We start from the raw sequence: 71,407 nt of genomic DNA on the forward strand, positions 1-71,407 counted from the left end.
AAGGACTTCCAACAGGAGGCGGGCGCATGCAAATTAGTTTTACAACAGTGATGTTTATGTATTAGCTAAGCAGTACGTTGTAATGAATATGTATGCTCATGATGGAATAAATACCCTGTTGTAGTTTCATGACACACATTCGATCAGAGGATATATCCTCCCAAGGTGTCCAGCGCTGTAATAAAGAATGCCTACTTTCTAATACTTTTAATTATGTTGTTTTCCGGCCGATTTCGGAATCACCTCAGGCTCGTCGCGGATCACCGAGACCAGTGTTCGGCGACTCCGGCTCCAGTGGAGCTCGGCTCGGCTCGGCCTGGCCCGGCCTGGCCCGGCCTGTCCCCGGGCCGCACTGCCACTGAGCAGCTGCACCTATCCCAGGCCGGGTTCCGGGCCGCCCAGTACGGGCAGGCCCCACCTTTCCCCGCCCGCGCCGCCACAGCGGCGGCTCCGTCCCGCCTCTCGCGTCAGGTGAAACAAGCGGCCCTATCCCGCGCCTGCGCCAGGACCGCAGCAGTTCCCTTACCAGAAGTGCCCGCACCCAAAAGAAGATAAAATAATAGTACTGGTAGAAGGACGTGCAGAGGTGGTGCCTTTCAGAGGGCTAAGTCGCTGTTTACCGGTTGCTTTCAACGCTCAGTTTCTACAGAGAGCACTTTTTGCTCTCTTTTTTGTTGTTACTAGTCAGGCAGCGGTGGTCATCATTCCTGAGGAGGCAAAGGCGAGCTGGGTCCTTGTTAAGGCGGTGGCGCGGTATGTGACGCATTGGAGCGGCGCACACGCACCGCTCTCGGGGCCGGACGGAGGCGTGGGCACGATGATGCCCGGGGAGACGCCGCCGCTCGCGGCCGGGACTGCGGCCGCCGGCGGGGCCTGCGCCAACTGCGGTGTTCTCCAGCAGGTAGGCACGGACCACTGTCCCTATGTCTCTGGAGTGGTGTTTTTGCTCGCGGAGGAGGTAGTGGCTCAGCGTCGGGCCGCTGGCGGCTAGGAAGTGTCGGGTACCACAGTCACCACTCCCGGCGCGTCGAGAACGCGGACAGCGTGCGTGGCAAACGGGCTCTGTAAAAGTAGCAGCAGTGTCGAGCATTAACCAGGCTAAGTGTGAAAAAATAGTTCGTGTCTTTGCGACGTGCCTAGTGGGATCTGTCAGGGAATTTCTTGTCCTATCCTTTCGGCTTGGCTTCAGTACAGTGTAAGGACTTACGATTTACTTCCTTGAGGGCTCTTAAGCGAGCGTGTATTTTTATACTATTACGCTTTGGGTAATACTTGTTTTTCCTTTAAATGAAGAGAAGGTCCTGTTGAGAGTTCACGGGGCACACTTAGAATGAGTATGGATAAGAAACTGGAAAATCTGTAGATTGAAGTGAGCTAATGTTTATTGCTGATATTCTGCTAAAGGTTAGTTGGATTTTGAGGGGAAAAGTTACAGGGATTTAGTATGGAATCTACTGCAAAGGCAAAGTGTGAAGGGCTTTTGTGGTAAGGCTACATTTAAATATGCATACTTTCTTGTGGAGCCTGCATTCTCCATGTGTATTTAAATGAATGTACTTTTGGTGATTTAGTAACTTGTTCACCAAGAGAACTGTAGAAAAGAAGACAGATTATTGTATTTTCTGTAACATTAGCAGTCAGATTAGGTGTTATTTACAGTACTGGTTTTTGGGGTGTAAATTCTTAACTGACTTGAGACTCTTCCTTACAGAATATAAATGAATATGTAGCTGCATTAATTGCACTGAAGCAAAAAATTATTGACGGAGAGTAAGTACAATTGCACATGTTTTTGTTTGTTTGGGTTTTATTGTTCTTAAGTACTTACAACAGTGTGGTAAATACGACTTGTGGAATGTGGATATTTGTTCATGCACTACACTAAATGCTGCTCAAAATGAAAGTAAGTTCTTCACAAACAGATCCTAAATCTAGACTGTAAAACTTCTTTAATTTTTTCTGTAAAACATCTGTTTATAATGGCAGTAAACAGGGCTATTTTGTGTACCTATAATATTATAAGAAGTACACGCAGAAACAGTTCTTTGAAGAGATTAATTAAATTTATTTGTTTAAGGCAGTAGGTCTTTGATGATATTTATTTAGTAATTTATTTATATTTATTTCATTTATTTAATTGTGCTTGCTTATTTCATTTTTCTGTAGTGAGGAATATGAGAACTAAAAGTTGAGTACAGATGCATATGAACTTTTTCAGCAGAATTCAATCTGGTCATTAAGTTCTGATATTCTGTTGGGATTAAATATCAGAATATGGAAAGTGAAGCTGAAAGTTGTTCAGAACAGTGTGATTATAAAATCCTTCTTACTGTTTGCTTTCTCTTCTGTGCTTGCTTCCAATTGTTCTCAAAACCCATCGACATATGATTGTATGGAATAATATATCAAGGTATGCTATGTATACCTTCGTACTATGGCCTAATATCCATGCTATGTCTCCTAATTGTAGTGCTTTGTTTCTTATGTACCCTTTCCTTGATATATGTCAATCTGGCTTTAATGAATCTAAATGTCAGTCCTGCATTCTATTTCCAGAGAGTATTTAAGGTAGCGCACACTGGGTCTCTTAACTAGGACCCTTTTTTTCAAAGCTCCTTTACTCTGTTGTGATTTCTTTTCTGACCTTTAAACTTTGTGTCCCTCTTCTTTCTGCCAGTGCATATATTATGGAAATTGCCTCTTCTTTAACTACTTGCAGTTTAGCCTTTTCTTGCCTTACTGGATTATTCTCAACTATTGCAATAGAAAGTAATGCAGCCCTCTCTGTATTGGGGTAACTCCCATCATGTTACTCTTTCTTGTTCCTTCTTCTCTCTGTTCTTAAAAAACATAACAGCACCAAGGAAAGCTACTATTTTCTTTCCTTCATTTGAGGAAAGAAAATAGTATCTTTCCTTGGTGGTGTCCAATGGCCCTCTTGCATCAGGGTGTCACCCTTTCTGGCTGCTAGGAGACCAACATAGGGCCTTTTGAACTATTTCTCTGACATGTGTGTTCTTTTTTAGGAAAACATCCCTTCAAGTTTGGAAACATGTTTTTTATGTATCTATATATGTGTGTGTGTATATTCTAATATATATGTATTTTATGTCCTTTATCTAAGCAATATATTTTTTAAAGCTGCAATTATTTAATGGCTACAAATTCTTGTAATTGTTGGGGTTTTTTTCTATTTAAAGCAGTTTGATTTGAGGTGTGAATGGCTTAATGAAATAAAAATTGTATTGACTGCTATCAGAAAATGCAAACCAATCTTACACTTTCTCTATTTATCTGTAAAGCAAAAGGAAAGATACCCTCACACATGATTGTCAAAATCAGGTGAGAAAATGAGTAATGTCTGGGTTTTTTCTTTTCCTACAGTCGTTTGCTGGCAGAGTATCAACAGAAATGCACTGATATCCTTTAGTTTTCTATTTGTGTTCTTACAGGATTAGTATACCTATAACAATTCTTATAAAAGGGCTTAAGGCTTTCTATTTAAGTTATGAGATGATGTCTCTAATAAAGAACAAACTGGGTAGGTTTTGTAAAGAAAATAGGCCTTTGGAATTAAAACTATCCACTTAAGATCTGCCTGTTTCTGGTATATGGTTTAAAGTGGTCTATTTGAAATCTGTGTTGCTGAGAACTACTCAATCTTTGTCATGCAACAGAAGAAGCTCTGCTTATTCACTTCAAATGTATTGAAATGCACGTATTAAACACTTCGTTCTGCAAGTTTTGGGGAGGGTTTTTTGTGTTAGGAAGTCTTTACTGGATGTTTCTTTGCAAGTTGCAGTTGGATTGAAATATACTTAAGAACATTTGATAAACTTTTTAATTTCTACCTTAACAATAGCTTACAGCTTCAATTTGCTGAACGGTAAGTTTGATTTCTGTTGTTTACTAGAGATGTATTACTATGTTCTCTGTGTTGTGGTTAGTTTTAGAAGTCTGATGGAGTAATAGCAACAGCCATGGGTCTAAGCTTTTAGTGTGGTATTTTTACCATGCTTCCTAGGTCATAGTTAGCAAACGTATGATGAGAAGAGCAATCTGTCCTTCTTCTACCATACCTGTGTGGGATTCTTTCCTTGCCCTGTGCTAGTAATAGTCTTAAGTGACCAAGTGGAGGTGTGAAGCTCATGTTTTGGTGGTGGTTAAGTGTAAACCTATTTGGGGCATCCATATTTGTGTAAGCATTTTGACTTAAGAGTTGTTGCTGTGTGCCCTTGCTTATTCTGTGATTATAGAGGAAGAGGCAGCGTATAATTTTTATGGACTCCAGCTTGCCTGCTGAAAAACACTGCACTTGGACTCTGCTCTTATTTTACAGCGCTGTGTATGTATGCAGAGACACTTATTACCGGCACTTTGGTGTGGGCAGCAAATCTCTTTGGCACATGCCATCTGCTTGCGTCTAGCTTTAGGTTCAGTGTAGTGTTTTAAAATCAGATCTTGAATTTTCTTTAAATAGGTAGAAAAATGAGAATGCTGAAACTCTTAAAGCTTTTGGGTGTCTCTCTCAGCATTTTTTCCATAGGATAAAAGCGTAATACTCAGACGCTTGATTGAAGAATCAGAACGCTGAATTTAAAAGCATCTGTGTTTTTGGCAACTTCTTTTTTAATTGCACATCTCATTTCAGAGAGATCTCTGCTCTTCGTTGCCAAGTGGAGAAGATGTTACAGAAAATTCTGCCTCTGGAAAAGTGCCAGGAGGAGTTGAGTTCCTTGAAGGCAGAGTTGGAGGAAAAAAAGGTGTGCTTGTAAGGTTTAAATAACTTGCACTTTTTCTGTTGAAGGAAATGTATCTATTTAATGCTCATCTTAATGAAGCTGACTTTAATGAGCTCCGTTGTTATTTCCAGCTCATTGGGACAGGTAGCTCTGGGTTTAGGTGAAATTAATTAAATGACTTCAGGATTCAGAGAGGCAAAAAGTTTAGGATGTTGTAGTTCTTACGATTTTTGATCAGATTATTTAGTTTTTATTTCCTCACTAAGGAAGGAAAGAAGGAGAAACATTCAGACTCCTTTGATTTTTCTGCTCTGATCTTGTCAGATTATTGAATATAACTTGTACTACTGAGAAGGTACCAAGAAAGAGGGTCTGTGCAGAATAGGGTTGTGCTTCTGTTATCTTTTTGAACATATGTTTTTACATTTTTAGCTTCTTGAGTTTATTCCTAATTTCTGTCCCATCGCTTAGCTGAGATTTAGTCTGTGGGAAAGAAGGTTTAGATTGTTCAAATTACCCAAATGTATGTATTTTCTAGACATTATTATTATTTCTGAAGAAAATACCCCACCTTCTTTCTTGTAGTTTTTTCATGATGGTATATTACAGCTGGTGAGGGGGTCAGTGGCTCTGACCCAGGAAGAGGTGACCGGCCCGGGGGGATGGTCCCGAAAGGAATCGCCTTCCTGAGGCCCGGTGTCTTCCCTCAGCTGCTGGCAGGAGGGCCCTTGCAGAAGCTGTCAGCTCTTTAGTGATTATCAGCTCGTGATTCCAGCTCAGCTCTGCAGGGCAGCCTCCAGGCCAAGCCAGACCAGAGAGAGAGACGAGAAGGCTCGTGTGGCTGGTTCCGCACGGAAGGTAGCTTTATTGTGGGTCCCCTCCAGCGAAGGGGAGAGCCAGGGACGAGAACCCTCTCTCCCACAGGGGCCCATAGGGCTTGCTTTTATAGGGATACAGGGGATCAGTAAAGGGCCAATGGATTACAGAGGATCTGGGATGGTCACAGGCCAATGGGTTACGAAAAAATCTGTATAGTGTCTCCCAAAGGATTGTAGGTCTGTCTTTCCTCGCTGTGACAAGTGGTTGCCTTTCCAGGGAGTCCTGCTGGGCGATTGCGAAATCTCTTATCTCAGCAGAGATCCCTCCAGGGCAGGGGCTGGGCATACCCCACAACGGTATGAGACAGGATACTAACATTTGTCTTGTTGCTGTTCTGTGTTAGAATGGTTTTATAATTCCTCTTCCCTCAGCAAGCATTAGTAGCTGATGTCCTGATGGCACTTTTTCAGAAAAAATAGGACTATATATATGGTGTAAAATAGTAAAGCTCTTGACTTCAGCTTCAAGTACCTATCCAGCTAGGTGTTGAAGGCATGTACTCAAAAGATAGACATATAGAGATTTATGTGTTTGTTTGTTATAACTTTTGCCTTTAAAGAAGGAGGATAACCTGACTTTCCAACTTGCTTTTCTTATTTAATATATTGTTTTGGCCTGGCACTGTTTTCATTAGAATAGGTAAGGTATCTGCCATCTATTTTTTTTTTTGCCCTCAGTATGGACATATTTTAACTGTGCTTTCCTTCTTCAGAGTTCTCTGAAGATTTATCGGGAGAGTCAGCTGGAGTATGTTAAAATTAAAGAAGAAATACTAAACAGTGATGCTGTGTGAGTGATGCTTCTTTTTTTCACAACCTTTCTTTGCCTCTCTTACCTCTTCCAAATTTGGTAGTGTACCTTACCTAGTTATGCTTTCCATTTCACTAAAATTTTTTTAGTTACGCCTTTGTAGAACAAGGAGTTGATGGAAGAATGATCTTGAGTTTTGTAGCAAACACTCTTGAGTGCAATGTTAGTTTTATTTATTGTCTTGTCTTGAAGTAGCTTTACATGGTTGTTTAATGAAAGTTTTTAAGAACAGGATGAAATTGAGAAAAAGCTGTAATTTCTCCAGTTTTAAGTGGTTCTTAGTCTCGGCTTTTTGTTATTGCTATCCATTTCAGTTTTGCTGTTAAGTCTCTGAGGCCAGTAGAGGAATGATACTGCCAAAGTGGCCTGTACTAAAATCAGTCCTTAAAATAATTGTTTTTAATGTAACAGCTCAGCAGTTCATAGTGAACTGTCTGCCATGTTTGGAAATGAGCAGGAGGGATTTGGCACCAAAAATGCAGAAACCCTTTTTGCTGCCATAATACAGAATATTCTGAAGCTGTGCCTTGATAATTCCCAAAGTTTGTTTTTCCAGTAAGCAGTCACTCAAGAAGCTTCCTTGCCTGGACTGTATGTGTGTGTTAACTCTGAGAGCCTTTAATGGATACTCTAATGAACTTGTCTAATTGGTCTTTAATCCTCTAATACTTTTAACCTTTAAATCACATATATCAGGGAACTGTGACTTCTCAATATTGTGTGGAAAGGTACTCATGCTCACAAAAGAGAACCAGCTAATATATAGCCAAGTGTTGGTAGTTGTGGTTATTTTTCTTCACATGCATCATTTTACATTTATGAAAACCAATAATTGCTCTCTAGTGACTTCGAATTCTAAGACCCTTCTGCTTTTGTAGTCAGCTTTTATTTTTGATGTGTTCTAGCACACATCCCAATGGGACTCCTGCTGGTGACTCCTTGCTTCCATGTAAGGTGGTTATCATTTTTAACTTTGGTGTTTCTAAGCTATTTTGGTGCTACCAGCAGGTTAAGGGAAGTGATTGGTTCCCTCTGCTCAGTACTAGTGAGGCCATGCCTTGATGTACTGTGCCCATTTCTGGGCTTCTCTGTACAGGAGATAAGGGTGTATTGGAGAGAGTCTAATGAAGGTCCGTGGAGATGATCAAGTGACTGAAGCACTTCTCAAGAGAGATACTCTGGTATCTTTACATAACTTGTGAAACATACAATATTCACAAGCACAGCATCAGGCCATTATTAAGAGGTTTAAAAGGCCATTATTAAGAGGCCAAAAGACTGTATGAGGAGACTAGCTTTGTTGTCATTTCTTCAGCCAGACTGCACTTATTTCACATATAGGTGTACTCAATGTACTGTGAGCTTAATGGAATATTTAGCACATTGTCCTATCCAAGAGCAGCAGAGAGCAGCTACCCCATTGCTAGCTGCATCTTAAGAGGGAACTGACCACTGTGATGTGCTGGCAGTTTATTGTGTCAGCATTGATAAAATGTTTGTCCCTATCTGTCAGTCATATCCTCAAGAAGAAGGAGCCAGGGAACTGCAGGCCAGTCAGCCTCACCTTGATCCTTGGAAAGGAGATGGAGCTGGTCATGCTTGAACTCATTTTCAGGCACAAGAAAGACAAGAAGCTCCTTGGGAGCAGACAGCATGGCCTCACCAAGGGAAAGTTGCTCACCAAGGGAAAGTCGTGCTTCACTAACCTTATAAATTGACATGTCTGCTAGATGAGGGGAGAGCAGTGGCTAGAGTCTGACAGGCCATCAGTAAGATCTCTGACACTGTCTCCCATAACAGCTTCATCATAGCCCCTTAGGCTGGTGCTGTAGGGGCTGGATGGGCAGACAGTGGATCAAAAACTGGCTGAATGGCTGGGCCTTGAGTGTGGCGATGAGCACTGTGCAAAGTCTAGTTGGAGACTGTCGGCAACTGAGGCACGGACCCAGACCGGCGTGGAATCTGAATTGTTTATTCGAAGAAATGAGCTGGTTTTATACGCTTTTCTAAGACACAGACACAGTATTTCCTTATATGGCAGTCCTCATTACATGACCTGTCTTGTGTTGCCACATCATCAACACACTTCCTTCTGTGGGATGATCACTCGCTTTTCACCCTTCCATCAGCTCCCGGCAGGCTCCTCTCTGTAGGGGTCTGCTTTGTGACACTTCCTCCCCCCAGGGTCCAGTGGAAACAAACCTCTCTGTGTGCCGCCATGTGCTCCTTTGTGCTGCCATGTGCCTCTGCAGGCAGGTTTTACAGCTTGTAACTCAACTCTATCTTATCTCTCCCCATAAACCTGCCTTTTCTGTTTTATACAAACAAGAATTATAAAACAAAACACTTCTAACATTAGAATGTGTTTGGCCCACTACCCAAACCAAATAAGCTCTGTTCCTCACAAAAGCAGTATCTTTCCTATGAACAGGGGGATAGATGAAAACACCCAATAACTAGTCCTGTGTATGAAGACTGATTAAACAGCTTGAACTTTTAGACAACTTTACTTTGTTTCTCAAACTTCTACCATCACTCAGAGTCTGCAATGGCTGGGAGGTCTTGTTTCACAGTGAAGACTTAGAAAGTCTTTCCCAGGCAAGACTTCCAGGTTTACTTTGAAAGAGGGTCCAGCTTTTATAAGATCAAATCAACAAGTCCAAGTGACTTGATTACACTTTTAGGGCAGAAACACCTGGATCTGATGGTATAATCCCCAGTCAGCCAGGGCTAGGGCTTGGTCCGAGCCTCAAGCTTTGACTGAGAGGGTTTCCCTAAAATACTTGCAAAATTGCTTAAAAACTTTATTAGTATCAGTTAAGAACATGACTTCAGAAGAGTTTATCTTTTCCACAAGCTGATTATGAGGCTGGAGTATCCAAGGCTGGTTGGACCACTCTTGCATCGTGGACTGGAATCTGTGGAAACACAAACATATCTTTGCCCCCAGGTTATCAACGGAAAGGGGCCTTCTCATTTTCCACTTTCAAGATTCTTAACAAGTACTTCAGCTTTTTCTAAGTGAGCCTGTGATCATTCTGAATGCGACTGAAAAATTAAGAACATATAAACCTCTTTGCAGTCTTTTGCAGGGGGCACACCCCATCCCTGCACTTGTCCTTTTCTGTTCTAACAATATGTAACACGAACATCTTTTAACTTACCAAATTCAGGAAAATGTGTAACATAACATGCAGTTTTCTTACTATGAACAGTGAAATAATATATCTAACAGAACAACAACCACTCACCGAGCAAAAATAAGCAAGGTGGTATCATCAGCTGCTTAAATACTGTACCATTTTTACAGAAAAGAGTACTTCGATAAAATATACCAGTTAATTGCTTGAAAAGATAGCTTACAAATCAGAATTATTATCTATCACAAAAAGCAATCAAAACAATGCAGGAGGGGTCGCAAGGTGATATGGTAAAAAAGCAATCTTTGAGATAGGGTCCAGGATTGTGGCAACATTTTGAATAACAAAAATAGAAGAGTTCTATGAACCAGCTGCAGGAGCGACATGCCTAGCCCGCAGCCACCTCTGCACAAGCTGGTGCAAATGCTGAATGCTGCAGCCCCCACCCCCAAGGAAGGGGCCATCGGTCCACTCAGTCCTTTTCTCCAGCACAGTATCAGCTCCCAAGGCTCCACAGGGAATGGGAGTCTGGCTGTAGTGGTTCAGGTCGGGCAGCTGCGTGGGTCCCGCCGGCTCATCTCCTCACATCCCACATGCAGAGAACCACTCGCAACCCCTGCTGTGTGCTGAGTGGAGCTGCAGCCCTGCCAGCTCCCAGCACCACTGATCCCACCTGCCCGTGGTGTGGGGGGCAGCTGCCAGGTGCGGCCGTGGCGCAGCTCTGCCATGCGCTCTGTGTGCTCGCCGCCATGTGCTCACTGGCATTGTGTGGTCGCCAGCGCTGCTACGCACTGCACCCCTGTGGCCCCACACGCTCTTCCCCCGCTGTGCCTGCCACTGCTGTTGCACTATTGCAGAGGGCAAACGGAGAGGGAACACGCTACCAGGACAGGACTCCCTGGCTCCAGCCACTTGCCGTGACCCAGCTCCAGCTGATGCCACATGGCGCGGGGCAGCATGAGCTTTTCTACGATACCATCTGGTTCCCCTCCAGGGTCAAATGGGGCAGGGGACAAGGAGCCATCTTCTGGTTCTCCTAGAACAGCCCCAGCAGACTTACGGTTCACTGGCGGTGCAGAAGGGGTCGGCACAGCTGCCATGGTGGCACAAGCGTCCTTCTTTGGTCTCTGGGTGCTGCATGTGCTGTGACCACCTTGCACACTGTCCTCCACGGATATAAAAGCTTTGTCAGTGCTTCATCACCGCATTTAACTTGGTCCCACAACGCATCCTCTAAAGCGTTGATCAAAAAAGCGAGGATCAAAAATACTGGTACTATCTGAAGTTGAGTCATAGTCTTTTGCCCAGAACAAGAGTCTGATCAAGTCTGTAGACTCAACTTTCCTGCCGTGTTTCTTTAAAATCTGTCCAGTGTCTCTGTGATGTTCTGTTCGTGGGATACACCATCCCCCATCATTCACCGTAGCTTGCCTACAGCTTGCAGGGATTAAACGCTGGCCAGCTTTCCTCCTTCTATCAGCTGCACTTCAAGTCCCACGGGGCTCACCGACAGACACACAGTTAGGTGTATAATAAATTCCTCACATGGGGACACCATTTGTTGGCAGTTGAGGCACGGACCCAGAGCGGCGTGGAATCTGAATTGTTTATTCAAAGAAACGAGCTGGTTCTATACACTTTTCTAAGACACAGTATTTCCTTATATGGCAGTCCTCACTACGTGACCTATCCCATGTTTCCACATCTGCAGCACACTTCCTTCTGTGGGATGATCACTCGCTGTTCACCCGTCCGTCAGCTCCTGGCAGGCTCCTCTCCGTAGGAGTCTGCCGTAGGGGTCTGCTGACACCTCCTCCCCCCAGGAGACAAACCTCTCTGTGTGCCGCCATGTGCTCCTTTGTGCTGCCATGTGCCTCTGCAGGCAGGTTTTACAGCTCACAACCCAGTTCTATCTTATCTCTCCCCATAGGAGACCAGGAGGTAACACTGTACCCTGGGGGGAGACAGTGAGTGCTGCATAGCGAGTCTAGTCCAGTTTAACATCTTTGTTAGTGATCTGCATGATGGGGCAGAGCCTACTGTCAGCAAGCTTGCCAATTACACAAGTGTGGCTGCTGGGCCAGAGGGGTGTGCTGCTTTCGAGCACAAGCTTGACAGGCTGAAGAAATGAGCTGACAGAAACATTGGGAAGTTCAGCAAAGAGAAGTGTGAAGCCTGCACCTGATGAGGGACAATCACAAACACCAGTACCTGCTGGGGGACACTTAGGTGGACAGCAGCTTGGGGTGCTCTCATGACGTGAGCCAATGATACACACTTGTGGCAAAGAAGGCTACCAATGTCTTGGTTTTCAAGAAGCAAAATTTTGCCAGCAGGGTGAGGGAGATGCTTCTTCTCTTCAGCACTGCTGTTGCCACCCCTGAAGTACTGTGTTAGTTCTGGACTCCTCAGTACAAGACAGACATGGGTATATGGGAGTGAGTTCAGTGAAGGACCATGAAGATGATTAAGGAATACGAGCATCTCTCTATTGACAGAAGGGTGAGAGAACTGGGACTCTTAAGTCTGGAGAAGAAAAGACTCAGGGTTGGTATTATCAATGTCTATAAATACCTGAAGGGAGCGTGTAAAGAAGACAGAGCCAGGCTCACTTCCTTGGACCCCAGTGACAGGACAAGAAGCAATGGGCACAAACTAAGACAAAGAATGTCATGTTTCCTGTGTACATCAGGAAACACTTTTTGCTGTGAGAATGACTGAGTACTTCCACAGATTGCCCTGGGAGCTTGTGGCCTCACCATCCTTGGAGATATTCAGAAGCCATCTGGCAATGGGCCTGGGTAGCAAGCTGTAGGTGGCCCTGCTACAGCATATGGGTTGGACAAGATAACTTCCAGAGGATTCTCACAACCTCAACCTCAATTCTGTGGTTCTATAGCTGTTTTGTATATGTCTGACACTGAAGCAATTTTAAGCAGTAGGTCATATGAGTTCAGTAATTTGAAAGCTGGATTTTTTCAGAAGCAGACTAATAGTGAATTTTCATAAAATTATTGTTAATCTACAGTTACTGTTAAAAAACTTAGGTCATGTCCTTTGGTCCAGTCTGCCATTCAGAGCCAGTGTCAAAGTTAGCTTGCTCAGGACTGTCTGGTTGAGATCTGAATATTCTACAAGGATGGCAGTTCCTGTGGAGTACAACTCCTGTCAACTACAGTTGTGCCTTTATCTTAAAGATCAGATAGGAACTTGAGTTGTGTAGCATAAGAGGAGTTCTGCCCAAATGCATCATCTGCAAGCTGCTTTTTGTAAATTGCTAGATTTAACATCTGCCTATTTTCTTAATGTAGTTGCATATTGATGAAATTAGTATAGTACTACATGTGTAAATGTAATTACTTCATTTGTAAATATTATTGCCATGATAATGTTGGCATTTAGTGTCTGTTTGTTTATTCAGATTCTTAGTTATTTGTATCATAGCATTTCTATCTCAAGTTGAAAACTACCTATGAGGATTATTGAGTCCAACTCCCTGCTCCTTGCAGGACTACTTAAAACTAAGCTACAGCTAAGACTGTCATTCAGGTGCTTCTGGGACTCTGACAGGCTTGGTGTCAATGAGTGCTTCCCTGGAGAGCCTGAAGAACCTTTTCCTAATGTCCCATCTGAACTTCCACCAATGTAGCTTCATTGCATTTCCTTCTGTCCTGTCAATGGTCACCAGAGAGAGCAGATCAGCACCTTCATCTCCACTGTCCCCCACTGAGGAAGCTGTAAACTGTGATGAGGTCACCCCTTAGCCTTCTCTTTCCTAAGCTGAACAAGCCAGTTGTGATCTTCCAACACAGGTTTCTGGGAGTCCCCAGGGTCTGTCATTGGTGACAGATCTGAAGAAGGCATTAAACATCTCTGCTTTGCATCCCTATTTGTGACATGACTAACCTCATCAAGCAATGGACTGATGTTATTTCTGATCTTCCATTTGCTGTTAAGATATTTTGAAAAGCCCTTTTTGTGTCCTTCAGAGTACTGGTCAGCTTGAATTCTAATCGAGCTTTGGCTGCATGGGTCTTCTCCCTGCAATGGTAAACAGCATGTCTGTAGTCTTCCTGTGTCAGTTGATCTTGCTTCCAATGTCCATGCATTGTACGTGTAGTACTTCTGTGCATTCACTTGAAGATAATCTACAGAGAAACAGAAGTTTCTTACCTCCTATTTTCTAAAGGACAACTCCCCCCTCTCTCACCCCTCCTTTTTTTTTTCTGTAAAGATATTTTTATGAGGAATTTTGCTGAAATTCTCACCTATGGCTTGACTGTCAATGCCCTCATATAGGAAAGTAAGTATGAACCTCTTCAGGCTGAGAAGGCACAGAATTACTTTATAGTATAAATGCTTTGACTACTGAACATGCAAAAGGTGATCAATCATCCCATTTATGAGTAGGTTTTTGAATATATTCTGGTTAATGTCTGAAGTGGTAATTAAAGCCTGAATATCCAGAAAGGCTTAGACAGTAAATCTCAATCTATTACATAGGTTTTAATATGGGGAATAGATGAACTGTGTTCTGCTTCATGAAGGTGATCGGCAAGCATTGGTAGAATCCTCTACTTACCACAACAGTTTAAAAACAATTTCTGGGATATTGGAATTTAACAGAAGAAAACAGTAGAAATGTTTGCTTTTCTATTTATTTATTTTCCAGTTCTGTGTGTTTTACATATAAGGTAGGGTTGGAAATGCTGAAGTCAAAATTGTTTGGGATGCATAATGTTTTTTCTTTTGGTTTGGCTTTAGTCTAAAGCACCTGGATGTTCTGAACAAAAAACTGTGGGACATTAGTGATCCTGAAGGCTATTCATGGTTATCTCATTGCTTAGATACTATTAATTGTAAGCAAAGCTTGATTGTTTTTAAGGAGTAAAACGAACCTGTTTGCATTACATCATAGAAATGCAAAAAACAGAAGCCAGTTTTCTGGAGTTGTATTTCTAGTTCCAAGTTGTAGCTGAAGGTATTTTTATATACTTGGATTAGTGGATTGACGCTCTCAAAAGCAAACTTGGCCTCTGTAACAGATACAGCTGTTTGTGTGAGAATGTCAGCAACATGCCACCAGTTTAATTTTTCAACTTCAGGGACTCATTGGTCTCACAGGTCCTGGGTATAGGAAGTGTGTTTTCTCTGAATGGCTAGATTTATTTTTTTCTGGCTTTTCATGCAACATAGTTCTATTTTAAAAAATGATCTATTAATGTGTTCTTTTTAACAGGAGAAAGAAACTGGAAACAAAAGTGAAAAAACTTGAAGGTAACTTTCTACACTGAGTGGGACAACAGTACAGTAACATAACCTCTTTTTTCCTTTTCTAACCAGAGGAATTTTGACTTTAACTTTGATGCCCAAGGAGCAAGGCAGGGCAGTACTGTGTGGGGTGCTTAGTCTCTGATTTACGTCAGCCCTCCTGCAGAATGTTTTCTGCTGAGTGTCTTATGCACATGCCATAGATGAAGCTGGTGGGGAACTTCTGGTCATGAAAACTTCAAAGGATGGAGTCTTACCAGGTTCTCTAGGCAACTTGATTCAGTAACATGTTTTTCCTTATAACTAGCTGGAAACTCTCATGTTTCAGTTTACACCTAATGTCTATTTTATGGCAGTGAACAGACCCATTCCCTTTTCTTGATACCTCCTTGTACAGGAAGGCTGTTGGATTCTTTCTAAGATTCATTATGTTTTCCCCTCTGGCTAATTAAGTCTAGTTCAACAAGCCTGTTTTCATAGGGCACGTGCTCCAGTGTTCTAATAATCCTGGCAGGATTCTTCATGTTTGTGTTCATATTTAAGTATATGGTGATCCTGATGCATGTTTTCTGATTTCTAAATATTCTAGCACTTGTGTTTTGGTTGGTTAGTTAGTTAGTTTGCTTGCTTTGTTTTTACATGGAGAAAAAGCATTGGTTTCATGGCACTGTGTTTTTCTTGTTTTGCTGGTAGAGGGTGAATGTACATAAGACTTTTTGAGACTTCATTTGCTGTACTGTCAATTGGCAAGGCAGATACTTGCATTCATATCGTGCATATTATAGCTGTGCTTACCATAGTTTAAAATACAGTGAACTGAATGCCTTATATCATAGTGTTAGAAACCCCCTGAATCCTACTGTAAAGTGCAGGTACAAGGTGTTTATTTTTATGAGAATTTTGGAGTTCCATTACAGGACAGCCAGGTTTTTTACACACTTGCCTCCAAAATCTCAAATTCTGGCAGAACTAGAACAAAATACTGAGAGAGAGTATGGGTTAGGTCCAATTTCAGTGACTATTTTATCTGTTTTCTTTTTTTCTATGTCCATTAAATGTCTCAGATCTTGTATCTTTTGTCAGTATGAAATTTTGCCATGATTGGTTTTCTATTAGCCTACCACCCAAGGTTCCTTTTTAACAACTTTTATTTTAATATGCTGATTTGATCAGCAGGAAGATTCCATTTCTTTTCTTTCTTATCCATATATAAGTCATCCAGCTGAACTCTCAGGAGTTCTCTCTAACTCTGTCATCTGAGAATTTTCCTACGAACCTCACTTTCAGTTCTCACCTACCCTGTACCCTATATTTCCACCCATCTGTACTCTTTCGAGGTGTCTGTTAGACATTAAGACATAAGGTCCTCTTCTCTATTAGTCTTGAGTGCTATCTGTATCTTTCTAATGCAGCTGGCTATGGTGTTTTCATCTTTGAACCAGAGCTCTTTTGAATAAGAGAATAAAAAGTCCCTTGCATCTCAGTTTTATGTCCTTTTTTCACTTGGTGTATATTGTTCTACAGTACAATATTATTACAATATGACCCACTCTTCATTCTTGCATATAATTGAGAAAAATAATAAGTGTATTGCAGTGGTTCAAAACAGTAATTATGTGATAGAAGGCAACATACATGTATGCATTAGTTGTTTCTGAATGAACCAAAATATAGCTTCAATAAATTTGTATTTCACACTATCTGTTTTTTTCTGGTGATTTGATTTGCAAACTAGTGACCAGCACCACTTAAATGAGTAGCCTCTTATAGTGTAGCTTCTGAATTGAATTTTGGTTCTCTTTTTTGAAGAGGCTGCAACAAAGCATACACAGGACTTCAGACAACTGAAAACTGAAAAGAAAAGGCTTGAAAAGGAGCTAAAAAAAGCACAAGTAAGGCTTTACTTGTCTTTGGGTGAAGCTTCTTTAAGTATTTTTGGGGGAAAGAAAGGAAGCTATTAGTGTAAGAGATGCTGAAACAGTACATTTTTGGGGAGATATTGAGTAACTAAACATAGCAATTCACTGTAAGAGAAAAATTTTCCAACTGAAGAATGACCTTTGAAATGTTGATCTAGATTTCATGCTCTTTAGAGTTGATGCTCTAAAAATATGTATGGCATAAAAATTCTGTACTTCTTAATTTTATCAGGGAAAACTTGATGGTGTAATTAAAGAGAAGTGCAGAAAAGGTAAGTGTTTACCTTTGAGTGCCTTCAGATTTGTATGTGATATTGTTCTATTTGAACATTTTCTTTACACCTCTCCTCTTTTTAATAGTTAAGCATGCAGAAACTCAGAGTTCAAGTGAAGACCTTGCAACAGATATAGACAAAGGTAAGACTTTTTGCAAGTCCATTCTCTGTGTGGAACCACTTGTTATGAATTTATTGCAGCTCTTCTGGAGTTGCATTTTTGGAAACAAAGGATACTGCCAAAGTGCTATAAGAGCAGATGTGGTTGATACAGGTAGGTTACACTGATGAAGGACCAATGTAATAGATTACTATTTTCAGTTTTGCAGTAAGGAAAATACTTGATTCGTAAAAATGACTAGTGTACCCTGTGCATGTGTGAAGTCAGCTGATGTGCAATTATAAAACAGAATGCAAACACTGAAAAAATTACAATCTCTCTGAAGCTCACTGAAATCGTAAAGGACCACATAGGAGCATAATCTGCTACAATTTCTGTATGAGACTTGGTAAATCAAGTGGAAATACAAGAGGTATAGCTGTATCTTATCCTATTGACTTTTTTCCCCCCTAGTGATCTAAAATACATGCTACAGATTATCTGAATTTAATTGTAATGGAGCAAACTCCTTCAAAACTTCCTCTGAAGTACCGAGGCCAAACTTTAATTAAATTTTTTTTTTGTAGTCTTTTAAAAGGCTGGTACTGCTTTTGAACTGTTTAGATATTCTGAAGGCAGTTTTGAGGCAAAAGAACTTCACTGTTCTATTTCTTGCTTTGCAATATGTTTGTTGCAGAAATTAAATTTTCTGGAAAAGCCAGGCTATGTCAGTTTCTGTGTGTCTTGGCATATTTTTTACTTTTGGGTTGTACTGAATTGGTACCCAATTTTATCCTTTGATTTTTAATTAATGGCAAAATAGGAAAATTAATATCTGAGCATTAATTTGAGCTTCAAATAGCAGCAAGGAATTATTAGTAATGAGTAAATGTTAGTGTTGTTACTAGCTGTTTAGCAAAGTTTGGCAGGTTTTCCTCTTATATGCTGAAGATTTTTTAATATGCTTCTTCATAAAATAATAGCAGTTTGCTATGGCCTTTGACTTACGGAATTTGCATAAAAACAGTTCAGTTCCTGATCTTGGATTGTTGGATCTGATAGTTTTGGCATAAGTAGATGAGGTGCTTGTGTATTTTACTGAGGTTCTTCCCTCTCCACCTGCCCTTCTGTCTCTGAAACTAGGTTGTTTGACATCACCTAGCAAAGGTGCTGTTAGGACCGTAGACAGAGTCTCCTAGTGTTGTGGCCTGATAATTAATTCGGATACATGGTGGTATTACATGATAAGACTGAGTGAGCATAAATGTGATACACATCTTCCTAGAAGATTTTCTCCCAAGTTCATGTAAATTGATTAGTTTTACAAAGCTGTTTAATTTCACTAATGCTACATTTGAATCTGCTTTTACATTTTACTCTGGGGGCTGCTACAACTTTTTGCAGTACTCCCTATAAAAAGGAAAAGCTAAAGCATTCTCCAGCTATTGCTTTAGACTGCTGTGTGGATATGGCCAGTACAGGATCCATTCCCTAACTGGCATCTAGCATTTTTCTTTCACTGAAGCTTGTGCCTTGTCTTAATTTTTGTTGTGAGCATTTTGTATTTTGTTGTAGGTATGTCTGTGTTCTGAGTAAAATGAACATAAATTCTTATTCAATTTTATCAATTTATTTTAAATAAATAAATTTTTTTATTTATTTATTTTAACAGGAAGAGTGAAGCTCTTGTTAGAACAACTCTGGATGTGCATTGACAGTACAACAGGAAAAAGAGAAAATGAGAAAAATGATCCTGTCTTAGGTACAATGGCATGCAAAGTCTTGAAATTTTCTTGATGCTCTCTCTTTTTCTGACCAAAAGGCAATAATGGTACTTTTCTTTCAGCTTCTATTTGGGATAAGGAATGGTCTGACAAAAGAACACGAACTGTTACAGACGGTAGGTTCCAGTTGGGTACTGACTGCATAACACTTTTGAAAGATTTAAATACTTTCCTTGGTGATTGTCCGGTCAAGTACACATGTGATTAGAATATCTGAAAATAATTTAAATATTAATTTGAATGGGTAAGTAAACTTGAAATTTGTAATTTGCTGTTGCAATCAAGAAATCAAGTTCTTTTACTGTTCATAAGTCGTCAAAACTCATCTCGTGTTTAAACTGTAATTACTATATCATTATGAACTCTGTAGTATATAATGTGAATGATGGGGCATTTGGGCTCTTTTTAGTCTGAAACAAATATGTGGTAACATAGTTGAATTATAAAGTTTAAGAAGCTGTTACTTCCATTTTCTTCATTGTAATGTGATATTCAGATAATAATAAAAAATAATCTGAGTAGTTATCCACATGCATATTCACAGCAAACTTGAACTGCTTTAACTTTACATAGCAGATATCATTTTGTTTCTGCACTTGAGAGTAATAGGTGCCTTGAAACTGCATTAATTTCTGTGTTGCATCTCTGGAATGTTTTTATTAAGCTTTTTTGTTTTTTTCAGTTCCTCTATTACTTTGATTTTTCTGTAACTAAATGTGTAGAGATATTGCCTAGGATAGGTTCCAGCTGCATAAAGAGCTTTGAAGATAAACTTTTCAAAGACCCTGTTAAGTCTGAAAATTTGCTACTACTGTAGATCCCAGTGAATCTGGCTTCAGATGTGTTCCAGTGAAATCCACTTAAGGGGGGCCAAAATATAAGGACCAGCTCATAAACCTGTTAATCAACCTTACTTCCATGAGTTTAGTGCAGCAGATACGTAACTTCAGCTCCAAAACTGAGCTAGACACTTGTGCCCTGCAATTCTGAATTTAATGTCTTGATCAAGGGTCAAATGACAAGAACAAGCACAAGAAACTGAAGAGTTTGAAATATATGTGATTTTAGGGCTATCAGGTTCCAGAGTAATCTCTTTGCCATCTACCAAAAAAGGAACTTTAGATTCCAGTAGTTCTGTCCCATCTTTCCTATTCATATCTTTGCAAGGAAGCTACAGTTCTTTCATAAAAGGAAGCAATTATCTGTTGCAGTCTCTTCTAGCCAGTCCTTCTTTCTGCCCACTTCACTGTGGAGAAACTTCTAAGCTTAGAACATGCTTTTGTTGGAATGGTTAGATATCATAGAAATACATCTTCCGTTCTGTTACTGGTTTGGTTTTTTCCCACTTCAAGCCTAGAACAGCCGTCCTGTTGTTCACCCTCTTATGAAAGTGGCCATTACCTTGAATTCATAATAACAAAGTGCTTGTGTTTACAGGTGCAATCTTCTAGGAGAAAAGGGATCTTAGTGAGTTTGTCCTAACTTCTTGTTCCATATTATAATAGTTTCAACTTAGAGAGCAGATCAGTTTGATGGCAATATCTTTTCCAGAGAATTTCAGTTCATCTGCTGCCTGGATCTAGCCTTTCAGAAATGTACTTCTTTTGATAGATTTCTTCATACATTCAAATGTGCTGTAAAATACCCAAAGCTTTGCATTATGATCAATGTCTTCTCTGTTCCGCTAAGGTTGATGCCCCTTTAAATGATTTTCTTGAAGAATGTGTTCATACATGAAAACTGGAAGACTCGTGAGGCTTTCCAAATGTGCTGTTGTGAAAGCGTCATAGGATAATGGGGGTTTGCCAAACTTAATTTAAAAGCATTTGGTAGTATTGTTACAAATCTACCAGTAATAAAGTTGACAACACCTGCGTCTGACCATCAGACCAGTAACCTTAGGCCATAATCTAAGGCTAATACACCATTGATGGTTTTTTAGTCTTTGGAAAACCCTCTCATAGTTTGGCCATAAAATCACCTACATTGTGAATAAGCATTTAAAGAAACATTTGAAGAATGTTGCAGCTGGTTGCTGAATATTTTGGTTATTTGGGTTCTCTAACATGTTCTGTTCATATGTTATGGTGAGATGAACTGAAGGAACATGCTAAGACCATGTCTGTGAGGAGCCAACCCTCTTCCAGAAGTAGTCTGTAACTGGGTTCTGAGCTAAATTTGGCTTACTACTGAGCTATACCCTTTTTATCTGCTCATCTTTTTTGTTTGGGGATGCGGGATAGGGGAGAAGCTGCATGTGGATCTTAAAAACAGAGATGGAAAGGAGCACACTGGAGTTGTCTGCTTTAATATCAGATAAAAGGAGATAAACACAGTGGTATTATATGTAAAACACAAAGATGAGACTGAATCCCCCGGGATATATGTGTTTTATGGTCTTGAGATTTAAGTCCATAGAACATGAATGCTTTGAGAAGCAGACCTCTTTTCTGTCTTTAAAACCGTATGAAAATCTCTCAAGATAACACCTTGAGATATAATGTAGAATTGCATATTTAGTTTTGGGTATGCAGTGTTCACCATAGTTCTTTGTTTCAGGTCATGGAATATGTCGATTTGCTGTCTCAGAAAACAGAATTTGTCTGTAGCTTCAAAGAATAGCTAGTGTATGAAGCATCCTGAAATTCACATAATTGGAAACAGGTTGAAAAATTCTGCCTTGTCAGGGCATTAAAAAATTTCTGTGGAGGATTTTTTTTCTTGGAGAAACACCATTTGTTTTTGAGAAATGTGCAGTTGCTACTGCCAGGCATCTACAATCACTGTGCTGATTATGATGAGGGTTTGCTGTGAATCAGATGAGGTTCTATGGCTAGATTAATTATTTTTATAAAATACCACATCTTAATCTAGTCCTTCTTGAGAGGAAAAAACCACAAGACTTGTTTCAAAAAGTTGCTTTGTTGCTTGGAGTGTGGAGAGGACAACTTGCAATGGTGAATTGCCTTGCAATGTGGACAATCAAGAGTAAAGTTTTGGGTTTTAAAATTCAATTTGTTTAGTACCAAGGCAACCCACGTTAGCATTGGATCACGTATTTCATCTCTGCTTCTTTCTCCACTCTGCATCAAGAAGGTATTTCAAGTAGTACATGATAGATTTTGGTGGTGTTTTCAGATCAGAGTAATCTTAATCTTCTCTCAGAAGTGAGAGAAGGCAGCAGTTTAAGGGTTTGAAGCTACATGAACTAGATTTCAGGTTGTAGATTTCAGGAGAAAACTTAATCATTTCACTGACTCACATGATGAACAAGAGTGCAATTCCCTGGACAAAGTAAAATTTGTCTGCGAAATACGATCTTTGAGAAGATCCTTACAATGAGATGGACTCAATATTAGTAGGGCTTTTCCTGGACCTGAGGTTGAGGTCAAGGTGTCAAAGAGTTGACACTTCCAGTAAAGAAACTCACTTATGCTGAATCTTTAAAAATTGCTATGACAACTCTTCCTACAGATAAATGGGTAACTATGAGAAAAGTATCTCATTCCTAAAGCAATGCCATTATCAGGGACTGGGTTGGAAAGGGTTGAGTAGGGAAGTTTGGAGAATCTTAGTTATTCAGAAATTATATCTCTGATCCATTTTTCAGAGGAAACTTTTAAACAGATGATATGTATCAATATTCTTGGATGTGATGTAGGTGCATGTCTGATTTTGAGAGTATAGATAGGATGTAAAGTTCCTAATAACATAGTACTATTGTGTAGTTCACTGTGAAAAGTAAACTTCCTAATAGTCTAATTGGAATTCTTATAGGGGCAAAATATGTAATTGTGTTGCTGCCCACTTCAGTGCAGGGAAAATTCTGAGCTTTGAAATGACTGGCACAAAAGAGAATGAAAAAAATCTTAAGAGAGAACCAGCTTCTGAATTTTCCTTATTTTCTTTGTTTCTCCTTGTCAAATATCTCCTTTTCCCTTAGATCATTTAATGGAACTCAAATTGTAAAAAGAATGTAGGTTTTTCTTGAGAAAATTTAGAACATCCTGGAAGCTCTATGTGACTGTGGCTTGTAAATGGTTTTATAAAACAATGTATTATCTTAAAACTTACAAGATGTAAAGGAGATGGGAGAGCATACTTCTCTTTGGTGAAAATTATGTGCTAGGGCCCTTCAGGCTGATCAGTTTCTCCCTCCTCCTGGTGTCCAGTGCAGCAATTGAGATTTTTACATGGAGTTGCTACATGAAGTGACTGAGATGGTGTCAGGGTTTGATGCTGGCTAAGCACCAGACACCCACAAAAAAACCATCTACTTATTTTCCTCTGCTATAGCTGAGCAGAAAAGGGGGAATTGAAAACTTCATTTTCATGAGTTGAGGTAAGGATTATTAAGAAAAAAAAAAACACCTTAAGGCAAAACAGGTTCAAAACTTAAACAGTATAAGGAAAATTTATTATTAACAGAATTAAAATTAAAAAGGGTAATGAGAATCAAAGCAAACCTTCAGAACACTTTTTTTTTCAGTCCCTCCTCCCTCTTTTCCACTGACCATGCAAGGAAACAAAACACGGAGTTTTGGTCAGTATTTCACCTCTTAAAAGTCTTTCTTCAGTATGCTTAAGGAAAAGTGTTTCTTCTGCCATGCTGTGGGATCCTTCCTATGGGAGATAGTTCTTTGCAAACTTTTCTAGTGTGGTTTTAACTTCCACAAGCAGCAGTACTGCCTGAACCTGCTGCAATGGGAGTCCCTTCCACAGGCCAGGCAGTCTTCCCACAGCTGCCTAGCATGGGTCATTTTAGTTCATGGGGTTTAATCTTTTAAGGATGAGCTGTTCTAGTTTGGAAGCGAAGGCTCTCTTCCTCTATCTCTGAAAGCAAGGGCCATCTCTCTCTGTTAGAGTTCTTCACTAGATTACAGCTTTTTTAGTATCCACATGCTCCAGTGTGAGTACTCTTCTTCACAGGCTGCACGTGGATCTCTGTACCCCTCATGCACCTCATGAATTATAGGGAAACAGTTTGTTGTATTTTAGTCCTCACCACGGCTTGCAGGAGAATCTCAGCTCCAGCGCTCGGAGCACCTCTTCCCTCTCCTTTTTTTTCACTGACTTCGGTGCTGCCATGTTGGTTTTCCTCATGTGTCCTCACTTTTCCTCTGACTTGAAAGAAAGTTGGTGTTTGTAAGTTGCAGTTGAGAGGCTGATCTTGTCCGGGCTCCACATTGGGGAATTGCTCACCATCTCTCGCTGCTGGCCACGTGGTCTCTACTGGCACCACGCAGCAGGCCCTGGCCATATGGTCTTTGCCAGCATCACATGGGGGGCTCTGGCCTCAGGAAGGCCCCAGCTGCACGGGCCCCGGCAGCCCCCGACTGGGATGGGCCCCGGCAGCCACCTCACCACCCCTCAGGAGAAGAAGGAGAGAGTTTCCTGTGGTTTTTCCTTTCTTGAATATGTCATCACAGAGGCATTACCAAGTTGTCTGATTGGGCTAGTAACCTGCCCATTGTCAGAGCCTTCAGCAATTGGCTCTGTGCCGGACATAGAAGTTTCGAGCAGCTTTTCTCCTGCCCCCATGAAAATCCAGGCTGTGTTAAATGAATACAGATGGATCTTTGAAATTGGGTTATTGATCAATTTTTCTAATTTAGTCCTTTGGTGGAGCTGATGTATTAGAATGTGCTTAAAAGTTTTTGATTGCTGAGGAGGTTATTTTGACCTATCAAGTTAAATTAATATTTTTGAATATGATACTACCATTGATGTTGCTTCAGGAATGTCTGTGCAAGTTCTAGTAGTGGATTAACACAACAGTAATGAAGCACACAAGTTATTTTTTTCCAACAGAATGCAAATTGTGCCAATTAAATTAATACATACCCTGCTGAAAACCATTTTGTGCATGTGCTGTTCTTTCTACTATGGGATGGTATTGTGACCTGCCTCTGAGCCAGGGCAACCAGATTTATTGCTAAAGGATCCCTTGTGGTGCATTAAAGTAGAAAAACGCTAAGCAGATATAACAACAAGTTTTATTAGAACTGCTTTGAGACCATAAATGGAAAACACTGTAATGGATTGGAAAGGGGTGTATAGCTGTTCTGAAGTGCATAATCACCCTAAGAGAGGAAAACTGGAAAAAAAAAACAGAGAGGAGAAAAGGCAAAGATAACCACCACCTGTGGCTCCAGTGCCAAGTGAGTGATTGTGGTCTGTGGTTGCGATACACAGTGGGAGTCCATCAGAGGTGGAAGCCCGCATAAGCATCAAATACTGGGGTTTTTATAACCCTCATTCTTCCAGTTAACACCCCAATACCTCCTCCAGGAGGAGTTCTGGACGTGTACAGTCTTCTTTCTAGAAGATCTTGGAACTCTGGCAGTGTCAAGCAGGGGTGTGAGAGTGTGTGTTCAGGTGGCTGGAAGAAGTTTCTGAACAAAGGTTCTGAGTAAAGTTTCAAGAGTTTTGCAGCTTTACAGTGGCTCGTGATGCATGAGAGAAACAAGCATAAAAAAATCCCTACCATACCTCTGCAGTTAAATTGCTTTACAGCAGTTGCTCCTTTAAATCTAAACTAGCTTGTTTAAGGCAAAATTTGGTCACAAGATCCAAGTGGTTCACTGCAGATGGTACCCATGTATGCACAGAATAGGCTTGATCTCTTGCTTGAATACTGTTGATTTTGTGTCCAGTAGTGTTTGTGAATGCTGTAAACAAGATCATATAAGAATTGCAAATACTACAGAGTAGTTTTTAGTTCCATGTGACACACTGGAGTTTTAGGATTGTTGATTTCTATTGTCTTATTTGAGGTAATATTTTCATTTTTTAAAATCATAGAATTTAAATTTCAGGAAACTGGGCCATCTTTTCCCTTTTTGAAGTATTTAGCACAATTATAATAAATTTAAATTATTTGTCTTTAGACTTTCCTGAATGAATGTGTTTTGACTGCATAAGAAGTGAGTTACTGTATAATCAGAGAATCACAGAATAACAAGGTTGGAAGAGACCTCCAAGATCTTCGAGTCCAACCCATGTCCTAACACCTGAACTAGACTTATGGCACCAAGTGCCATGTCCAGTCATTTTTTAAACACATCCAGAGATGGTGACTCTATAATAGTATAAACTGTGATTTGAAAAGTAACAAAACACAAGTACAATGCAAAGAATCACACAGAGCATTTGGACATGCTTTCTTGTTGTTAGAATAACTGTGTAAAACTGTATAGTTGACATCTTGGAAGGGTTGTCAAATGCTCAGTATCTTTCTCTTAGTGGTTCAGACTCCTTTGTGCATAGGTACATTGTGGGACTTTTTTTATTAAGGGTTCAGCTCTGACTAAATAATATCATTAAAGACAAAATCTTGTGTGATTAGACTCAATATTTAAATTTAAAGAACAAACAATTTAAAAGCATATGCAGATTAAATCATAAACTAGAACTGTAGCTAAGAGCTCCCTTGCTGTGTTTATGGCAGGGTATAATTGTAACTTGCCTGGAAGTACAGCTGCTGGCTGAAACCTGCAAGTTGCTTTAAGCTGAGAATTACAGCCTAAGTTGGGAATGTCTGTGCATGGTTGTCCTGCTTTTCATGACTATGAGTTACTGGGCAAAGACTGAAATAAACCATACGGACCTTCAATCTTACCAGGAATGGCCCTTCCTGATAGGAAAAACTGGGAATGTTTTAATGATCTGAGTCAGAAAGTGTTTGGGGAGAAGCTCTTTGCACACACATATGAAAAAATAATTGTAAATAACAACATCACATTTCTATAAGGAAAGCATTTCTGAAAGTGACTACGATCTTCTATGGAAACATCACTTGAAAATATGGTATTACATTTTTATTACTATTATATATTATCTCTGTAAACAAAAATGGGAGAGGAAAAATTCTTAACAATATTTTTCTGTCTTAGATACTGTACAAATCCACCAAAAGATCAGGAAGTGTGATGGTAAAACGCTACCTTGGTGTTCTTCAGTGGAAAGTGCTGTAAAGCAAAATTCTGTAACAGCAATGGTAATTCAAACAAGTACTGAGCCTTTTGGAAATGACTGTGCTGAGAGCAGGACTCCTGAAGAATGTCTGCACGGTGGTGAGGATAAAACTGTAGATGTGATGATACAGACAGGCAGGGAGCACAGCACTTCAGGCTTCTCCGATCAGGAGCAGAGGAACCCAGGTGAAAATGTGATGGATATATTGAATTGGGCCAGGCCTCTTCCTGCTCTACTTTCTCCAGTACAGCTTTCACCACTGACTACACGGGTGAGTTTCAGGATGCATCTGACTTGGTACTTAACTTGGTCTTAAAATTACTGAAGAAATAATGATTTTATATTACTGGGCTTTTTCTCCCTTTAGTATCAGTATTAGTTATTCATGCAATTAAAGGGTCTCTGTGTGTTTAGATCCATATGGATACTTTTCTTACCTTGTAGCATACTGCCTGTGGAAGGGAGCAAACCCATAATTTTCAGAAGTACATGTGTCATGGTTTAACCCCAGTCAACAACTAAGTACCACACAGCCGCTTGCTCACTTCCCCACCAGCATGATCCTGGGGAGAATTGGAAGAGTGAAAGTGAGAAAATATGTTGGTTGAGATAAAGACAGTTTAATAGGAAAAGCTGTGCACGCAAGCAAAGCAGAAGAAGGAATTCATTCACTCTTTCACATGAGCAGGCAGGTCAACAGGGCTCTGTCATGCGTAATGGTGACTTGGGAAGATAAATGTCATCACTCCAAATGTCTCACCTTTCCTTCTTTCCCTCTCTTTATATGGTCAACATGATGTCTTAACAGTATGGGATATCTCTTTGGTCAGTTGGGGTCAGCTGTCCCAGCTGTGTCTCCTCCCAGCTTCCCATGCACCCCCAGTGCCCTCACCAGTGTGGCAGGAGGAGAAGCAGAAAAGCCGTTGACGCTGTGCAAGCATTACTCAGCAATAATGAAAACGTCTCTATAGTATTAACACCATTTTCAGCACAAATCCAAAACATTCCCCCACAGTAGCTACTGTGAAGAAAATTAACTATCCTGGCCAAAACCAGTACACAGTCACCTATGTCTCAACTTGCTGTCATAATTTCCCTGTGGTGCAGACTTGAAGTCCCAATTTGTGTTCAATATAAGCATGGCTTTCATAGCAAAATTCCAGAGATTGAAAGTTAAATGTTACTCAAATGATCTTTTCCAGTAAGCTTAGAATGCACAGTGGTAGATAAAGAAGTCTCTTTTTTTTTACAGAGGTACTTTCATTTGCTATGAAGAAAAATGATGGAGTAGGTTGTAATTTTGTTGACCAGCCTTAGTCTCTCAAAACCACTGCATGTCAGGGCCTTAAGTGTACTTGTTTAGAAAAGTAGGTCTTAAAACTGATACCAGGGTTTAGATTATTAACTTTGTTTTTTGATTGAAGGGTATGTTGTTTGGAGAAGTCACAGGTTCCAGTGATGAAGAAGATGATTGCAGTACTTCTGCAGTGAAGGATATTTTACAAGAAGACCAAGTTCAGCCTCTGAGTTGTAATGTAATCAGCCCAGGTGATGAGTGTAACAGACAGAGCAAATCATATGAGCATGGTTTTGATGCAGAAATCTCACTTAATCTGAATTGGAATGAAAAGAATATTTGTATCAGTTCAAAGATGTCAAGCAAGGAGGAGAAAGATGCTGAAAGAAAGCAAGCTGAAGGTGCTACTTTAATTACAAACATGGAAACTAACAAAGATTGTTTGGAGGAGAATTCTGAGGATATGGAAACTGAGAACAGAGAACTATCTGGAGCAACAGCACACGAATTGGAAGACGTGGAAGAACAGAAAGGAGATAGTGAGGACGTGCACAGTGAAGAGGGAGATTCTTCAGCAGATTTTATGTTACAAAGTTTCAAGCCTCAGAATCAGATAGAAAAATGTAGTGTGGTAGAGCAAACAGAGGAGAATGTAACCTTAATTAGAGCTGTTGATAATGAGAGTACACATGAAAAATGTGGTGAATTCGTGAAAGCAGAGAAAGAGAGATTATTAGCACAGAGAGAAACTCCCAGAGAACCATCTGTTCCACAAAGTATTACTCATTTGCTATCTGAGCAATGCATTCTGCTTCAAAGCGAAGATTCTGAGGAAAAATCTGATGTGTTGATAGAAAATGAAGTGGTTGAAAATAAATCAAAAAATGTAACCGAAGTAACTAATATGGCTGGAGCTATTGAGATCTCTGCACACTCTCAGTGCTCTGAAATAAAATATGACAGTGAAGAGATTCTGGAGAAACAACATATGCAAACAAAAAACGAAGTGAACAGAGAATGTGAACCAGAGACTGTTGAAGTCTCTAGGCATTACTTACCTGTATCTGCTACTGAAGGAATCAGAAATTTATTGTCAGTCTTTCCAAAAGATGAACAGCTCAAAATTGAAGACATTAATATAACCAAAGCTCCAACTATTGAACTAGCTATGAAATTTAACAGAGAAAGTGTTCTAGAAGTAGCTGAATTGTCAGAGCAACTCCATAGTGCAGAAAATGTAAAATTAGTAGATATAAATGAGGGGGTATATTTAGAAAGCAAATCACATCAGGAGGAAAATGATACCAATTTATCTCAAAGGAAGTCAGACTTGGAAAATATACTTGCACTACCAAAGACAGCATGCATTATTGATGAAGAAAGCAGTGTAGCTAAGTGTGAATCCTCTATGTTAGATTTTACAGAAGTGAAAGGTGAAATAAAGCAATCTGAAAACTTACATAATACGTTAGAATGTGGGCAGTCCAAATCTCGAAACTTTAGAGTGTTTGAATCTCAAGAGACTGAAATCAAAGTTAATCCAGAAGATTTTGGAGGGGAAAGCAGTGAGTTATTAGCAAGAGGGGATGCTATTGAATCTATCTTAGTAGAAAGTAATCCTACTTCTCAGGAGCAGTTTGCAAAATCTCTGACTCGGCTCTTGATAACTGAAAATGTTAGATGTGATGAAATAGAAGGGAAATTAAATAAACAAAGCAAGGAATTGATGACTGAAACTTGTTCCAGTTCATTGAAGTGGGAAAAGAATGTTGTGAAGAAAAATAATATTTCAGAGATCATCTGCCAGCCTACTTCAGAAATGGATTATAGAAGTGGCTTGGCTTTTTCTACTCAAAAGGACTTGGAGGAATGCTGCATAAATAATGAGGAAACCAATTCTCCTCTGCGAGTGGGAGTTGGCTTGGAATCCACAAGACCTCCTGATCTAAATTTCAGTCTCCAGAAAGTTGTTGGTTTCCTCGAAACTAATTTCACAGGAAAGGCTGTTTTTTCTTGTACTTGGGAAAAGAAGGAACATACAAATTCTATTACAAGTAGTACATTTGACTGTTCTTCAGAAAACTTAGAAGAGGGTGCTGCGATTCTGTCTGCTGAAAAAGTCAATGTGGGCAAAGAACTGGGCTGCCCTGAGAAAGAATATGTACACAAAAATGAAGTGAAAACTTCAGATAAGGAGCAACCAGTAGATAAAGAACCTCAGGCATCTGTTAAATCACAGCTCATGTATGCAAACTCTTATAAGAAGAACGCTTTTCTCCTCCAAAAGTTTGATTGTCAAGAATCAGGATGTAGGAATTCTATGTGTAAGGTTAGAACAGATCTTTCTAGAACTGGTTCACTGACAGGTGGGGGAGAGAGTAAAGAACTGAATAGTTTTGAGGGTTCTGGGGAAAATGCCATAATAAGGTGTAAAAGTGATTTTGATATGCCAGAGCAGAGCAATGACTCTGAAGAGAAAGACTGTTGTATACAAAAAGTTAGGTATGTGAAGTGTTCACAATGTGTTCCCATGCTCAGAAACAAACTGAGAGCTTCCAGGAGAATTGCAGTGGATGCTCTGGAAACTGGTGCAATGGTTGATGCTGATTACCAAGTATGTGAGCTTCATTCAATGATGCATCCAGGAAATACTTTCACAGTTAGCCACCTAAAAGCAGGCACTGTGGTGGATATGGATACACATTGCAAACCAAACAGCTCTGGAGATACTTCAAATGAGTGGTCAGGTGTGACTGGGGAAGGTTATCCTGAAGATTCAGCCTCTTGGAAAAGGGAGTGTCTATTAGTAACCTCTGAAAATACTGAGAGTGCTAATGAACTCATGGTGGAGTCTAACATAGCTGGATGCATCAGTCATGGTGAGGAAAGTCTGTTAAAACCTGGAACATCAAAAGAAAGCCCTGTGATGCCAAATGCTTCAAAAAATAGGTTACCACTATGCAAGATCTTAAGCAGATTCTCAGAAAATTGCAAGCTGACTGTAAAAACCAGTAAATTAAATACAAGAATGATAGCACTTGGCAATTTCTTAAAAGAAAATGATTCTGCAAAAATTCAGTCAAATGGCGAGCAAAGTCTATTACACAGTGTTGATATGGGGGTCTCAGTGTTTGAAGAGTATCATAATAATCAAACTTACACTGCTTGCAACATAGGAGAAAGCAGCACTGATGTTGTAATAGATAATGGCAGAAAAAATATTTTACTCAAGTATCTTCCAAATCCAGGCCTCTCTGATGTACAGTGCAGTTGTCAAACAGTTGGGCAGCTCTCTGAACCACAAAAGACAGTATTTGAGAACTTACGTATGGTGGAATCAGAGTCTTGTGCTCTCAAAAGGAGCAGTAAATTGAAGTGCAAAGAGCAAGAACCATCTGAAATCTTGACTGTTTCTACCAAGACACCTGCCCAAGTAATGCATACCAAGCTATCAAAGAGACTGTTTCAAGGTAAAAGAAAAACAAAGCCTCTTACTCAGCCAGTTCTTGAAAATGCTGATACTTCTGTGCCAACAAAATGCTCATCTGTGATGATAAATAAAATCAGGGAAGAGATAGGTCCTCCTCTGCCCCCCTTGCTACTGCCTCTGATTGCTACTCCTCCAAAAACTGCCTGTACTGTGTCCCCAGTAATGTCTTCTATAGGTCAATCCTCTTTGCTTTCCCCTCTTGATGACCTGATACCCCCACTATGCAAAACTCCTGTTCTTCCTCTCATGTCTCCATTAACAGATACTCCAGCAGTAAAATCTGCTCTTTTATTTTCTCCTCCCTCACCCTCAGAAATGGCAGTAGGTAGAAGGATTCGCTCCTCACCTTTGAAATTTTGTACTTCCATTCCAAAGCATGCACTTCCCGTTCCAGGAAGATTTCCTCTCTTTGCAGCAGTTAGTGCTGGCCCAGGTGCTCCTCAGGAGAACTCTGTGAAAATATTGGACACTATGTATCCAGAGCTATCTGCAAGGGCAAGGACACTAAACATTCTGAAAGGCAATATTCAGCTTAACCGACGTGCTTTTTCAGACAGCCAAAGTTTGCCAGGACCTGTGTCTCAAATAGGTGGATTTAAAGCAATTACATCTACATCAACTGCTTTTGTTAAAGCTGGGAGCAATTTGGAATCTGGTAGTAGCAAAGATGAAGACAAAGATGTGCAAAATCAGCAATTGTTTTCAAGGTCATCAAATCATCTTGAAAAAAGGCCACTATTGCACGTATCTATGCCAAGAAGTGCCAAAAGACTGAAGTTGGACAGTGAACCATCAAGGACGGAGCCCAGTGATATTACTGCTGTCAGAAATACTAAAAATACCATCTCGGAAATGCAGGAGGCTTTCCATGGTCAAAGCTATGAAATCAGTGATTCATCAAACAGTTCCAATTTAGAAGAATCACTGCCAGTAAAGAAGAATCCTGATTGCCAGAAAGTTTCTTTGGCATTAAAGAAAGTTGCTGAATCCTGTTTTGACTTGTTACCAGTTATTAAAGGTCATCTGTATGTTGGCAATATCTCAAAGATTCCAGTAATGAGAGATGAAGAGAGAGAAGTTGTCTATGAATTTGGTATAAAAAACAAGGTAAGTAGCATAATTTTAAATTTTATGGTTTAATAATGACTTCGATGCGGATGGAAAGAGTATAAATTTGTAGTATTTGAATTCTCAATTGTTCTGGCAATCTGCAGTGCAAAAGTGTAGTCTTGAAAGGTTATTAGAAATCTAAATATGTGTAACCTAAGAAAATACAGAACTGCACAAGAAATTACTGTTCAGTGGTGTACAAGATGCAAAACTGCATTTATAAATACATATGCTTTTCTGACATATGCATAAACTGCTGTATTTTTGCAGCACTTTTTGAAGTGGATAGTAGTAACATTTGTAGGAGCTCCTCCAAAATGACTCTAATTTTTTTAAATTAAAAAAGAGAAACTTCACTGTATATACAATACAGGCATATAATTTTGTTCTATGTTTACCTTTATTATTCTACATCAGGTAATTAAATTTAATTTTTTTTTTAAAATTCTTCCCTTATTTTATTTCTCAGAACTTCCTTATCATCAGTGCTGAAAAATTTCACTTCAGTTACCATCTTTCTCATAGATAATTTGTAGTCTACAGCAGAGCGATTCACCAACTGATACATAGCAGCATTTTGTCCTGTTACAGTCCTTGTAGGTAATTAAGTTCTCCTCAGAAGCTGCTACCAAGATCTCAGGTCGTCTTTGTTAGGAGTTGTCAAGTCTGGTAACTTCACAGAAGCAAGGCTTGTAGCTTTTATGTTTCCCGGTCCAGCCAGTAGCAAGGCCAAGTACATACTCCTAGTAGAGAGACGTGCACACAATACAACCTACTCTAACTCCCTTGTCTGGCTAATCGGATTGAAATTCTGGTAGTGGAAAATACATACATGCATGTACAGACAATATGGATTCCTCCAGCAGCTGACATTAGGCACTCAGTATATCCAGTAGGTGACTAATATTCTTCCCACTTGTCTTATGCACTGATGAACTTCGAGACACATAAGTGTACACGCATTCCTCCAGCAGCTGGTCCAGATTTGTGTCTGGCCCTCAGACTCCTGGTCTTTCAGGTAGCTGGCTTAGACCTTCTGGTTCCTCCCAAAGCTAACGCTCAGACTCCCTGTTGTCCACAGGTACCCAGTCTGAACTGTGTACTCTTCAGCACCTGGCTTCTAATTCTCTCATTATACTCTGACTTTCAGCTCTCTTTCTAAACATCCCCTAGTAAATCATACACAATCTGCACAATACCAGTATTCTTTTTCCTTGCATCTCATATTGAGTCCCATGTTACTATAGTCAGCAACATCTCCCCATCTCCTGCAGTGTGTACAGGGATCTGGGGAAAGACTGCTGTTAACTTATCTAAATCTCATACCTGGAGATGGGCTGTTTGTCCTTCTGTGGCATCTTCGGAGTAGCTAAGTCAGGGTGCTTACATTTGCTCTGATTAGGTTATTTGGGTTACACTACCTGTCATTACTCCTCTCCTCATTCCTTCTACTTGTCATTATGCTCCTTGTTCTTTGAGGAAGATTGTTGTTAATCCATTACTAAACAATTTATATTCAAAGAATAGTAGCCCTATTCTTCATTTGTTTATGGCATATTTATTCTGGGAAGTTGCCTGCTCCTCCCTCTTTTTTCTTTCACTGATTGCCTCTGATTTACTTTCCTGCATTTTTATATGTATGCGAACAGTATTCTTGCAAATAAGCTAGTAGTTCTTTTTATTTGTCATACTACTACAATGTTGTCAAGTATTCTTAAGTATATAATGGTCTAACAATATATTTTGTGTCTGATAGCATTTAGCAGAGTCCTTGCTGCATGTTATTCTCAGTAAGCTGAAGGCTCAGAAGAATGCCACGAATTACAATTTCAGTCAGGCTCTGTGTAGAGTCTATGCAGGAATTTGCCGACAGTTGGGAGATTTGGAAAGAGCCCGCCTTTTCTGCTATAGCCTACTTAAAGAAGGTACAGTGTGGCTCAGTGGTCTTATATCTTAAATATGCTGTGTGTCTTTACTGTAGCGTGCCAGAATTATTATGTTTGTAAAAACAAACAGAAATCCTGTTAAAGGGTTGTTTTCCTTAGAACACTTTTCTGTAATGCAAAAGTATAGACTGTTATAGAAGAAATTCCCCTTCCCACAGTTCCTCCACATCTGTGCTGTAGTTTTGTGGTGACCTGGGCTCTTAGTAGTCCACTTATTTTTCCAAAGAAATATTTCATTTAGGATACTCTGTGATTTCATTTTTGCCCCACCATGTCCAAAATGATAATGTGATTTCTGGGAATTTTGTCTTTTTTGACTATTAGTATTTTCTTATTTTAATTGAGTAGGTACTGATTCATAAAGTACATGTGATTTAAAACCAGGTATTTAAAAAAGTATCTGGAGCTGGACAATACCTTGGTCAAAACCAGGGTATTTTTATAATATGTCCTCCTTAAAGTCTTTTTACTTCCCGTTATCCAAATTCTCACTTGGTTGGGAGGTTTTTTCCGTTTTGGTTCCCTTCCTTTACCCCTCTCCCTTTTGGTCAAAGGTAACACATACATACTATTGCTAAATTAAGAATCCTCGTTTTGGAAGGACTTCACTAATTTTGAAAACAGTATACTGGTATCTGTGTTTCACATTAAAATAAAATAAAATTCGAGAGCACTGACAAGCAAAGTGCTACAGCTTGAGATTGTTTCACTTGCTTAGCATCTTTCATATAATATTCCTGTTGGGGTTTTTTTTTCAATCTTAAAAAGGTTTGTGATTTTTTTTTGTTCTTAATTACCATTTTTGAGGGTATTTTTTTGTTGAGTTCTTTTTGGAATTCCTGTTTTCCTCTCTGTTTTTCTATCCTTCAGTCCATTATAACTGTACTTTCACTTCTTTCATGTTAATAGTTTTAATACTGCACCATGTTAGAAACTATTACTTGTCAGATATCTTTTCTTAGTCTAAAATAACAATTAGACCTTTTGTTTTGCAGTATCTTACTGCTTTTTCTTTTTGTGGGTTCTTGCAAATATTAAACATTCCCCCTGTTTTTCTTTCTTTTTCTGTGTAAGATCCAAACTTTAATAGCTAAATGCAGACTTTTATTGGATGATATTCTCTTCTATACATTGAATTGCATAAATTTCTGTTGTCATTGTTCTGTGGTTTTATAGTTATTTTTTGAGTGGGAACACCTGTAAACACATCGTAAGTGCTGTTTAGGCTTTTTAAAATTCGTTTGATTTTATTTGATTACTATGCATTTATTTTAGGGTTTTCTCTTTCATGTAGTTTCACATATTCCCATCAGAATTATGGCAACACAAGCTACACAATTACCAAATTCACTATTAGGCTTACCATCATCTATTGTCTTGACGCCTTGTCCATCATTTTTGTTCTGTTCTCCTTTCAGGTATTCTGCCTTAAGTGCTATAAATAATATGTTACCTTTTTGGTTATTTTTCCTTTTACCTCTCCTTTGTTCCCTCCCTTTTTTCTTTTTTATACTTTTCTTTTTTTGATGCCCCTTGAACTCTTACTCATTACTGAGTGAATTTTATAAGTGTTTCAAATTCCTGGGCAGGCAATTCCAGTTGTCGATAATTCTAGTTCACCAACAGTCCTGATAGAAAAATGTTTTAATAGGAAAAAGTAAATTCTTTACATGATGAGCAGCTTCAGAGTAGAAGGTTCACCCAAGACACTTCATTGAAGTCTAAATTCTTTGTGCTCATTGAAGCTTCTTGATTTGATGTATTTTGAAATGCTTTCTAGTTCTTAAGGTCTTTCAAAAAATGTAGAAGTTACGCTGAAGTGAAGAGGGAAGGTACATTTAGCTTTTCAGATTTCATTGTTTTTTGTATAGTGTTCCAGGCATATGTATTCCAGTATAGCATTTCATCCATGAAAGTAATACCTACTTTTTTACTTATTCCAATGTATTTGTTATTGCTTATGGTCTACATGCTCCATGTTTTATCTTAGTATTTTGCCTTGAAGCTCTCAGCTTTGGTATTCAGAAGGGTCTTTTGGCCTGGAACTGTCCTCTCTAACTGATAGTTGTCAGACGCTTGCTCTGAATTACTTTAATGAATGAGGATTCTTCAATTATATGGGAATAGAACAGATTTTTACATCTATGGAAGTACAAATATTAGCATGCATCATTCACATATGCTCACTTACAACTTGCATAATACATAATTTCTCTGACAAAGTCTGGGAAAACTGCTGAGCAATATTAGATCTGAATTGTGGGAAAGTTCTTTGCAGGCTTTTATATATATATATATGTATATATTTATATATATATATATATCACAGGTGTATGGTTTCAAGGTATTAGCAAGTACTGTAGATTATGTTTTTCTTTGGACTAATTCTAGTTTGGTCCAGTGAAGAGAGTGCTTATTTGTGACTGGAATGTATTAGGTAGGTTGTTGGAGTCCATCCTCTAGTTTAATTTAATCCTAAAAGAATCCAGTTTCAATGCTCTAAGACCATTCTCCATGTCTTGGTTTGAAAGATAGGTGTCTGCTAAGGAAGGCAGAAGCCTGCCTTGGAATGGCAGATGTAACCCCTTTCCCTCCGAGTTATTATAATTTTGAAATCAAGGGCTTTTAGGCAAAGATGTGGGAAATAGGAATAACAGTTCTTTACTATTATATATATAACCAGTCAAACAAACAACAATAACTATGGCAGTAACAGCAAACAATCACAAACCCAGTCCCAGCCTTCTCGGCTGTCGGGCCCTTTTTCTCCCCTCGGGTGCAGTTCCGCTCACAGCCAGCAGGGGTGCTAGCAGTTCCTGGTGAGCAGGGCCGGTGCGATGGTTCCCCCGCGGCTGCAGGTGGTGCTCCGGAGCGAGCTTGGGGAGCCTGCGGCACTGGTGCCCTGGGATCCCGGGAGGGATGGAGCAAAGGTTTCACAAACCCCTGGACAGCTGGCCCCAGTGTCCGGCTGGACCTTTGGGAGCAGCAGGCTGGAACGGCAGGCTGGAGTGGCAGGGATGAGCACAAATCCCGGGTGGCAGATGTGATGTATCCAAGCGGGGAATCCCTCGGAGGTCTAGGCAGGCAGGGTGAGCATGGCTACAACGCAGCAAAGGCTCGAATCAGTGGCGGGGCAGGGCAGCCACAGCCCGGCCTCCAGCGGGGCAGGGAAGGTGGGCCGGGGATCCTGGGATCTTTCTCCGCAGAAAAAAAGAAAGAACGCCGAAAAGAACCAGCAGCTTTTCTCTCCAAAGGCTGAGGGCGAACTGACCCCACACCCAGGTGAAACAAAGGAGTACCCAGGCCCGGCCCACCCCATTCCCAGTGGGTAGCTCTTTTGTCTTCCTTAAGTACAGCCATTTGTCCCCTAGCAACATACATATGGGAAAAAATTCCTTCAACAGGAAAAAAAACTAGGACTAAATTAAAACCCCAACACTCCATTAGACCATTACTGAACTAAAGTGCAGTAAGAAAGATGACAGTAGAGAGAGTGAAATTATGATGGGAGGAGGTGACTTAAGGTTTGTTGGGGTTTTTCTGGTGTTTCTTTGTTTTTTTTCTTGGATCTTTTCTTCTTTTTTAGTCTCAGGATTGAGATGTGCTAGTATGACTCCCTTTCCTTACGCTGCAGTTGTGATGTGACTTCTATGCCTTTTTTCCTAGTTACCTTGCTGGCGGTACTAGCTTTTAATGCCTGAATATATATTTTTGTTGTTTTAAAATGTTAAAAATTTACTTTGTTATTTCTTTTTTTCCTCAGACTTTCCAGACTCAGAAAAATTGATTTTATTTATCACAAATGTATGGTCTGACATATTTGTCTTCCGAGGTGCAATTAACAAAGCTATGCAATTAGTTGTCAGGCAGAGTGCAAGCAATGAGATGCTGGCCTGTTTAAGTGCTTATTTCAATTGGGAACAGGTAATGTCTGATTTCATTGTTGGTAATCAGCTTTTGTCTGCATTTGTCACTTTGCTGGCTGAATCAAATCAAGCAACTTACTTTTCTGATGAAGGGTGTGAATATCCCATGGAGGCTGTACAATTGCGCAACTAATGCCGCTTCAGGACTTTTTCCCCTAGTTGTCCAGACTCTACTAGAATACAATACTTTCCTTGTTTTCCCTGTTAAATACTAATCCATCTACTGAACATTAAAAGTAAAGGTTGTTTTTAAACTTTCAACTACAGTGTGGTTGGACTAGGGAATTCTTGCCATCTGTGGAACTGCTCTTTGAGATGTTTTTTTTGTTTTGCTTTGTACTGTTGCTTTTTAAAATATGTATTGGTTTTATCTTTTGTAGTTCTCTGTGTAACAGGTAATACATCACTACAGCTAATTTCAAGATGAGCCTGTCTCTTTTTAGTTACGATCTTTTTGTAAGGTAGACTGTAAATACTTGTTTATCACAAAAAACCTGAAGTTAATTTCATAAGCAGTTGGTGTGATCAGTACAAAACCAGTGATACTAGAAGAAGGATAATCTGTGAGAGCTGACTTCAAGTCTTTGAGCTGTTGGGCAAATAATTTAATTTCTATCAGTTTTCAGCAGGTATCTATTACCATCCTGAAAAGAATGTTGCAAGGAGGAAAAATTGAAATCATTGGGAGCAATTTTGTATCATGCAAATGGAAAGCCAGAGGTGTTTTGCTTCTGGAGGAGTTTGTGTAACAGGCTTGTGTGTTTGTTTAAAGGCTAGGGCCCCATATTTTTGAAAACTCCATATTAATGCCAGGCTTTCTTCCTGGAAATAAAATAGTTTCGTAAATATCAAGTGAACAAAATCATTGATTCATAGCTGTCTGGTTCTGGCCAGGACAGGGTTAATTTTTGCAGCAGCCAAAAGGGGGCATGGCTAGGCCCCAGAGGTTCATTCTGTACCACCTCACATCATTGCCAGGGATGTGGGGAAGTCTCTTCCAAGGTGACTGAGTCAGCGTAGTGTGGTGGAGGGAGAGGTTGGGTTATTGTTGTTTCTGTGTGAATTTTTAGTCTCTCTTTTGTACCCTCCATCATTAGTATTTGCTGCTATTACTGTTTGTTTTCTTATCTCATTGCTGTTTCCAGTAAATTGTTCTTATCTCAACCTGTGATCTTTAAATTTTGTGCCTCCAATTCTCCTCTTCATCCTGCCACAGAGAAGAGGAAGGGCGAGGAGGGAGTAAGCAAGCAGCTTGGTTTCAGTTGGAGCACTAATTTGGAGAATACCATTCCTAAGCCATGACAATAGCTCACCTATTCCCTATCCTAACATGCTGCTCCACAGCTGCCTTGAGGAATGCAGTTAGTCTTACTGCTGTCATCATAGCCTTTAGGTGTTGTATGATAATTTTTTTTTCTTTAACCTCTGAAGCCAGCCCTGAATTTAACATGGGATCACTGAAATTACAGCCGCCTAAACCTCCTGCTTTAGTGCAGGAGTGAATTAATTTGGCATGGATTTGTGTCTGGCTTTTTTACTATTAAATCACAGTTGTGATATAGCATTAAGCTCTGGTATTCAGAGTTACTCTGTACTGCAGTCCCTGCTTAGCGAAGAATTTGTATTCTCCATTCTATTAGGTTACAGCTTTTAATATCATGCCAATAGAGATGCACATAAGAATGTCCTAGTAAATGTTCCTGGAAATATTAATTCTTTGTGCTCACACTACCTACTTTATTTATGGATCTCTGAAATACGAGATCTGCTGCAACTGGGGAGCAGGACCTCAGAATTTTCTATATTGATTATAAAAGATGACATCATTCTGTCTGTAAGCTCTGTTTTTCTTGTGTAGAAATACAGGTAAAAGTTTCAAGTAGATTGTGATTAACAGTCTGTTATACATATAATTTTATGAGAAGATTATTCTACTTATGAAAGTAAAACTCACATGGAATGGGCATTTATTTCTTGGTCAAGGTGTGCCATTTTAGTGACGTGCACCATGGCAGAACTTGCCAATTAAGATGAGATTTTGTACTGAGAAGATCTGCCAAACACTCATTCTGTTTATGTGATAAGCCTAGACTTTTTTTCTTAATACGTCAGAAAATCAAAGAATGTTTGTATTTAAATTTCCTTTCTTCCCCTAGCTATTTAATTATCAGAATGATTTCACATGGCACGTTTATTTACCTCAACTATTGAAATATTTGCTTGCAAATTCACCCCTAATGAAGAACAAAGAGTAACAAATTTTAAAATTATTTAGAAAGTGAACAATATTAGTCTAATCTTCTTGCACTGGAAAAACATTCTTCTTACCTTAATGCTGCATTGACAGAAACAAAAATCCCCAAATTGTAGAAGGAGATAAGAGAGTGGGTATAAAGTCTGTGGTTTTTCTTGTTTGGGTATTTTTCTTCCAAACTCTCCTTTTAGTAAAGGCATTAGGAAAAATACCTAGTACTTGAAGGTTTTGGTTTTGTACTCTATTTGTTTGCGTTAATTCAACCCAAAAGTTGGATTTATGGTGTAAGATGCTGTGCACAGTCAGTATCAAATATTTGTAGAGAGTTTGGTTCTGGGCTGGTAACTTTTCATGCATTAAGATAATTACCTTCTAAAATTTCAGAGTTCATCTTTAGATGCTGGTATTATGGTCTCAAACCTGCTTTTAGAAATGCAGTCATGTACAAAAGTAGAATTTCACCTGAGTGAGCAGTATGGAGAAGATCTCAGTGAAGATGCTTGGCAGTATATATTTGCTGTTGATCTACTCTGCTCTCACCTGAAGTGGGATTGGACACATGATAATGTTATAAGGTATTGTGGCAATCACTTCTTTGAAATGTTTTCTTTTGTGGTTTTTTTTTTGGTTTGTTTTGATGGTGTTTTGGTGTTTGATGGTGTTTGATGTTTGATGGTTTTTTGTTTCCCAAATTCATTATGACTTAGCTTTTAACATAACAAAATATTGCATAGATACTTAGAAATGAGGATGTTTCAACCTGATGAGACCAAGACTACTTTGTTTGTGTGCCTTATTTTAAGATAGAAGGAGTGATCAATGAGAAAATGTATTACTTAATGATATTGTCCCAAGAAATGAACCCTGTTAGAACTGTTCTAGTAAAGAATTGCTTTCAAAATAGCTATATAAGATTTTGAGATGAATTGTCTGTCAGTGAAGCAAAGTGATTGTCTGCTTCTGAACTAACTTGTTGAATTGCCCTCCCCCCATCAGTAGAAAATGAGGGTGGAACTTCTGATATGAAAATAACACTGCTTCAGTGCTGAAAGTGAAATATATCCATACTCATTAGTGTATTATCTTGATTTCAGTCTGATTTTAATTCTAAAATAATTATAATACTTAGATTCAATGTTTTGAATTTTCTTTGAACCTATGGTCCAGTATATGGACTGCTGCCATACTTAACCTAGTTTGAAAGACTTCATTCTGACACCTACACTGATCTGACAGCTGTGATTTTCTATATAGAGGCTACATGACTTAGTAGACATTTGTTTGTTTGTGACATAATAAGTGATGCTTATTATCATCATTGTCAGTGATATTTATCATCATCGTGTTGTATACAAGTTTCATACTTTCAGATAGTAAAGAAGTTATTTTTGGTGAAATACTTTTAAAATTAATACAAATTAGCTTCAGTTAAATGTATGTAGTTTTAATTAAAGCCATATCAAGGTGATTGTCTGTGAGTTGTGCTGGTAGTAGGTAACTAGGTCTATTAGCATAATTTTAAGGATTGAAAAAGTCTTACTTTGGGTCCTTTTAGGTTTAAAAACAAGTATCAGGTCCTACTTGTAACATACAAACTGAATTTTCAGTCATACGAGAAACTTACAGAACATATCAGCATGACATTTGAAAGTAACACGATTTCATATATATCTGTGAAGTCAGTCTACCTAAAGTTAGTAACAAACAAAAGAGTAATTTGCCTTCATTTTTGTATGAATATTATAACCATCCCTTCAGGCAGTATAAGATTTTCAAATTCATTTTTCTTTCACAGCAAAGTGCTTTGGCCTTCTATGGATAACTGGATAAGGAAGAGAAAGGGGCATGAAAATGCTCAATCCATTAGTGATAGTGTTATAGCATTGACACTTAGGCTAATTGGTAAGTAATCTAAATTCTTGATTGAACTTCTGCTTTGTATAAGTATGTCCTTATGAAAGTGTCAGGCCTGTCTCGAAAGTGAGTTGAAGTATTTTTACATTTTATTGGATCTTTATGCAGATATCTTGTGTTTATCAGCCTGTGGAAAGCAGGTACTTAAGTTTTGAGAGATACTATATTGATTCATGGTAACAAATACCAACATGTTTTATGTATTTAAAACGAAATAATCTGTAGCTACATACAGATTCATAATCCTGAGTTGGAAGGGACCCATTAGGATCATTGAAGTCTAACTCCTACCCTGCACAGGCCAGCCCCAGGAATCACACCATGTGCCTAAGCATTGTGCAAATTGAACAAATCTTGAACTCAGACAGGATTGGTGCTGTGACCAGTTCCCTGAGGAGCCTGTTCCAGTGCCTAACCACCCTCTGGGTGAAGAATCTTTTCCTAATAGCTAACCCAAGCCTCCCATGACACAGGTTCATGCCATATGGTCTCCAGAAAAGTGTATAAGGTTTTATATGCAACTTAATACCATAATAAATTTAAGTTAGATTAATTTATTTGGGATCTAGGTGGCATTTGATGTAAACAGATATAATTTGAGTTTCAATAAATATTTTCAGTATGTAGGCTATATGATACTGTTTATTGCATTCTTTCTGAGTTTTACACTTAAAAATTGTAAGCCTATGGGAGGTTGAATCAATCTGATGAAAAATGACTTGGGGTCTTTAGTTACACAAGGAATAGGACAACTGTTGTTCCCAAGACAACAAGTCTTGGTTGGTAACAAGTTGGTAACAAGAATTACTTTTTGTAGTTAAAATTTGCATTATCTGTAGGTACTTCAACAGGCAATTGGGAAGTACAAAACTAGGAAGTTGACTGTATAAATAGTCAGATATGTAGTAACTCTTTTTTTCTTTCAGGTCGATTAGGACAAATAGGTTTGAAGGAAGGCTATCTTGCTGCAGTGAAGAATATTAGTTCAGTAATTGGACTGTTTGTGCAGCATGCAAAAGAGGAAGGTAATGTTTTTTTAGAGAAACTTGAGTGTAACATCCACAGTGTGAACTTTTGCAATGCCAGAACATAAATTAAGGCATACATGGCAAAACAGTTTTGCAGTTCATGTTAGTGCATAACAGGTCAAACAGTTTTCAGTTTGAGTCCCTTTCTCTTACAAAGTTAATGAGCTATTAACAGTATTAACCTTCTGTTTGAGACAGAGAACAATTCTGAGATGCTTTCATCTTGGAAAGACCTTGGAATTGGACTGTTTCATGTAAGACCCTATCAGTTGCATTAGAGATAACTTAAAAGGTGATCAAGTTAAGATCACTTAAAGGGTGATCATAACTTGAGCAGTAATAGCTAATTTTTTACCTGAGCAATTTATGCTGAAGCTTACTACTAACAAAATTTTTGTATTGGGAGAAAGACAGTTCAAGCTATTGATGAGACAAAACAAGGCAGTTAGGGCAGCAGAGATTCACATTGCTAAGTTACTCTGGATGTTAAGTACATTCTGCAGTGAAGCATTTGTTAATGTTAGGGAGCTTTGAACCACCTGTATAACTTCTCTTCCTTGCAATCTCAAGTTTTTCCAACTTGGTGGTGTATGGTGTACAGTGTATGTCTGTGTTTGTTTCAGACACGGTGTAAACCTGACTGTTTTCTTAAGTCTGATTACTCTTAACTAAAGTCACTAGATTCTCAACTCTTGTGTACACTTTGAATACTGGAAAGTTGCTGAATTGAGAAAATTGGAAAGTGCTAGTATAAAATGAGATGTTACGGAATTTGTGTGCAGGTTGTCATCTTGCTCCATTATGGTGGTAGGCATCACAACTGTTGATGTGTTTTATTTTCAGTTCTTGAATAATAGTTTCTATAGATTCAAGATTCCCAAAAACATTCTTGCATATCAAAGTTTCTTTAAGCTGATTTGTGTTAACTTTTTGCAGGTGTTCCCTGGGGTGTGCAGCTCGCAGCCGTATATTCACTATGTGACTTGGGTTCAAGCAATCCAGAAGGTATTGTTGAGGCCATCCATGCTTGGAGAGCAAAAGTTCTTAACAACATTCCTTCTGCTGTCACAAATAGCATAGCTGAAATCACTTCTCTGTGTGAAATGGAGCCAAACTAAAATGTAAGGAAGTGGACTTCCCTAGAGGAAGAAGTGCCTAACTGATTAAGGAGTAGTTGGTTCCAGTTAAAAACCATACAAAGTGGTGTGTCTTCTTGTGTTTCATGTTTTTAATCAGAATGTCTGATCATGCAGAGCAAGCTCTAGTATTTTATTTGGCTTTTCTGTTTGAAGGAAGAGTTTTTAAAAAATAAAAATACTTGCTTTTCCTAGTAGCTGATTAGCGATCCAAAAATGAGTACATCTTCAACTCCTGAATATTTCTGGTGTGATGACAATAAAAATCAGTAATAGTTTTCATTCTTTTACCTATATCAGTTTGGAGTATGGACTATTTGACAGAATATTCAGCCTGACTTGAAAACCTGGCTCTATTATTTTGTACTATTTTTATTAAGTAACCATTCAGATAGCAGAACATTCCCCAGATTCTGCTTTATTTTGCTTGGGGTGTCTCATAAACTTAATTTAAAATATTTGTGGAAAACAGGTAGGAATTGACTTTTTGTGTAGCCATCATGTATGGAGTAACAGAGATACTAAATCTCTGAACTTGTATATATGGTATATTTTGATGTGTCTCACATTTGATATTGTTCCACTTGGGGAATTTTGTACATTTAAATAGAGAGTTGGTTGAAAAAAAGTTCATGTTTCTAATGATAGCTTCACTAGACTGTGGTTTTGTATCTTTCATAATAAAAGAGACAAACACCATTGCGTTCTTATTGATCTTTTTAAATAACACAGAATTAACTGTGTTTCTAGCTTATATAAATACCATTTTGGGGAGCAGCAGGAAATTACCTGTTGAGGTAATTTCACGAATGAATTGCCCATAACACTGCGGTTCTGGACATCTCTCCAAAAGTTTCTGGTATACTTTGGGGGCTTGGGAGGTAGTTTTTAAAAACTATTGAAAATTTCTATTTTCACTCTGTGGTTGTGCCCATATGAAGGGGTGAGCTTTGCTAATGCAGATTCTTATTGTAATGGGACCTAGATTCTGACAGTTTTGTGGTGCTGATATGCATCGTGATTTTTGTGCCTCTTCCAAGTATGACTACCAGTGCAATCTCCTAGCCCTCTGAGAGTTTCTTTCCTCTGAGATGAAACTGTGTAGAGCAAAGTGGCCATTGATTTCAGTTGCAGCTATAGCTGCTAGCACTCTGGACATTGAATTGACTTCACTGAGTTTACCACAGACAACTCAGTCAATGAAAGATAGTCTAGTAGTCTTGGTGATACCTGTGCACAGCAGACACTGCTACAGATGTCTATCATGAAGGCTTCCAGTAGGGACTCATATAAATTAATTTGCCTCAGGTTGAGGCTGTATGATTTCTGGGACACTGGGTTGTGAAGGCTTTGGGGATTTTATGTGTAGCCTTCATTTACCTTTCTTGCACTAAAATGAGCACAAAATATCTTAAGTGGAAGAAGGACAAAAGAGAGCACAGGTTGACAATAAAGGTATTGATCATAAATCTGGAAACTAAAGGAAATGGGAAATAGAACAAATGAAAAAACAAAGGAACAAAGTGAGTAAAGGATCACAGATGTTTCAGTGCAAAAATATTGCAACCCAAAAATGTTCACAGCAAATAGAAAAACCTATTTCCTTTAGAATTTTTATAAAACAGTGGCACTTGAAGTATATGAGATTCACAGGGGAAATACCAGAATTTTTCCAAGACCAAAAATCTACAGCTATACTAATCTGGAAACAAATTTTAAAAAAATAAAAAATTTCAACCTACCCTCAAAAGCATTTTCATGAAAAATATTCTGTTCTGCTTATGTATCTGTAAGAATATTTTTTGTGTGTACTGCAAACATGAAACTGATTTTAATTCTGTATTCCTCTCTACTGCCCAATCAAACTGCATTGGAAAAAGTAAAATCAGAAGTTGCTTGCTTCTGTTAAATACTAATCACTCATCTCTCATAAAAAAATACTTGTAACTCCCATACACAGTGCCAAATTTACCATATTTAATGACCTGTAAAATGTTAATATCCATAAAGGATAGTGATTTTCAGTACATGGAATGCTTTATCCATCTTGATACATGTTTCAAATACTACAATCCTATTTCGTTCAAAATAGTCCATTAAAATGGATTTTCAGGTTTCTAGCATCATTTGCAGAGTTTTGCTTTTTTGTGTTCTTATACGAATATTGAGCATGTGGCTTGTCCAAAACTACATGTATCAGGAAATGTTCAGGTTTTCACTTCCTCCATGCCTTCTCATATTCCTAAACTAAAACATGAAAAGCCGTCTCAACTGCTAAGGCATTAATGTCAACAATCTAGGGCTAGACAAAATGCTAGCAGTCAAAATGTCAGATTAAAATACTCAGCTCTAGCAGTTCTCCTGACTCAAATACAGGAGACAGTAAACATGTATAGAAGTTTATTTATAAGAGTAATTCTGACTATAGGCTTCTCACTTCATAACTGTATTTTTTGGTATTTGAAAAATCCCTGATACCTATTTATTCCAGGAAAAGAAACTTGTCATAAATTTTGGAGAGCAGTATAACTTTGCCTGTGTGTAGATGAAGAGGATGCTGGAATAAGTTGTTCTCGGAAAAATTTTATTTATCTATTTTACTTGCTTAGTTGCCTTCATACTAGAAGTCATTTTTAGAGTGTCTGAATCCTAACATGTTGTACTAGCAGAATCATTTGATTGTTTACTCAGTGATCTCTTGCTGGAATACAAATTTTGGACATACATACCTTTGTTTCCACAAAAAGCATCATCTTTGAGCTAGGCTACCTGTTACACCACTAGGGTATTTTCCAGGATGATTTTGCCTCTCTTAGGTATAGTAGCAAATCTTTTTCAGTGTGAATGATTTGTCTTCATAAAAGAAAAAAGGTTGGACTCTAGATTGCTTAAAATTAAGCTCTAATTATTTTATCAAACCCTCTGAAACAGATGTATGGTCTTTCCTAGCTTCTGCTTTTACGTGCCTGTTTTGAACAAAGAGGATTTTTGAACTGGACACTAGAGTAAGACCAAAGCAGTTGCAAGTTTTCCAGTTTGAAATGACTAATGAATTACATGCTCTACTCTGCTTTAATTGATGAAACCACATGGATGAATGGAAACCAATCAAGAAAACTTAAAGATTTGTTACAAAGAAGCTGAAATTAGGTGGCTAGAACACTTTGGAGTATCACCATTTAGCTCACATTCTTCCCACTATACATAATTTTTCACTTCAAGACAAGTCAGAGACTACTCTCAAAAGACCGACAAATTAGCAGGAAGGATTTATTCAGAGACAGGCTTTGTAATGACATTGTTACTGGCCGGAATAGGCTGAAGTCTAAATTTGCAAAATTCTGAACCTTGTTTCAGGGGTTTATAAATTCATGAAAGGCTAATGATTTTGGGATTTCTGAGCCAACCTATTACACTCAATTTAATGCAACTTGCTTTATGAAATTCCTTTTTGGACTATTTGAGTTGAAATTTTGAAAAAAACATTCTGAAGCTTAATGAAACAAATAGGTAGCTAATGGGAGTTAGAAAGAAAATATGGGAACTATTTATGCAAGTGGCCTGGGTTTTGATTATTTTGAATTTTAGTCTCAGATGGCTCCAATTCCTTCAGCTGCCACATCACCCTAGAGATGTCTAAATGTTTGCTACTAAAATGGCCTCTGTTTTCTAAATAAAATCTGCATCTTGTTGCCATGCTTTGACTAGAGGAGAATGAATTCTGACATGGTTTAAGCACCAAGTAGGAGAAAGTCCAGTACTTGGCACAACTTGTCTCCTTGGGCTTCACATACAGTCACAAGCCTGTCTCCAGAAAGCTTTTGATGATGGTAGATTCATTACTGAATGCACAGGCAGTAACCTGTTTGGGTTTTGTTTGGGGGTGTTTTTTTAATCACAGTATGCTAGGGACAAATTGCTCACTGCTTCTATGCTTCAGTATTAGTAGCCAACTTCATAACTGCTAGAATATTGCCCCAAAAGCAAGTCTTGGATGAAGACATGATCCCTACATATGTTAAAAAAATGATGAGTCTTTTTGGCCATCCATATGCCCCTTCTTTTCAATAAACATGAGTAAAAATAGAGACAGATGCTTCTTAGGCAATCAGCCTGTCTGTAGATCTGGCATATTATTTTCTCATTTGGTACATTTTCTCTGCAAGCTGGCAGGATTTCCCACTAGAGGTTTTATGTGATTCTCTCACTCTACCATTAAACCCAAAAAGCAAAACAGCATGTAGGCAGCGTATAAACAAGGTCCATGAACTGAAAATGAATGTGAATTACTTAGCCATGAAGGTACAAAGAGGAGCAAACCCTTCCTCTCTAAGAATTCTGAAGGGAATTTTATTTTAATAAAATACACACAACTTGTTTTATGTAAAATTATTTCATTTAACTCAAAACAGTTTCTTGTGATTTTCCATATAGTCAAAACAACTTCAGTTCCAGTTTGGTGTAGATGATGATAGAAAATAACGTGTTTTATTCTTATTTCTTTCTCACTTTTTATGTTTTTCCATATCTAAATTACTATCTTTTTAATTTGTGATGCATTGCAATGGATCCATTAACCATATCATTAAAAAATGTGTTAAAGACAGTATTTTGAATCTGATCATTATTTTGTGGCCTGTGTAGGCTTATGTTGTACTATACTTTTCTTGCTCAAAGCACCATTTAACATAGGAGTTTTCACTAACAACTTTGAAACAGTGTGTGAGAAAGGTGTGTTTTATTAAGTGTACAGTTTCAAGTTGAAAACACTGATTAAGCTTAACATCTAGATATACATTATGGTCAGTTTCAATTAATTTATGTAAAAATACTGAAGTTTTCCATAACAGCCAAAAAAACCCCTTAATGCTATTTTACTACTTCTTCAGTCCAGTGATACAGACCTGTTCAGAGCTGAGCTTCAGCAGACTGGGATCAAATCACACAGACTTTTCAAGCTAAATGATCAGTTACAGTAATACCCACTCATAGATCAAATTAATGTGGAAAGGTCTTAGTAGTACAGATAAAACTGTTATACAGGGAAAGGGCCCGTTCTAGTACCTATTCATTTTCTGTGATGATACGTTCAGTGTCCCTCTGGTTCTCAGAGTTGACATTCTCAGATTTTTCATTTCCTTTGTCTCTCCACCAAGCAACCTAAGGAGTGTGAATGCCTTCTTTCCTAAATAAGTATACTTTTAAGTTGTTTAGATGGGCTTAAAAACATAGAACTCATGATTTCAAATGCATGTACAATCCATGTATTATGTAAATAACTAATAGAAAAAATTGGAAAAAATACATCAACCAAGCAAACACTGCAGAAGAAATTGGCTTTGATCACAAGTAATTGTGTGGCAGCAGGACTTACTAGGCCTAAAAGTTGACAATGGATATAACAGTGTCACAAGCAAGAGGGTGACAGGCTGTGAAGATCTACAGACAGCACAGAGGTTCTGAGTTATTAGGAGTAGAGGGGTACAACTGCTGTGACAGTTTCGTACTCTGTCAGTGCTGCTCTGCCATATCAAGGCTCCTTCACAAAGCTGTTCATATATGCTGTCAATGTGATATACTCTAGCACTTCTCTTTTAAGCCAGTATGGATAGAGAACTGAATCTCTGTCAATCTGCCTTATCTCCTACAGCTGTAGTAAAAAATGGCTCCTGCCTGGCCTGAGCCCCCGAAGTAGAGCCTGTCAGTCAACTGTGATGAGAGCACAGAGCAATATAAAGTCTTTTTTTTGCAGACTTCTGTGTGTATATGTAGCATATAACTATTTATTTCTGATGCCCATCTTGGTTATTAATTCCCCATTCTTTATTATTTAGGGAAAGCAATGGAAATTTTTTGTATACATAAAGTCTGTCTTCTCATTGTGGCTTAATCTTCAGAGGTTATAAAGCATTGTTAAAAACAGACCCTATGTAGAAAACAAGCTAGAGAACAAACTTCTGTCCAGCTGTGTTCATTTTGCATGGCCTGGTTTTTGGTAGTGGGGGGGCCACAGAGGTGGCTTCTGTGAGATGCTGCTAGAAACTTCCACCATGTCTGGCAGAGCCAATCCCTGATAGCTCTGAAGAGGGACATGCCAAAGCTGGGCCATTTAGAGATGTTGGTGATGCCTCTGTGACAACATATTTAAGAAGAAAATCAAAACAAAGGGACGCAGTTTTAATTCCAGCTAGAGAAGAGGAGGAGGTGAGAACATGTGAGGGAAACAACATGGGGACACCAAGGTCAATGAAGAAGGATGGGGAGGAGGTGCTCCAGGAGCCGGAGTTGAGATTCCTCTGCAGGCCATGGGGGATGCAGAGATCCACCCGCAGCTTGTGGGGGAGGTGCTCACACCGGAGTGTGTGGATGCCTGGAGGAGGTATGATCCAGTGGAAGACCCAGTGGAGAGAGGGGGCCCCTGCTTCCAGGCTGGGGGAACTGCACCCCGTGAAGAGTGACCCACGCCACAGCAGTTTTGGGAGGACTGTTTGCCCGTGGGAGGGACTCACACTGCAGCAGTTTTGGGGGGACTGCTGCCTGTGAGATTGGATCCACGTTGGAGAAGTTCACAGAGAACTGTCTCCCGTGGGAGGGACCCCATGGTCTCACAGGGGAAGGACTCCTCCCCTGAGCAGCAGCAGAAGATCTCGGGTGACGAACTGACCAAAAACCCCCATGCCCTGTCTCCCTGTACTGTCAGTGGGAAGGAGAGAGGGGCTGTGGGAAGAAAAGGTGTTTTTAAGGGCTTATTTTACTTCTCATTATCCTCTTCTGACTTTGTTAGTAATAAATTCACTTTGTACCTCTAAGTCAGACCATGACAGCAGCTTTCTCAGGAAACCACAGTCAAAGGTAGAAAAGGCAAATGATGTGGATCTGTTAAACCTTTTGTAATCCACACGTATCAGAATGCCACAACTTGAAAAGGATTAGATCAACCTTCCTTCTGCAAATCCCACTTAAACTTCATATAGCAATCATTTCACTAAAAGCAGTCTGCAACTATGTGAAAGATGGAAAGTGTGTTAAACTGCAAAGTGTAATATGTGGGATTTCACACCATCAGGGCCTTATCTCCTGCAGCCATGTTTTACAAAACAAAAGGCTAACGGAGCAATATTTAATGAAAAACTATTGTCCAAGTCTGAAACTAAGACTGGACCTAGCCTGCACATAAGCTCTATCAGGAGTTTAGAAAGCAAGAGGGTATACTCTGAACTTTGTGATTCAACAGGAGAATCTTCCTTACTCTTTTTTGTCTTTGGTGTCTGTATGAATCACTCTAAAATTATTCTAATTTTTGATTTTTCTTTTTATGTTTCATCCATGATAGAGTGAAACTTGTCAATTGAACTTTATGTCACACTTTTATAAATGTATTTTAACCCCACTCTTGCTAATATCCTTTGAGTGACCCTAAACCCCACATTTGTGACAAATTGGCATAGTTGGCAGGATCCTAGATCAGAATTTGTGACACCCTACTGCACTGGTTTCTCCAGGAAAATCTTCAGCTTATTTCTAAAAAATTTACAAAGCCTGTGAGCAATACAAGCAGAGAATAGCCTCTCCAGAAACAGTTGCTATACCTGTCACTATGCAGACCCAAGGTTATTTAATTTTCTTCATAATGACTTTATTGAATGAGAGCATCAAGGCATGTGAGCAGCATCCCAAGAATATTTCAAAATTAAATGTAAGAGAGGCAATTTAGCTGATCTGGGGAATTTGCAGTGTGACAAAAGAACACCAGACAATCCTGACAGACCAAAAAGAACACCACTAGAAAACTGTCTCTGCAAATGCTGTAGTTTTGAAAGACTGCAAGGAACTAAAACCATCAAGGCAAAGGACACCATCTTCTATAGGAAACAGGCATGCTGCACACTGACAGGTAGAGCAAAGTTTTCCTTCACTTTGTGTTTCCTTGAACTATTCCAACCTTTGCATAAACCCCTGTACACCATGCACTAAGCTGAGAGCCTGACTACATGAGGTGCCCGGTCTAACAGAGAATCTTTCTCAAAGCACTTTCGGTCGCCCAGCCCCTTCTGGGTGGTCTGGCTAACAATGGGGCAGTGGAAGGGCCTGTCAGAAAGCTCTGTTCTCTCCACTTTCTAACACGACTGCTGCTTTCCTTCCTCACCACCGCGTCATGTGGTCCAGTGTCGGGGCTTGCCCACTGCCAGGAGCTGATGGTGTCTGCTGTAAGGGCCCCCTTGGATTTGAAAAAGAAAATTCCTCGAGACATCAGGGCTGGGACCCATACAGATGAATTTTCATGTATGTTCCGGGAGGCATTTCATTTCGAGCCAAGCTTTCCAGCCCTGATTGCGAGGACCGCTAGCGCAGCGGAAGGAAGTCTGGCAGGGCCCGCCTGTGCCAGACCCTGCCCAATCCCGCCGCGCATCCGGGGTCGGCTGCAATGGGCGCTGCCCGCCCGGAGCTGCTCGGTAGGAGGCTTCTTCCTCCCTGATCACTTTCTGTGGCAGCGGGCGAGGGGCCCGGGAGGGCCCGCGCCGGCATGCGATTTCGGGCTAAGATCGTGGATCTCGCCTGCCTCAACCACTTCAGCCGTGAGTATGCCGGGGCAGGCTGAAGGCCGGCAGTGCCTCGCTGAGCGGCTGGGCTTTCCCGGGCAAAGGAGAGAGGAGGGGAGGTGAGGACCGCAGGCCTTTCCTGGGAGGATGTGGCATGAGGCGCTTTCATTCGCCCCGACACGTTTAGGGGTTTGCGCAGCAGCACGAGCTGCGTTTGTAGAGGCTGAAGGTTCTTCCCCTGTCATGTAGAGACCGGGGTGTATGGAGAGATCACCGCTGTAACGTCCGCCTCCCTCCCTCCGGCAGGTATAATTAACACAATCGCCAGGTTAGCCAAGAGCTGCATCCTGCGCCTTACTGTCTGCAAGCTGTATTTCATCCTCTCCGATAAAGTAGCAAATGGAGGTGCCAGTATGTGGTGTGAGCTGAGCCAGGTAAGTGCAGGGAAATTCAGTAACCACATGTTGTTGAAAACCAGAGCATGCAATTGGGTTTGATGTACGGGGCGTTTCTTGTAGCCCTCACTTGGGATGTCAGGTAGACCTCACCTGCCAGGCCTCTCAGGGTCTGTCTGGTTGCACAGGTGTTTCAGGTTGGATAGTCCCTTTACCTTGATTGTCACTTCAGTGTAAAGCTTCAGTGTGTGCTGGCCCCGTGGGCCTGCCCAAAACTGGAAACAGGACAGCATAACTCACTGTCTAATGGACTGATTAGGTGTTAGGGGAGGACATTAATTTGTTTAGACTGAAGCAATGAGCCTTCATAGTTCTGCAGCCTGTTGTGATTCCTCAGGTGACGCCAGGCAGAGGGAAGTTTCTGCTGTACGCATGCAGTTCTAAGCTTAAGGTCTGATAAATAAAACTGCCCCCTCTTGTTTGCTTTATTTCCCAACTTTCAAAAATTGTAGGGGAATTTCTTCGACGAATTTCAGATGGAAGGAGTAGCTGCAGAGCACAATGAAATCTATTTAGAGTTGGTGCCTGAGAACCTGTCAAGAGCATTAAAAACTGCCCAGAGTGCTAAGGCAGTGAAGATCAAGTTGACTAATAAACACTGTCCCTGTCTCAGAGTTGCTGTGGAGCTAGTAAGTGCAACCATGCTTTCATATTCATTATTAAGAAAAAAAATCTTAAAATTTAGTGCTTTTCCTAAGATCAAAGGGTAATATTTGTTGTAATTCTAGAAAACTAAAGAAATATTGTGCCATTTTCCATTTCACTAGCCTTTCTTGCCATCATGGCTGGTAGTACACAGAACCAGCTTTGTATTTTCCAAAAGGCAAGGAAGAGGTGGAGGAAGAAAGACAGCTATGTTATTGAAACAACTTTTTCTAATGTCTACTTTTCTCCATTTCTTCATCCTCTATATTTTCTGTGGATTATTCTCTTTTCATTGAAGCTATTAGGTGAAGGAGGTTTCAGTGTACTGTTTGGCTCTGTGTTTTGCCTTTTGTTTTCCTGATACTGCATGCTGACTTCTGATTTTTTTGTTGTTGTTGTTAACTCCACTTGTTATAAACGAGGCTTGGACTTTTTTGGGTGGAATAAAAGTCTGCTCATTTATTAAAAAGAAAACCAGGAGCGGAGACTCGAAGTAAGCCCAAGTCCCACTCAACAACCCAGAAAAACAAACAGTGCGTCGCACCAGGTGTTCCCTTGGACTCAGGTTCCTCAGGAAGACCCCCGGGGGCTGAGCCCCCGGGCCGTTCTTATAGTCTCTCTTGATGCTGTGATTGGCGCGGCTCAGATCCTCCCTCTGATGGCTCGTTGTTAGGGTCCTCATTGGTGTTCAATTCTGTCAGTCTCTGGGGTGTTGAGTGATTGGTTTGCCCCCTAACCAATAATTCCCCAAAGTGTTTACATCATGATTATTAAGTCATCTTAAGAACATTCTAGAACATTCTCCTCCTTTCTGTAGACCCATTACTTTCCCCCACTGGTGTCACCATCTAGTGGGCACATGGCAATATTACACCCGTACAATCGCAATAACAATTAACTCATTAACCGCATACCCCCACTCTTCTAACAAGCAACTTTTAACTTCTTCTCAACCAAAAAAAACTTCTAACCATTTGTTACGCACTGATTCACCTCTTCAGCTCTAAGAATAGTTTATAGATACGCTAATGACTGATACCTCACAAACTCTTTGTCATTCGAAAGGGAAGCCCACTTAAAAGCATATTGATAGGGACGTAGGGAAAACTGGAACTGAGTGTCTGGGGTATGTAGTTATAGCATTTCCCAGAGTGGGTCTGAAAGATTTAAATTTAGAATTCCAGTCTTGTGTTTAACTGCAAGAGCATCCTCTTTTTTCCCTCAAGCCATCCTTATCAAGCAGCAGTAGGATTGTGACACATGACATTCCTGTGGGAGTTATTCCCAGAAGAATGTGGAATGACTTCAGAGAGCCCAGTGTGCCAGACTTTGATGTAAGCCTGTTTTTATATTCCCTACTGAAAGGGGAGTTTGCAAGTGGAGTGGTATTGCTACAGAGTGTACTACTGGTGGGGTGTGGAAAGGAGTTGAAAGCAAAGAAGGAGGACTGGAGGTGACAGTTTTGGAGGAGTATGGAACATGGCTTCTATCTTGACAAGGGAGTTCAGAACGTATGAAAACAGAGTGGGTGATTGCCAGTTGCTTCTGTGATCTTCATGGCAAAGGAAAGGAGGAGTAAAAGACTTGCATGGCTTTAGTCTGGAGCACCTCTAAACCACACAGGTTTAGGCTGTTTCAGCTGTTTAGTTGCTAGAAGGCCCAAATAATCTGTTCTTTCTGAAATTCATGGCCTGTCTGGCAGAGTTAAAGATATGTGTTTCCTCCTGATTTTTATATATCCTTTCATTTTGACTTTTAGCAGAGTTGCAAGGGAAGGTCCTTGTGCAAATGTGCTCCTATTTGAGGTTATGGATGTCTGTTATCTATAGCTAAGAGTATTTAGATTCTGAAGACATACAAGAAGAAACTTGAAGTATTTTGTTCTTTTATTTAAGATTTACACTGCTGCAGTTCCAGAAATTACTGCAGTATCATGGGAGTCTTGTTCTTCCCTTTTTGGCTATAGTAATTGACTGTTTAGTAATAGTCAATGACAGATGTTCATGTGAGAGTCTGATCTGCAAAATATGCCTCTACTTTATTTTGAACAGACACTTGGAATGTTATGTCTGGAACAATTGCTAGAATGATGGCCTGTTGGTATGATGGGAAAGAGCTCCTCTGTTCCTGAGACCTTTGCTGATTTCAGATAGATATTGTGCACCCTGCAAGCCAGAGATAACTCAGTCCAAACTAAGACAGAATTGAAAGCAGAAATAAATGTGTCCCAATCACATCTGAAATACTTGTTCAAATGCATTTCTTACATCTTTCTAGGTCAGTATTTACCTACCAGTGCTGAAAACAATGAAGAGTGTTGTGGAAAGAATGAAGAATCTCAGCAATTTCATTGTAAGTTCAGACACTTCAAGCATTTACGTTCCAGATGTTATTTCATCAGGGACATAACATGTTTCACTGTTGCCTAAACTGGTGCTGCCACATTATCTTATTTTGAGATGAGTTAGACTTTGAAATCAAGGCACCTGAAGGCTGTGTAAAGATTGAAGAGAATGATGGGATTTATTTTAGGATTTACACTGAAGAGTTTTTCCTGAGCTTCTCAGAAAATTATGCTCTTTGTACTAAATCCATGAAAGAACATGGTATTGTGGTGCTACAAGCCATCTTTATAGCTGGTAAGAAATTACAGTACTTCAGGAAGCTAGCTGAAGACTTTCCAGGTGATTTCATTATGGAAATGCCTATTAAATGAGTGTTGTGTTGGGTGTCTGTGAATGAACTTCAGGTAAACTTGATGTAGTCTTTAAAGGAAATTCTGCTAATAGCCCCAGGATGTCAGACTATGCTTTAGACTCTGACATGTTTGGTTTGCAGTCTGCCCTGGATTTCTGGAGTTCTAGTGGGCCTTTTAATTGAAAGAAGCCCTCTGCAGTTGGACAGAAAAGGAGTTTGGTTTTTTATTTAGTTGTTTTTGCTCACAGTCACCAGAATTGACTGACATGAAAGTTAGTAAGTAAGAGTAGAGCTTTGGAATAGTTTGGGTTTGATGCTGTTCCTACCCATTTTAATAAATAGGAAATTTTCTGTTAACTGAGAATCCTGAAATTAGAACAGTCTCAGTTTTTCAAGACTTGGAAGAATTGAGGGATTACCCCGGGTTACTGGCAGTTTTGCAAATGGCAGTCATCCAGCAAATACACATCAAACTCTTTTCCTTTGTGCGACTTTTTGGGGGGGCTCTGTTTTTACTTCCTGTCCTTTCCTTCCCCCATGTCCTTGGTGGATATGCTTATGCAAAATTGAGCACAGTGCTTTTGTTTCTAGAGCTGAGGATCTTTTCTCACACAGGATAGGATAGCTGTATGACAGGATTGAACTTTACTAAGTGCCTTGCTTTCATGCTGTTAGAGAACAAAAGCATTAAGTGTCACAATTAATTATCTTTGCTAAATGCATCCTGGTAATAAAAGTGGTCAAGATCAGTGCTGCAAAATGGGCTTAGAAGCAATTTCTGATAGTACTTGTCCATTGTTTGGGAGCTTGGCATCTCCGTTCTATTCTGGTTGCAATACAAGTCTTTTTTTTTTTTTTTTAATTACTGAGAATTTGTCTAATCACAGAAATGAAGTGCTTGGTTGTGCTTTAGGAATCCTTTGATCTGCTTGGAAATTTTGTAAGACCATATATAGTTTCCTTCAAATTCCTCCTTCCAGCTTTCAGGATGGAATTTGAAAACTTTTAGCACTTTTCCAGGATTTCTATCAGTTCAAAGTCCTTCTTGGAGTTACTGATCTGATGCAGCTGTTGTCTATTTTAAAGTCTTGAAAGCAGCACTGTCAGCTCTTGGTGCATCCCATTTTCTGTGTGTGTAATATAGACTGTGTAGGTGCCTTTTTATTTGTTGAATAACTGAATGGAAATTCGGGAATCTTTGCATTTCTTCAGCTTCAGTCACTTACTTCTGAAGCCTTTTCCTCAGCACATGAACTTCCCAAAGCTAATACTTGTTCTAAAAGTACTGGAGAGCAATTACATTTCTTTATTTTCATAATTTCTGAAAGTTTGGTCTAGGGTAATTCACACAGGAATGATGGCAAATGCATTTTGTAGCTGAACATTCAAATGTTCAAACCATGTTCGGAAAGTATGGTTGACCTGCACTGAAGTACTCCTGGAAGCTTGTATTTGAACAAGACCAAACTGTATTCTGTAATTCTGCAGTGTGAAAGTGGGTTGCCTAAAATTGAGATTGATTGCAGGTGATTGAAGCAAACTTGAGTGGTGAAATGAACTTGAAAATAGAAACTGACTTAGTATCTGTAACAACGCATTTTAAAGACCTGGGAAATCCTCCCTGGGGTAAGTCTCCCTGTTTGTTACCCCTTGTGTCTGTCTGATCTCATTATTTGTGTTGCTTATAACAGTACTTACCTTTTATTCTTTAGAAAATAGCTTCAAGTACTTTGAAGTCTTCAAATGAAATCTTAAAAGAAAAAGTGGCCAATAGCATGTCCGTTTCATGTATGGGGGTGGTGGTGGGGAATCTCTTCCATTATTCTTGACAGTTTGGTAGGAAAACTGGGATTTCTTTTCCTTGCACTGCTGTTTCTGAAAAACAAGCCATATGAGTTTCAGTGCTTCAGCAGTTCTCAGGTGTCTCCTTATGGGTTTTGAAACTACTGCTTATGTTTGGACTAAGTGTTGTGTCCTTACACTTTAAGCATCAGAGGATGGATGTCAAAGTTCTGCTCAAGGCAGAGATCTGGAAAGTATGGCTGAAGCATGCATAGACATCAAGAAGCTGCAGCAGCTGCTTGCTGGACAGCAGGTCAATCCTACAAAAGCATTGTGCAGTAAGTTCAACAACTCTGCTTGCGAGCTCCAGTTAAGTAGGGATGTTTGCCATACTTAGTCTCAGCAGAATACCACATCTTCTGTTTTGTCTGTTTGAAACTCAACTATTTTCACAGTACCCAAGGACTTCTAATCTCTTTAGGCAGTAAGATTCATGTCCTAGGCATTTGGGGAAGAAAAAATAAAAAAAGTCAGGCACTTTAAAAAGTATCAAGCTGAATACTCAGACTCACTAATCATGCGTGTTGTCTTGTTGTCTCTGTTTTGAAGTTGTTATTAATTTTTATTATTGTTTTGAGATACTATTTTTTGAAAGTCTTAAAGCCTCTAGCTTCTAGCAGAGAAATTGGAATTTACTGGCTTTTGTTTGGTTGGTTTTTTTTCCTTTGGATGCTTTCTTACCCTGATTCTAATACTAAAATGTTTTTTATAGAGCTAGTGTTTCTACCCGTAGAAACAATACTTCCTTTCTAGCAGAAGCCTATGTAGGGGTTTATATTCTATTTTTATAACTCTGTGTGCTTTTCCTGAGAACATCTGTTTTTTATGGTTTAGTGCAGATGCTAAGAATTTCCCAAGGAAGATTTAAATAATGGGTGTAGCATTATAAACCTATACACTATATATTTACTTTTTGGCATCATCTTTCATAAACTATTAATGCTTTACAGACCCTCAAGGATTTAAATTGTCTAGTTTTCCTTCTGTCAGAAGTGGTGGAAGCATTGTTCTTATGGTGGCATCTTTAAAAGATGTAATTTTTAAGTATTTTTCCTGCTTTAAGCTGGATTTGTGTTTTAATTTTTTTTTTCTCTTTACAGATATTGTACGTAAAAGAATTGTCCACTTCATCTTGCTCCATGAGGAGGTTTCACTTCAGTATTTTATTCCAGCAATTGCCTGAGTGTTTTGGAATCTTGGTCATTTTCCAGCCTGAGGCCTCTTTCATGAAGTCTGAAATCTTTCCTGAGTTGCTGGAGTATTTTGATATGAGACACTGTTAGATGCAGCCATCAGATGGACATTATTTCAATATTTATGAAAGTATTCAAAATAACTTCTCCTTTAGACAGCCATTTTTGTGCAGAGTTACATGCTATGAAAGACACTGGGGAGCATTGGAGTATCTTGCTCTTAGGAGGAGCAAAACTGAAAGTTGGCTTACCCACAGTTCCAAGCATCCCAAAAGCTTGCTCAATTAAATACTTCAGTCTCCTCAAAAAAACTAAAGTTAGAATCCATCTCTGGAGCTGCTGCTGTGTGTATTCAGTATTGAGCAACGCAATATTGAGCAAGCTATCACAGCTCCATGAAGCAAGAGAGCCTTCTGGAAGGTTGCCAGACTGGTATTTGCCTGGACGAGCGTGCACAGCCCTCCTGAAGTGATACGGAATTGAATTCTGTTTCAGTAGAAATCTTTTGATTAGACTTGCTCCAATATACATCAGCAACTCTGTTTGTGCTTACTCTTTGTTTAACTCTTGGCCTGAGAGGATGAGCAAAAGAGTCTGGATAATTTTATTAATGTTAGCCGTGAAAATCCCTGTGTACAGAATGAATATCATATGAGGACATGCGTGAGCACAGCAGTTGGTGTGAAAGAAAGAACAAGTTATCTGTGGATCACATTTTTTCCCCTTTCCAGTTAGAAAACATTGTACAACTTGTGTCATCATGGTGTCAGACATGATGAGATTGCATCTAGGCTCTCATGCCAAGCAGCCAAGAGCACAACTAAATTTCACTCATGGGAGCACTGCCCCTGCTTCTACCTCCTGGTTATTTTCTGAGGTCTTTGCCTCCTTATTCCATGTGTGATTTATTTGTTATCCTGGCATGTTCCATATAGCCTTTGATTGTTTTAGAAATGGTGATTGAGTCTATGCTGCCAATTGTGACTGGGAGTTTCTTCTAGAAAGTAACTTGTCATGGTCAGAAGTGCTGGGTTTTTGGTTGGTTTTTTTTCCAAGGGACATTGACGTTAAGGGAGCAATTAATCTTTTGTTCATGTAAATGGTCAAGAGAAGGCTGAAGGAGAAGCAGTGGCAGTGAGAAGATAGAATAGACTTGCAGTGATAAGTGTATTGACTGACTGTGGTTATAGGTTTTCTGCCTACTCCCTCTTTGTTCCTCCCTACTCTTCCTTGCCCTGCACATTGCCTTATCAGTTGTCATATTTCTAGCCACTGCCTCCAACATGCTGAGGTTTGCATCTTTATCATTTGCAAAGTCCCATTTTGCCTATGTTGTGAGTTGACCTTGGTAAGTAGCTGCTCACTCACTCACACCTGGTGGGATGGGGGAGAGAATTGGAAGGGGTAAAAGTGAAAAAATTCTTGGGTTGAGGGAAGGACAGCTTAATAGGCAAAGGAAAATACAGAATTCATTCACTACTTCCCATGAGCATAGGTGTTTAACCATTCCCAGGAAAGCAGGGTGATGGTGGACACAAAAGACTGACACTGAAGATGGTGGCAAGAAACCAGGCCTTTTTAAGCACTTAGCCAGTTATCTGTTTACATAGTTATAAAGCATAACAAGCATAATTCAACCAACCACCGTACACCACAATGTGAGCACACAGTGGTCATGCAGAATGTTTTTCTACCCCTAATTCAGCTATGTCTCTTTCCCACAGTACTTCTACTTAGCTAAAGTAATAGGCCTGAGCCATGATTTACAAAGGCAGCAAGGCCTTCATTTTATAAGATTTTACCTATATGCCACATCTCCCCCTTTCTTTGTTTCTTATGACAAGGGTTCATGTACCCTAATGCCAAAAGAGTCTGCACCTGTAAAGCCATTATTAAGATGGTTACTGGTCATCTGCTGGTCACAGGATAAGATACATGAAATACAGATCACAATCAATAAAAACCCATCAAGAACAACATGCTACTGACAAAGATACCCACAGGATAGGAAAACAAAAGGATAGTGTCCAATGTCCCCAGAGAGAGCTGCTGCTTCTGCACTTGGAAGTAAATGGATACTGTTCCAAAGCTCATATGGCTGGAGCACAGGGGCTGTGCTGTTTAGGCAGGAGAGAGTCCATTAGTTGGAAATGCTGATTTTAACATTACTGAATGTCTCTCTGGAGGCATGGAACAGGGAACAACTGAAGAAGGTCAGCAGGAACACAATAACATGATGGTGGGTGCATAGGACACAAGGCCTCTGTTGGCAGGCTGCCTCCATAAGCTTCCAGGCACAGCCATGTTCCTGGCAGTCCTGCCTCTGCTCCTGCTTTGGCCACGAGGGCTGGATGGTGATTGGGTCATTTTTCCTCTCACTGAGCCTCTTTTTCTCAGAGGCGATCAATGTTTGTCCAGACGAGCAGGTAACCACTTTAGACCTGTTGGCAATAAAACACATACGTACCTTCTCCCCTAGATTAGTAGATCAGCTAGGCCTTGCCATTGCACATACAGTTCTGGATTCTTATGTAAAACCTTTTAGAAACTGGTTTCATACAGTCAAATCTTCAGACCAGTATTGCTTGCTCTGCTGAGGATCAAAATTATTGATCTGCTTTCAAAAACTTTAGTGTAAATATTGCATTATCAAAATGTTCCTGAGGAGCTGTAGTCCCCCTTTGTTTTTTTTTGTTTGGTTTTTATTTGTTTGTTTGTTTGTTTGTTTTGGGGTGGTGTTGTTTTGTTGGGGTTTTTTTTGATAACATGCGCATCACTCACTATGAACATGAAAGCAACATAAAAATAAGACAATATATGTAATAAACCAATAAACTCACACTGAACAAAAATAAGCAAGGTAATACATGTAATCCACAGCACACAACAAAAGGATAGTGACTTAGAACAATACACCCTCACTTGCCTAAATACTGTACCATCACCCAGAGTCTGCAGTAGCTGACGCGCCCTGGTTCACAATGAGAACCTGGAGAAACCTTCCCGGGCAAGACTTCCAAGTGTACCTTGAAAGGGGGTCCAGCTGTTGTAAGCTCAAATGGGCAAGTCAAAGTGACCTGATTACATGTTTAGTGCAGAAGCACCTGGGTCTGTTGGCATACTTCACGACCAGCTAGGGCCAGGGCTTGGCCAGAGCCAAGGCCTTAACTGGAAAGTTTCCCTAACATATCTTACAAACAAGCCTCTATAAATAGCAGCTGAGAAAGTTTCCTAAAAAGATACATGTCTTGCAGATAGCTACACAACAGTATGTGAAAGTCTGTAAAGCAGCTGGCTTTGTCATTTAGCTAAGTAGTCAATGGTACCATGAACAAACTGCAAACAGCCAAAGAAATGCATATGTGTAACATCGAATAATATCTTCTGGATAATGCCCTTCATAAAACGTCAGTGAATTCACGATATGACATTAAGAACATACCCAGAATCGTTAATACAGCAACAGTAACTGATCTGAGAAATCAAGATTATATTTCTCCACACACCTATGTATATATGACAATAAAGCAAAATAAAAGCAAGAAAGAAAGCACAAAACACCTTACAATCAATCGTATGCATAACTGGAATTGTTACTCATCCTTCTCTGCTACCTATGAAAGATAAAACAGCAAAGATTGTTACAAGTAATTATCGCAGTTGACCAGTGCAGAACACTTATACCCATAGAATTTTCAATGAATATAAGGTTCTAACAAACCCCATCCTCTCATACTTTTACAACTTAGTATTTTATATTCTTGAGCAGTTGCTTACCAATTCTTCATCATAATTGTTTCAATTGGTTCAATCTTACCTCTATAACAAAAGAACTGTATCTTTCAATTTAAATGAGCATATTTCAGCAGAACTTCACTCAAACTCAACGTCAGTTAAATGTAACAGAAAGTAAACTGAATGAAACTTAAAGTTAACATCACTGAAACTGAACAAAAATTAATCTGAATATAACTTAACAGAAATTAAAAGAGCAGAACTTAAACTGAACGCACTTAAACTTGAAACTTAGCAGCACTTAAACTTGTCAGAAATTAAACTCTACAGAACCTAAGCCTAACAGAACTTCAATCTAACAGAACCTAATCGTAACACAACTGAAATGTAACAGAATTTCAAATTAACAGAACTTAAACCTAACATCACTTAAATTGTACAGAACTTAAAATTAACATTGCTTATATACAACAAAACTAAAGTCAGAGTTGAGAGTGTTCCCTTAAAATTTACAGACGCTACAGAATTTAACTCATTTTGACTCCACTGTTACAAGAAAGCTATTGAAAATTTATCATACAACATTTAAACAACAATGAACAATAAACAACCAATCTGTAAATGAAATAACAGCAACAAGGATTTACTGGAGAGATTATAAAGGTGTGGCAAATACATTGTTATTTTACATAATTTAGTTGTGAGACTAGCTCATGGTAACTATAAACACTATTGAAAATATCCATTCACAGTCAGGACTTTTCTGGTATAAGCACAATTTTGCTGGATTTTCCAATTTGCAGCTGTACTCAAAAAAAAAAAAAAAAAAAAAAAGACAGCATTGTATGTCTTTCAGTACTTTCCTGATATAAGCTAGGGTCTTGTAAGGTGCAGCTTTACTCAGAAAAATGACAACAGTGTATATATTGGCAAATTGCACTTAAAACCTGCTCAGTTCGCAGATGGTCAGACGGCCTTTCGTGATTGTCAGTACAATAGAATTGACCTTGCACTATTAAAGGTAGTGGGATATGAATACGTAAGGATTAAATACCAAGGACCTAGTCATACAATACTGCCCTGAATTTTGCACATATAACTCTCTTAGGTCAGTGGGTGTATAAAGCTGACACGTCTACATAAACAACCACAAAGCCATGGTTTCAGATGATTCTGAAGGAGTGTGCTTCTGTTTATTTCACTGTTTTCCTGTCTTCGTAGGAATAGAGAATATTAGAAACTCAGCCACTGATCAGCTAACACATACTCATTGGGCAAGTCTGTTTTGTGAGGTGGTGTCACTTGTTGTCAATCTTCTGGTCCATCACAGCCCTTAAATGGTTTTGATATCAAGTCCAATTTCAATTTATAAGTGGAAAGGAAGAATAGCTACATTTGAATCACTAAACAGCTGTACCTATTTGAAAAGATGTCACGTTTGTTCATGGCGAAATATTCACAATAAAATTACCTTATGAAAACTGTGGGGCAAAAAAAGCAACCGAAGTGGTAAACCTAGCAGAATTCCACCTGTCTTTACAGTGGGGAGTCATGAGGCAATTATATCCATAACTCAAATAGCTTCCGCAGATAACATTGATGGGGGAGTGAGGAAAGGAATGCTTGATTTATGAGTGGCTAAACTTACCATGGGCCTCACCCAGCTAATTGCTCCCAGTAACTCTTGCAAATCATTCAAGGTTTTGACATCAGGCTTTGGAGTTAGTTGCTGAGGGGATGCATAATGATAATCTATGCTCTGAGTGCACCAAGATTGTAAATATTTTTCCAGGTATAAAAGTTTCTAATTTTTGTGGTAACAGCTAGCATCATTGTACCTGAGCAAAGAATCAGTATTAATTCAGTCCAATTTGACTTTTTAAAATCAAAATTCTTAGAAAGGCAGTATACATCTTACATGACAAGTTGTACCAATCATGCAATATATAAGCATTTCTGTTGAAGAATTTTGGACCTTGCAATGCAGCCTCAAAGGAAGGAATTACATAATTCTACTGGCATGCAGAAAGGCACTACATTCATACAGCTAGCCTTGAATCTCTCCAGTAAGCAATCCTGTCAGAACCTACAGCTTACTGAAAATAAAAAGTTACTTTTAACTAAAGCCAAAAATATTCTTGAGATGCAGTAAAACGTACTTTTTAACATGAGTAATTTGCATTTGTAAAGACACTGACTGAGTTAAGGACAAATTAAGTGTTTCCCAGAAGCTCAAAACGAGATAGAAGTTTTCCTAACTATGAAACGGAATGTAAATATATGGTCTTCTTGTAGGTTATTTTATCTCTTCACTTCCAAGTAGCTCTTGGCGGGGGGGGCCATGTAGCCTGCAGAGTCCAGGGGGCCCAGAAAGGGGGGTAGGGCCTGTCTCATTGGTAGCTTTCCCAGCAGTCCCTGTCTCAGATATGCGCAGGAGTTTTTTTAACGTCAAAGCCGTTTTCATTTAGGAAACAATTACAGGGTTTTTTAACCCATAATGAAAGTTGCTCCAATGTGGAGAATGTGCTGCAATATCTTTAAGCTGCACCCACGCTCCCAGGACACCTCCGCAGTCCCAGGATACTCACAGTCTCATGGTTCTTCATCCTGTGAATACCACTGATCTAACCTTATAGGCTGTGCCAGCATCTTGCTCTCTGCCGGATTGTGGTCTGCAAAAAAGTCCCCTGTCATTGTAGCAGGGTCTGAGTTTTGCTCTCTGCCCACAGAGTCCCCATGTCTATGTTCCCAGTTGCTCACCTTGGGTCAGGTGACTTTTTCTGCTTTTGTAAATCATCCGGACTTCTAGGTTCTCACTCTCCGCCTTGTAGTGCTAGGCTGCACTCCACCATCGGTGCTCTCAGGTCCGCAGTCACGACCCTATCATGTCGGGGTCACTATTTGATGGTGGACACAAAAGACTGACACTGAAGATGGTGGCAAGCATCAGCACGTTATTACAAAAATCTGGCCTTTTTAAGCACTTAGCTGGTTATTTGTTTACATAGTTTTAAAGCATAATAAGCATAATTCAACCAACCACCATACACCATGATGTGAGCACATGATTTTACATGGCAACAAGGCCTTCATTTTATAAGGTTTTACCTATTGTCTTGGTTTGAAAGACAGGTGTCTGCTAAGGAAGGCAGGAGCCTCCCTTGGAATGGCAGATGCGACCCCCCTTCCCTCCGAGTTATTGTGATTTTGAAATCAGGGGGCTTTTAGGCAAAGATGTGGGAAATAGGAATAACAGTTCTTTACTATTATATATCTATATGTGTATAACAAGTCAAACAAACAATAACTATGGCAGTAACAGCAAACAATCACAAACCCAGTCCCAGCCTTCTCAGCTGTCAGGCCCTTTCCCCTCGGGTGCAGTTCCGCTCGCAGCCGGCAGGGGCGCTGGCGGCTCCCAGTGAGCAGGGCAGGTGCGATGGTTCCCCCGCGGCTGCAGGGGGCGCTCCGGAGCGAGCTCAGGGAGCACGCAGCACTGGTGGCCTGGGATCCCGGGAAGGGATGGGACAAAGGCTTCACAAACCCCCTGGGCAGCCAATCCCGGTGTCCGGCCGGACCCTCAGGAACAGCAGGCTGAAACGGCAGGCTGGAACGGCAGGGATGAGCACAAATCCCGGGTGGCAGATGAGATGTATCCAAACTGCGGAGCTGTGGTGGGAACCTCCTGGAGGTCTGGGCAGGCAGAGTGAGCACGGCTACAACATAGCAAAGGCTCAAAGCAACGGCAGGGGAAGGGGGGCCATGGCCCAGCTCCCAGCAGGGCAGGGAAGGCGGGCTTGGGATCCCAGAGTTTCTCTGGCAGAAGGAAAAGCAGCCGACGAAACAGCCTCCCTCTCCATCCAAACGCTGGGGACTGACTGTCCGCACACCCAGGTGAAACAAAAGAGTAGCCAGATGCTCCCACCCCCATAGCCAGCTCTTTTGTTTTCCTTAAACACTCAGTAATTTGTCCCCCTGGCGACACGTATGGGGAAAATTCCTTTAACAGAAAAAAAACCCCAAGAGAACTCCTAAAACCCCAACACCATACACCAGAGCAGGGCTCCATCATGCATAACGCTTATTTGGGAACACAGACTGCATAACTCCAAATGTCCTTCCTTCTTTTCCCTGAGAGGAACATGATGCTGTATGATATGGATATCCCTTTGGTCAGTTGGGATCAGCTGCCCCAGCTGTGTCCCTACCAATTCCTTGTGCACCCCCAGCATATTTGCTGGTGGGGCAGTGTGAGAGCAATGTCTTGACACTGTGTAAGTGCTGCTCAGCAATAACAAAAACATTGCTGTGTTAACAACACTGCTCTAGTCACAAATCCAGAACATAGCACCCTTTGAGCTACTATGAAGAAAACTAATTCTATCACAGCCAAAACCAATGTAGCCTGCTGTTTCTTGATAGCCCAACAATTAGTGTGAACGACCAGATATTTTCGGTTCTTTTTTTTCTGGTTACTGTCTTTGTTAATGCTAATCAATCAGGGTTTATATCTGTGTGTTTGCTGCCTTCATTTTCTTTTTAACATCGCGTATAGGATGTCATCAATCAGATAACCATGGAATAAATATTCTAACACTCTCACACAGATGTCTCATAAAATACTCCCATCACGTTTGTGTCCCTTGCTGTCCCTTCACGTTTTTGGTTTCATCCTCTTACCCTTTTTTTGCATGGTATGGAAACTTACCTCTAACCTTGTTTTTCTTGCTTTTTGGTTACACACTACATTACTGATCCTTATTTTTATCCTGTATTTGAAAAAGCCTTTGCATATAATCTTATTTTCTTAATGTCACAGCAATGAAAGAAGAATGACATTTTGATTAGAAAAATAAAACAATAGAGGGTGCTAAAGAGCTGTGGAAAAATGTATTACTCTGCATTCCTAAGAAAAAGCTGGGAACAAGCAATGGACCACAGTTAACCCTTGTGAGAGGGTGTGATTATTTTATTGTTTTTTATAAATGACAATTATCAAATAGGCAGGTTGCCAGTGACTAAATGTAAGACAAATTATTTCAACACTATATGCTATGGAAAAATATTATTTCTAGAGCAAGCATCATGAATGACACAGTTCAAATCATTTAGGCATAGACTCTGAGGTATGTTGCACTCAGATTAGGTGGCTAAATAGCTTATGTGATCTGGACTTAAATATCTCTATGCTTCAGTTCTTCATATGTAAAACAAGAACCTTTCTGCTATATGGCTGGGTGCAATATGTGGCAAATAAATGCATGAAGGGTTTCCAGTGCACTTGGCTTCTCTGATAGAAGCTTAAATTTAAATTCTAGCCTTCTTATTAATGCAGGGACATCTTTTTGTCAGGGAAACAAACTATGTTAGTGTGTGTGGGCTGGTACCATAAATGTTAGGTGTAGGAACCCAGAGTGTCTTTGTTTAGACTGGTAGGATGCATGTGTTCAACTCTTAGTTATGTAATAATTAATCTTCCACTTTGTGATGACATGACAATTTGAAGCACAATTCATTGCAGTTCACTAAAGGAATGTTGGACTTCCCCACTTTTCATACCAGGTCATTGGCTAATTAGTTGGTTTTTCTTAACACTTAACAGATTTATATTTTATGAACTTTAATGATTTACTGTCATGTCATCATAACTATGGAAGAAGCCAAGTTGGAGATGATTGCCTTATACAATGGGATAACTGGCTGAATAAATGAAGCGAGAGCAGTGAATGTGGTCTTCTTGGGCTTCAGACAGGCTTTTGACACTGTCTGCCATGACATCCTGATAGGCAAGCTCAGGAAGTGTGAGCCAGATGAACAGATGGTGGACTGAGAACAGGCTGTATGGCAGGTCTCAGAGGGTTGTGATCAGTGGCACAGGGTCTAGTTGGAGGCCTGTGGTGTCCCCCAGGTGTAGGTACTGGATCCAGAAGTGGCTGATACTTCTGCCATTCAGAAGAATCTCAACAGGTTGGAGACTTGGTCAGAGATGAGCCTTCTGAAAATCATCAAAGGCAAGAGCAGGGTCCTGCACTTGGGAAGAAAGAACTGCATACACCAGTATAGGCTGGTGGCTGGCCTGCTCTGAAGCAGCTCTGGAGAAGGGGATCATGGTGTGCAACAAGCTGTCTATTAGCCAGCAGTGTGCCCTTGTGGCAGAGAGCCACTAGTATCTTGGGTTGCATTAGGGAGTGTGGCCAGAAGGTCATGAGAGGTGGTCCTGCTGCCCTAATCAGCCCTGGTGAGTCTGCATCTGGAGTGCTGTGACCTGGGCTCCTCTGTACAAGGGAGTCCAGAGGAAGGCAAGAAAAATGATGAGGGTACTGGAGCACCTAAGTCATGAGGAGAGCCTGAGGGAGCTGGGACTGTTTAGCCTGGAGGAGAGAGGACTGAAAGGGGGTCTTATCAGTGTCTGAAGTATTTGAAGGGAGGACATCAAGAGGTAGGACATCAAGGTTCTTCTTGGTGATGAGCAATAGGATGAAAGGCAATAGGCAGAACTTGAAGCACGGGAAGTTTCACCTGAACATGGAAGGAACTTCTTTACTGTGCAGGTGACTGAGCACTGGAATAGGTTGTCCAGAAAGGTGGTGGAGACTGCTTCCCTGGGGATATTCAAAAATCATCTGGACATACTCCTGATTAACATGCTCTAGGGAAACCCTATGTGAGCAGGGAGATTGAGCTAGGTGTCCCACTGTGGTCTCTTCCAACCTTACCCATTCTGTGATTCTGTGATCCCTGCAAAGCTTGTCTTCCCCAGAGGTCATTCAGATTTGTGGAGTCAGAGATTCAAGAGCATTTTGGACAGGAAGGATGCATTCAGTCGTGTAGAAGTAGACCTGGAGCACATGCAACCTGTACTTTGCTTCATTCTAGTCTGCAGATACCTTTTTTCCAACCATACTTGGGGAAAATATTTAAGGAAGTAGAGATAAGGAAGACCATTGTGGTTCATTAAATCTCCACCATGGAGTGTGTCAGTCATGATGGTTCCAAGTCTTTCCAGAAATAATTCTCAGAATATTCTCTTCTTGGCCTGCTTCATGTACTGCGTCTGACTGAATCAGGGGGAGGGGAAAGCAGAGGTTAAATGATTTGCTAAGAAGCTGTTTGTTGAAAGCAATGCATACAGCTTGCTCAACACTTACTGGGCCTACCAAAGCAGGATGAGAAGATGTAAGACTATTGATAAGGGGAAGGAATCTTGACCAGAGATCCTGTTTTCAAACCTAAAAGTAACTTAAACCAGCCTTGAAGTTTGCACTTGGGCCAGGGACATAAAGAGCATGCACAGGGAAGCAA

The 71,407-nt window shown here is 39.8% G+C and overlaps 2 protein-coding genes across 7 annotated transcripts; both read left to right on the forward strand.

Annotated features, from left to right (window-relative positions):
* Nucleotides 1-675: 675 nt before the first annotated feature.
* ICE1 (interactor of little elongation complex ELL subunit 1) lies at nt 676-45,831 on the forward strand. Of its 5 annotated transcripts, XM_082289934.1 has the most exons (21): nt 676-901; nt 1,712-1,770; nt 3,385-3,419; nt 3,868-3,886; nt 4,652-4,763; nt 6,334-6,410; nt 14,811-14,848; nt 16,652-16,734; nt 16,994-17,033; nt 17,122-17,178; nt 18,809-18,898; nt 18,983-19,036; nt 26,816-27,168; nt 28,322-31,664; nt 32,100-32,791; nt 34,551-34,719; nt 38,504-38,664; nt 41,305-41,495; nt 42,716-42,822; nt 43,761-43,859; nt 44,799-45,831. In XM_082289934.1, the coding sequence occupies exons 1-21, from the start codon at nt 818-820 to the stop codon at nt 44,978-44,980; spliced, it is 6,045 nt and encodes a 2,014-aa protein (XP_082146060.1). In that variant the 5' UTR covers nt 676-817; the 3' UTR covers nt 44,981-45,831. The 5 variants fall into 5 exon arrangements, with proteins under 5 accessions (XP_082146060.1, XP_082146056.1, XP_082146057.1 ...); XM_082289930.1 differs by having other exon boundaries at nt 28,322-32,791; XM_082289932.1 differs by lacking the exon at nt 676-901 and adding an exon at nt 1,077-1,195 and having other exon boundaries at nt 28,322-32,791.
* A 7,592-nt stretch (nt 45,832-53,423) lies between these two features.
* On the forward strand, nt 53,424-62,868 carry HUS1 (HUS1 checkpoint clamp component). Of its 2 annotated transcripts, XM_082276920.1 has the most exons (8): nt 53,424-53,574; nt 53,845-53,972; nt 54,446-54,622; nt 55,865-55,972; nt 56,916-56,990; nt 58,862-58,961; nt 59,324-59,455; nt 60,278-62,868. In XM_082276920.1, the coding sequence occupies exons 1-8, from the start codon at nt 53,523-53,525 to the stop codon at nt 60,358-60,360; spliced, it is 855 nt and encodes a 284-aa protein (XP_082133046.1). In that variant the 5' UTR covers nt 53,424-53,522; the 3' UTR covers nt 60,361-62,868. The 2 variants fall into 2 exon arrangements, with proteins under 2 accessions (XP_082133046.1, XP_082133047.1); XM_082276921.1 differs by lacking the exon at nt 59,324-59,455.
* Nucleotides 62,869-71,407: the final 8,539 nt, after the last annotated feature.

The sequence above is a fragment of the Coloeus monedula genome (genome assembly GCF_965178545.1).
Source record: "Coloeus monedula genome assembly, chromosome: 1".
NCBI classification, from domain to species: domain Eukaryota; kingdom Metazoa; phylum Chordata; class Aves; order Passeriformes; family Corvidae; genus Coloeus; species Coloeus monedula.

Excerpts from the sequence above, each read along its gene's own strand:
- ICE1 (XM_082289930.1), top strand. The coding sequence starts at position 818 with ATGATGCCCGGGGAGACGCCGCCGCTCGCGGCCGGGACTGCGGCCGCC. Across the intron at positions 14,849-16,651 it reads AAAAGTGAAAAAACTTGAAG|AGGCTGCAACAAAGCATACA; the intron begins GTAACTTTCTAC and ends TCTTTTTTGAAG. Across the intron at positions 17,179-18,808 it reads TGCAACAGATATAGACAAAG|GAAGAGTGAAGCTCTTGTTA; the intron begins GTAAGACTTTTT and ends TTATTTTAACAG.
- HUS1 (XM_082276920.1), top strand. The coding sequence starts at position 53,523 with ATGCGATTTCGGGCTAAGATCGTGGATCTCGCCTGCCTCAACCACTTC. Across the intron at positions 54,623-55,864 it reads TCAGAGTTGCTGTGGAGCTA|CCATCCTTATCAAGCAGCAG; the intron begins GTAAGTGCAACC and ends TTTTCCCTCAAG. Across the intron at positions 58,962-59,323 it reads CCTGGGAAATCCTCCCTGGG|CATCAGAGGATGGATGTCAA; the intron begins GTAAGTCTCCCT and ends TTACACTTTAAG.